The following is a 72,089-nucleotide window of genomic DNA, read 5'->3' as shown; positions in this document are numbered from 1 at the left end:
GTCTCAAAAAAAAAAAAAAAAAAAAAAAAGAAGCAGAAATTCTGGAGGCGAACAAGGCAAGTAACATACTGAAGAATGCATCAAAGTCTCCTAACAGCAGAATTGATAAAGCAGAAGAAAGAAATAGTGAGCCTGAAGACAGGCTATTTGAAAATCTGCACTCAGAGGAGACGAAATAAAGAAAAAAAAAGAGAAAAGAATGAAGCATGCTTACAAGATCTACAAACTAGCCTCAAAGGGCAAATCTAAGAGATAGTGACCTTAAGTAGAAGGTAGAGAGAGAAATAGGAGTAGAAAGTTTATTCAAAGAGATAAAAACAGAGAATGTCCCAAACCTAGAGAAAGATACCAATATTCAAGTACAAAAACAAGTCTATAGAACATCAAGCACATTGAACACAGATAAGACTACCTCAAGACATTTATTAGTCAAACTCCCAAAGGTCAAGGATAAAGAAAGAATGCTAAAAGTAACAAGAGAAAAGAAACAAATAACATACAATGAAGCTCCGATATGTCTGGGAGCAGACTTCTCGGTAGAAAGCTTACAGGCCAGGAAAGAGTGGCATGAGATACTTAAAGTGCTGAGGAAAAAAACAAAAACAAAAACTTTTATCCTGGATTAGCATTTCCAGACAAAATATCCTTCAAACACGAAGGAGAAATAAAGACTTTCCCAGTCAAACAAAAGCTGAGGGATTTCAACACAAGACCTGTCCTACAAGAAATGCTAGGGGGAGTTCTTCAATCTGAAAGAACAGGATGCTAATGAACTGTAAGAAAACATCTGGGCTCACGCCTGTAATCCCAGCACTTTGGGAGGCCAAGGTGGGTGGATCACCTGAGGTCAGGGGTTCGAAACCATCCTGGCCAACACGGCGAAACCCCGTCACTACTAAAAATACAAAATTAGCCGGGCATGGTGGCACATGCCTGTAATCCCAGCCACTTGGGAGAGTGAGGCAGGAGAATCGCTTGAACTTGGGAGGCAGAGGTTGCAGTGAACCAAAATCGCACCACTGCACTCCAGCCTGGGCAACAAGAGCAAAACTCCGTCTCAAAAAAAAAAAAACCTCACTGGTAATAGTGCACAGAAAAACAGACAAGTATAACATTGAAATTATGGTGTATAAATTACTCATAGTTTGAGTAGAAACACCAAAAGATGATCTAATCAAAACTAATAACTAAAACAACTTTTCAAGACTTAGGCAGTATAGTAAGATAGAAACAGAAACAACAAAAAGTAAAAACTGGGGCAATTAAGTTAAAGTGTGGAGATTTTATTAGTCTTCTTCTCGCTAGTTGATTTTTTGTATTTATGTAATAAGTGTTGTTATTTTAAAATATGGGCTATATTATTTGCAAGCCTCATGGTAACCTCAAATCTTAAAACATACAACAGATACACAAAATTAAAAATCAAGAAATTAACACATACCCCAGAGAAAATCACCTTCACTAAAAGGAAGAGAGGAAGGAAGGAAAGAAAGAAAAAAAGACTATAAAACAATCAGAAAACAAGAAAATGGCAGGAGAATGTCATTACTTACCAATAATGACACTGGATGTATATGGACTAAACTCTCCAATCAAAAGACACAGAATGGCTGAAGGGATTAAAAAGCAAGACCCAGTGATCGGTTGCCTAAATGTAACATGCTTCACCTATAAAGACACAGATAGACTGAAAATAAAGTGATGGAAAAAGATATTCTATGTTAATGGATACCAAAAAAGAGTAGGAGTCACTGTACTTATATCAGACAAAATAGAGTTCAAGAGAGAAACTATAAGAAGAGACAAATTAGATCACTATATAATGATAAAGGAGTGAATTCATCAAGAGGATGTAATAATTTTAAATAGATAAGCATCCAACACTGGAACACACAGATATATAAAGCAAATATTATTAGAGCTAGAGAAATAGACCCCAATACAAAAATAGCTGTGTAATTTAACACCCAACTGTCAGCACTGGACAGACTTTCCAGACAGAAAATCAACAAAGAAACATCAGACTTAATCTCCACTATAGAACAATAAACCTAACAGATATTTACAGAATAGAACATTTCATCATATGGCTGCAGAATACACATTATTCTCAGAACATGGATCATCCTCAAAGATAGACCATATAGTAGCCACAAAACAAGTGTTAAAAATTAAAAATATTGAGATAATATCAAGCATTGTCTCTACAATGGTATAAAACTAGAGATCAATAATAAGAGGAATTTTGGAAACTACATAAACACATGGAAATTAAGCAGTATGAACCTGAATGGCCAGTGGGTCAATGAAGAGATTAAAATGGAAATTAAAAAACATCTTGGAACAAATGAAAATGGAAATAAAACAACATACCAAAACCTATGGTATACAGTGATAGCTGTACTAAGAGGAGAATTTATAGCAATAAGCACCTACATCAAAAAAAGAAGCAAAACTCAAACAACCAAATGATACATCATTAGCCAGTCCTCTATAAATGATCATATAGGTTATTTCTAATATTGTTTTCCATTACACACAATGCTGCAATAAATAACCTCGGTACATATGTTGTTTCTTTGTGGAGGGGGATCCTCTGGTTAAAATACCAGAAGTGAGATTGCTGTGTCAAAAGATAAAAATATTGCAAAATCTCTCTCCAAAGGAGTCACTATAATTTCACACTAGCAATGTTTGAGTGACTATTTTCATAGAGTATTGCCCATAGAATGTGTTGCCAAGCTTGTCAAAACTTCTCCATCCTCACTCTCAGCTAATGACTTTGATTCCTACTTAACTGAGAAAATTGAAGCAATAAGAAACCCCACAGACTCCTATTGCCACCACCTTTGTGCCTATGCTCTCTGCCATCTTGCTTATCACCGTAAGTGAAGCTCTACTTGCTTCTATCTAATGTTACCTATGTATTTGATCCTTCCTCTCTTACCTATTGAAGTACATGACTCCAACATTTTTACACTCTCTCTCCTATATCACTAATGTTTTACTCTCTACTGGATCATTTCCACCAACATATAAATATGCCGTTATTTCTGAGTGGGGGAATGCAGGGGGGATTTTCCTTAGGATGGAGACACCTGAACAATACGTGGTTGGGCAAGGACAGAAAAAAATAAAAATACCTTCTGCTCTTAAAGAAAAAATAAAAATTCTTCATTCATTCATGTTAATGATTTGGAAGTAAACTCACCTGATAACAGTGTTCTACACCAGGAGCTCTCAAAATTTAATGTACATCAGAATCACCTGAAGGGCTTGTTGAACCACAGAGTTTCTGACTCGGTAGGTTTGGGATGTGGCCTCCTAGAATTTACATTTCTCACGTACTCCCAGATGATACTGCTCTTGCTGTTATGGGGATCTTGCTTTGAAAATCACTGCTCTACACCCTCTTTTTACATTTGACACATCACATCTTAATTCAACACAATCTGCATCAGTTGGGCATTTGTTGATAAACTTCGAAGGTGGAAATAATCTCCTTTTTAAATTATGAAATACATTACCTTAAAAAAAGCACATTTCCCTTGACCTCACTCCTCCCACCAATTATTGTTTGATTTGTTCATTCCTGTTTGAGGCAAAAATTCTCAAAAGAGTTCCTATCTTTGCTGTCTCCAATTCCTCTAGTCTTTTTTTCTTTCTTTTTTTTTTTTTTCTTTTGAGACAGAATCTTGCTCTTTAGCCCAGGTTAGAGTGCAGTGTCATGATCAACTTCTCAAACAGCCAGGACTACAGGCAAATCCCACCATACATGGCTAATTTTTTTTTTTTTTTAATTTTTGTAGAGATGAGGTCTCACTATGTTGCTCAGGCTGGTCTTAAAACTCCTGGCCTCAAGCAACCCTCCTGCCTTCACCTCCCAAAGCACTGGGATTACAACTGCGAACTATTATACCCAGGCATCCTCTAGTCTTTTTAAAATCACTACAATCAGGCTTTCACTCCTACAATAACCTCTATATTGATAAATCTACCTTCAAGTCTTATCTCTCACCTGACTTATCAGGGGCATTTGAGCTTGTATTACACCCTTCCCCTTTCTTCCCTTGACTTCAAAAACACCCTACACTTTGTGTTTCCCTCCTACCTCATTCAACACTCTCAGTCTCATTTACTGACTTTCCTCTCTTTCCCTACATCAATTTTGGGATTCATCCTTGGTCCTCTTCTGTAACTATCTCATTTGCTCTACTACATAGCTTTAAATATCAGCTTTCTGCTGACGATCCCCAAATTTATATCTCTAGCTCTAAATTCCTGACTCATATATCCAGCAACTATTCAACATCTGCACTTCAGTGTCTAATACTCATCTCCAATTCAACATGGCCAATTCCTGGGTCCTCAAACCAGCTTCTACTATGGTCTGCCCCATATCAGTATTGATAACAACTCCATCCTTCTCATGCTTTCTGTATTACTTCCTTTCTCATACACCTCACATCCAATCTTCAGGAGATCCTATACACATCCTATACACACTTCCTTCAACTCATTCCCCAAAATTTGACCTTCTATCTGACCTTTTTTTGTTTGGTTGGCTTTGGTTTTGAGACAGGGTCTCACTGGGTCACCCAGGCTGGAGTGCAGTGGCATGATCATGGCTCACTGTAGCCTTGACCTCCCAGGCTCAAGCAATCCTCCCACCTCAGCCTCCCAAGTAGCTGGGACTACAGACATGCATCACCACGCCTGGCTAATTTTTGTATTTTTTTGTAAAGAGGACGTTTCACCATGTTGCCCAGGCTAGTCTCAAACTCCTGAGCTCAGGCAATCCACATACTTCGACTTCTCAAAGTGTTAGGATTACAGGTGTGAGCCACCACATCTGGCCAAATCTGACCTTCTTAACACCAGCTCTTATCTGCTAACACTCTGTTGTGAGCCCCTACATTGCTGCAACAGGCTCATCACTGGTATTCTGCTTATCTTCTTGCCATCCTACAGTCTATTCCCAGCACAGCAGCCAGAGTGATTGCATTCAAACACAAGCCAGGCCCTACCCCTCCTCTGCTCAAAACCCCAAACTGGCTCCCATCTCCTGCAGAGTCAAAGCCCAAGTCCTCGCCATGGCCTGCAAGGCCCTATATGTCATCTGGTGCAATCACCTTTCTAACTACTTACCCAATACTCTTTCCCTTGCCTCTCTCAATCAGTCACAGAGGCCTCTTTGCCATTCCACAAACCTGCAGGCACATGCCCACCTTGGGGCTTTTGCTCTGGCTGTCTCCTCTGCTGGAATGCACCTCCCTTAGATGTCAGCTCTGTTAACTCCTTTATGTCCTTCAAATCTTCTCTGCTTAATGAAGTCTATTCTGACTATTCAGCAGTACAGCCTCTACCTCTCCTCAGTGCCACTCTGAACCCCTCTCCTTCTGCATTTTTACTTTTTTCTGTAATACTTAAAACATTCAAGCGCATTATATAATTTATTTATTTATTATACCTGTTGTTTCTTCCTCTGTCGTACTCTCCCTACTCCCATCACTAGAATGTAAGCTTCCTGAGAGCACTGCTGTATCACAAGCACCCAGAACAGTGCCCGGAATATAGTAAGTCCTCAACAAACATTTATTAAATAAATAGACAAACTTTCTCTTTGCTTCCAGAAAAGTCATTGCCATTGCTACTGTTTTTGAAACACTGCCTTCTTGTGCTCCCAATCTGCAGCTTCCATTCAGTCCTCACTGCATTTAACACATGCTATGTTCTGAGGAGAAATGGAAAGAATGCTCTTCTTTCCATAGGACTCAGGCCTAGTCTATGGAGCCAAAGGAATAGGTATTCTACTCACCCATTCATCACCAAGATTCTTCCCTCAAGGGCCAGAAAGTAAAACAAAGTCCTCCAAGGCCCCAGTCCCTATAATGAATCTGAGGAAATGGATGCCCAGATATGTCTGAAATTTAGTTTTCACTCAGATATAAACTTCTGCTACATATAAAATGAAGTGATTTGAGTAGATGAGTTCTGGTCTTTTTTATTGTTTAACTTTTATTTAAGGTTCAAGGGTACATGTGCAGGTTTGTCATGTCATAGGTGTTTGGTATACAGATTATTTCATCACCCAGGTACTAAGCATAGTACCCAATAGTTACTTTTCCTGCTCCACTACCTCCTGTTACACTTCTCCATCAAGTAGGCCCCAGTGTCTGTTGTTCCCCCTCTTGGTGCTCATTGGTTCTCATTATTTATCTCTCACTTACAAGGGAGAACATGAGGTATTAGAAAATGTGGTGAATATACACCACGGAATACTATGCAACCATAAAACTGAATGAGATCATGTCCTTTGCAGGAACATGGATGGAGTTGCAGGCCATTATCCTTAGCAAACTAACACAGGAACAGTTCTGGTCTTTTCCAGCTCTAAATGTTCTTGTGACATTTCAGCTTAGTTTTTACAGTTAAATTATCATATTTCCAAAGTGCTAATTATTTGTAATGCTTATTCCAAGTATGATTCTCTACTTTTAAAAACCCCAAGTTAAATTACCTAAAAGCTGTTCTCGGAGCTGTTTTATCATGAACATACATCCCATAACTGTCTGTACTGGGTGAAGGAGTTGATATTCTGAGTGATAATTCAACTTGTTAGGTGATTTTTTTTTTCCCCTTCAGTGAATCAACTGGTCATTTGACTGGACTGTCCAAATAAACCAGTTGTAGAATAATGTTTTGGAAGGGAATTTCTCTAAAGTCAGCAAGACACTGTGGCCTATATAAGTGAAAGTAAGCAAAGCTATATTTAGCTTTCCCTTATCTATCACATTATTTGGCAAGAGACACAGGCATCAGTCAGCCCAAGTGTCTTCTCCCAGCTTTGGTTCCCAACAAAGACAGAGTAGGCAGGACATAAGAGGGTCATGTTGGCTTTTCCTGGGAGATTCTAGCTATTTGGCTTATTTTATTGTTGTTTCTACATTTTAAAAACCTTTTTATTTTGTAATGCAAAAGTTGTCAAAATCAAAATGCAGTTACTAATGTTAGGAACACCCTAACAAATAGAGTCAGGAAAGTCCATGAAGAGAGGGTTCTCATGCTTGTATGACCAATAACAAAATAACATTCAAAATACTACAAAAAACGCAACCTTACACAAGGGCCATCACAACCCAATACATAAAAGTACTTCTGCAAGACTATCTGCCCAACGACTGCCTGTCCAACCTCGGACTGGTATCACCCTTGTTATTGATCTTTGTAGCCAAAGATAATTATTTCAAAATGAATATATAATTCGCCCCATTTTTTCCCTGAAAAAGCTTTGTCTTCCTTTACCTACCTAAATATGACATGAGTATTCCCAGTACAATACTCTATTTCCAAATAAACATCTTTGTTTCTTTCTGTTATTTAGGTTAACAGAAATAACGATAGATTAAGGAGAAGTTACAAAAATGAAAAAGAGTGATCTGGTGTATTCTTCACCCAATTTCCCCCAATAGTTACATCTTACATAACTACAGTACAATATCAAAACTTGGAAATTGGCATTGGAACAATGTGTGTATATAGTTCTATTCCATTTGATCACATATGTAGATTTATTATAACCATCACTGAAATCCAAATGCAGAAATACAGTAAGTCCTCACTTAATGTTGTTGATAGTTATTGGAAACTGTGACTTTAAGTGAAATTACATATAATGAAGCCAATTTGACCATAGGCTAACTGATATAAACAAGAGTCAAGTTTCTATGGTATATTTCTGGTCACAAAAACATCACCAAACTTTTAAATAAAGACCTCAAACACTTCTAATATTAAACATTGAAATGAATGCAAGCTATCCCTACATTTTAAAAAGATTAATGAAAACAAGATAATTATTTACCAAATTTTTGGTGAATCAGTGGATCACAGTGGTCATAGTGATAATGGATTAAATAAAGAAATAAATGTCTGCAAAGTGAACATTGTTAGGAGCACCTCCTCCCACCACTCAGTTCAGAAACAAGCAATAACAAATATGGCAGGCTCACTGATCACTTTCTTACCATTTCATGTATTGTCATGTATGTGTAAGATTACTGTAGGCTTTACAAATTTTTATTTTACCATAATTTGTACTTATTCATTCATTCATTCATTCATTCATTCATTTTCCATCCTACTTATTCCAGTTTGGGGTTCTGGGGGACCAGAGCCTATCTCTGCAGCTCAGGGTGCAAGGCAATAACCTACCCTGGCCAGGACAGCATTCCATCACGGGGTACACTCACGCACACCTCCACACTCACTCAGACAACGTAGACAGGCCAATGAGCCTAACGTGCACAGCTTTTGAATGTAGGAGGAAACTGGAGTATTTAGAGAAAACCCACGCAGATATGGGAGGAACATGGAAACTCCACACAGACAGTGGTCCTGGCAGAAAATCAATTTTTTTCCTCATGGATGTCATGAGGAAACATTGTTGAATGAAACAATATTATGCGAGGATCTACTGTATTCCATCACCACAAGGATCTCCCTAGTGCTAACCAATTACAGTTACATCCATCCTCCTCCTCTCTACTTAATCTATTTTCAGCTATTTAAGGAATGTGCTGCTGAAGATGGGATTTTCCTGTTGTGACCTATACCTAAAAACTCCGAGAACAGCTGTATCATTTTCATGGCAAAGAAATCTCTGACAACTTATCAAACTTCTGTTTTCAGCCAAAGCTCACAACTACCAGTTTGCTTTACTGCCGTAAAAAAATCTGGGCCTTTCTAGGAATATTTAATATTCAAATATATTTTAATTAACTTATTCTATTCTTGTCATTATTGAAGCATAGATTTAAAAAAAAAATCCCTTAGTAAGCGATTGTTTAAAATGCCTCCTCCAATGACCTAGTTACATGCTCAGTAAGACAATGAAATCTAGATCTACGGCTCTGAGGAATAACATTCGATAACTTTCTATCTCCAATGTGCAAAAGAGCTATGGGTCATAAGTATTTAAAATGCAAACCCTCTCATTACAACAGAAACATTTCCACTGCGTTACCTTTCCAATCTGCATCATTTTTCTTCCTGTACCCCACCATCCTTCCCTTTTTCCAGCTACTCTTCCTGTAAGATTTCTTTTCCTACCTATCCACAATAACTTCTCCCCCACAAAGACATTGAAGTCAATTATACCTGCAGAAGTTTAGCTAGCTATCACAAAAAATTCAAGGACATGAATATGTGATACATTTTTCCAACAAAATTGAAATCCCACCATATATAGAGTTTTTGTAATCTGCTTTTTTCACTCTACGTATGAGCATTTTCCCATGCCATTAAACATTTCATTATTCTTAAAGGCTAAATAAGGAGAATTCTGGCAAAAGAGCAGACTGAGCTGATATGAATATATACTTTATGCTTAAAAACATCTAGGAATGCTGGATAAAATATAATACCTAAACCATCCAACTTTAATGCATAGCCTAGCTTGAAAGGAAAGTGAATTTCCAGGGGTCATAAGGAAAGAAAGAAATCAGAGCCAGAACTAGGATGACTATCTCAGGTTTCACATGAAATGTTCCACATTCAGGAAAAATCTTCCATCCTAGGTAAGCCGGGTAATTGGCCATCTTTGCCCAATGCAATAAGGGGAAGCAGATACGCAATGGACTTGTATGTGTTTCAGGCCACATATAGGCTCTAGGGGTTGGGTCTAGCACTTTTAATTCTCTTATTAGTCCCAATTATTTGTTGATTATCTTGGATTTCCATTATGTAAATGATAGAAATTGTATGCAGATGAGTGGTTGTCTGATTTGGAATTTAGAAGTCATTTCTTTCTCTTATATAATTTCTTTGGCTAGATCTTCCAGTATTATGTTAAATAGTAGCTTTGAGAACAAGCCTCACTGCCTTGCTCTTGACCTTAAAGGGAATGCTTCTAAATTTTCTCCATTAAATATTTTTATTTTGGCTTACTTTTATAAGGTCAGGGGAGTTCCCTTCCATTTCTAGTGTACTGAGTTCTTTAAATCTGAAATCGTCGTTGATATCTATCCATTGCTGTCTTCTATACCTTTTCAGAAAATCACGTAATTTTTCTCCTTTCTTTAATGTAATTATACTCCTGCACATTCCAGCAGTGAAACATCCTTGAACTCCTAGAATAAAGTCTACTTAGTACATTGTGAGATTATAGACAGGTAGATAGATAGAAAGACAGACTTGTAAGATTTTTATACCTATGTCTGTAAGTTAAATTGGCCTCTATCACTTTTTTCTTGCACTACCTTTGGCTGGTTGTGATATCTACAGCATATTAGTTTCATAAACATGATGAGCAGCTTTTTCTGTTCTTCTACTCTGTAGAACAACGTAAATAAGATTGAGATTATTTGTTCTGAAATTTCAGTAAAATTCACCTGAAAAAATTGGGGTCTAACCCTAAGAACAAGTAGGGGAAAGTAAAGATTGCAAAGAGAAACCTTTACTCTAACCACTCCACCATACATAGGCCCTATGTTGTACATTTCCCTTCATTTACTGGCCCTGCCCAAAGATCTTTGAAAAACCTTAAATTATTGGACTTCTAGACTTTTCGTTGCTGTTTGACACCAAGTTCCATTAACTTCCCTATTACTCTTTTGGCATTGGCAGAGGGGAATGTGGGAGAGGGAGCTATATATAATAACTTGATTTGCCAAATATGACAATTTCTGTTCAATATGACTCGGTTTGCTGCTTTAAAGGAACTTTGCAAGAGGAAACACAGGCCTTTAAAAATTTTGTCAATTGCCTTCCTTTGCTCTTACAGCACATTCAGACATTCTTTGCCTTTCCAATGTCATCTCTCTTTCCTGTATGCTCAAAATTCCTTAGAACTTTGGAAAATGTTTCCCTGCTCTACCCACTACAAAGAATGTTAGGCACCTCTCCTCTCTGTTCCCATAGCAGTGATCTGTTTCTAAGTCTAAGGCACTGTTGACGAATGTCTGCCTCATTAGATTGCAAGCTTCTTAAAAAGGACTGTGGTTATTTTTACCCCCTCCCAGTATTTAACACAGTGTCTAACATAGAGTAGGAGGCTGTTAAATTGTGTTGAATGATTAACGTAATTACAGAGAATGTTATGAACTAACAGTATCTCATAACAACCCAACATATACTGTCTTAATTATTTTCAGAGAACTTTAGGAGAAGACAGGCAACTATTTTTTTTTTCTTATCATTTGGGCCAACATCATTCAAGTAGTGTGTACAAGCTATGAGTAGGAGGATTTAGGAATCCTGACCACCAAGCAATAGACCTACCCATTAGAGCTCTACCCCTCATACTTCCCCTTACCTGTCAAGTCATAGTTTCAATGCATTTATAACACTATCCTCAACTTTTAAATTTCAAAGAGTCATTTCTGCCTATTTATTCGGCCTTCACCTACTGTGTATCCTGCCAGTAAGTGGGCAGTGACTTTATGGTTCTGTCCTCATGATGCAAATAGCCAGGCTTGGCTATGCAAGAGATTATAATGCATCAAATTAAAATGAGCCTCAATTAGGCAGCAAGCACATAAGCAAAATGTAGAGCTCATGAGAGCAGGAATGTTTGTCCATTTTGCCCACTGCTTTATCCCTGGTACATAGAACAGTGACTGACAAAAAATAAGGGCTCTGTAAGTATTTCTTGAATGATGAATGAACGAATGAATGAATTGCTAAGTATAGTGTTCTGATAGTACTATAAACAGTGCATTCTACTTTATATATGCACTCCTGCAAAATTGAAGCCAATGAAATATTTAAGTAGAGTTTATTATTCACGATACACCTTGATATCCCTTGTTAGGCATTGCATCAATCCTATGAGCTAACCTATTTCTTAAGGCTGGCTTCCTGAGTATGCAACTTATGCAATCACATAGCATCTAGTTCTTAGAAGGGTCCCATGCTTGGTTTAATGCTCTGCTGTTGCTATCTTAAAATACAGCCCCATATTTTCATTTTGCTCTAGGTTCCACACGTCAAACAGCCAGTCCTGCTAGTCCTGAATACCTTTCCATTTGAGTTTGGCACCCTTGAAGTTATAACTCATCTACAGGTAAATTCTCTTGGCAAGTCCCCTGCCTGAGATGTGGGGCAGGCAGCAGCTAACCTGGAGTGCCCACATATTACAGCTTGGGCTGGGGCTCTAAATTCAGGCTGGCAATCCCATAGTAGTAGTATCAGTTCTCCTAACCACTCCCCCAAGGGAAATTTGTGTATCATTTAGACCATAAATAGACAAAAAGCATTCCTAAATGTCATAATGAATAAAATATTCCTTTATTACACTAAAGAGCCACTTATTTTATAGAGCTTCCATTGTCCACAATGCTGATGCTAATAGCCAAGAGAGCGCTTGTCCACATGTTCCAAGTGACTGAACTTTACATGTATCCAGATTCTCTACCGAAGTCTGGTTGTCCTAGGGCTGAGGTGAAAGATCTTTGTTTTTGACCACTTGGTGATCCTTGGTTTAAAGTCCCTGTGTCTGTGGAAGTAAGGAGATTGTCTAGCACCTCTGGCTTTAAAGCAGTCACCCTAGTCAAGTTCAGGCTCTTCATCAGAGACACTTCTCATTTAGCTAGTGTCTTTTCATTTGGAATAGATATGGTCATGGCTTGAGGGAAATGACTCTGTGACCATTAATGTTTGTACATTAGTTACACACTTATTATCTACCCATCTATGACTTGCAGGGCTTGAACATCCATGTCAGACATGATTTGGTACTGCATTAGGCACTGGTGTTGGAGACAGCATTCTGAACAACCTTATTTCCTTCCCACTCTTGTGAGTCCCTTTGGCATTTAATCTTTAATAACAACAACCTTTGATTGCCTCAATTTTCATCTCTGGTCCAGCATTTTTTCTGCAGCACTAATTGTTCAACTATCACTCTAAGCTCACACTCTTTGACCACTTAGTGATAATCTTTGTCTGTGTACCCTGAAACCTAACTTCTAATCTGTTAAAGAATAGTTGCAGATAATAATTCTCTATTGCTTTCAAAGTATTACTTCAGACTATACTTATCTTCTTTATAGATCACAAATGTTTTCAGTAAAATTTCAATCTTAGTTCTAAAGCAGGAGTGTCCAATCTTTTGGCTTCCCTGGGCCATACTGGAAGAATTGGACCACACATAAAATACACTAACACAAAGATGAGCCAAAAAAAAAAAATTGCAAAATAACTCTTGTAACGTTTTAAGAAAGTTTACAAATTTGTGTTGGGTAGCATTCAAAGCCGTCCTGGGCCACATGCAGCCCATGAGCTGCAGGTTGGACAAGCTTGTTCTAAAGTAATTTTCTTATGTAGCTATTTTATTACTTATTTCTACACAACAAACTTTTTTGCTGCTCTTTTTCATTTCGTTTCTGCTGAATACAGCTCTTAAAATTTAGAGCAGCAATATCAGATTCTTGGGAAATAACTTTCAAAGCAAACACTTGTTTACTGAACTCGTGATCATTTGGTATACATGACTCCTTTCTATGATTTCAGTTTGCCTTGGAAATGCCTGTTCATCATAGCAAAAGCGAAGAACTCCACAAGTCATTTTTGTTTCTAATTCAATTATACACACAGATATTTTATTTATTGAACATCAGACACTGTCCTAGGCACTTTAGCCTATGATGGTTAATTTTATGTGTCAACTTGACTGGGCCATGGGGTGACCAGAATTTGGTCAAACATTATTCTGGGTGTGTCAGTGAAGGTGTTTTGGGATATGATTAACACTTAAATTGGTAGACTAAGTAAAGCAGATTGTGCTTCCTCACATGAGTGGGCCTCATCCAATCAGTTGAAGCCCTGAGTAGAACAAAAAGGGTGACCCTCCTTTGAGTAAGAAAGAATTCCCCCTGCCAGAATACCTTCAAACTGAGACACTGGCTCTTCCTGAGTCTCAAGCCCGCCAGCTTTTGAATGGAAACTGTACCATTGGCTCTCTTGGTTCTCAGGCCTTTGAACTCAGCCTAGAACTAAACCCAGCTCTCTTGGATCTCCAGCTTGCTGACTCAGATCTTGGGACTTGTCCACCTACATAACCACATGAGCCAATTTCTTATAATACATTTATTTGTGCATATATGATATATTCATATATATGTGTGTGTGTGTGTATATACACACATATATATATAAAATATACATACATACATACCCTACTGATATCTGTACAGCTTGCTCCCTTACTTCCTGAGATTCTCACTCAAATATCATATTCTCAGTAAGGCCTACTCTGGCCACCTTATGTAAAACTACAAACTTCCCTCACACTCCCTAGTACTTTTTCCTGCTTTATTTTTTTCCTCCTTAGCACACGTTATCTAACATACTATGTATTTTACTGATTGATTTTGTTTCTTTTCTGGATACTTCACTAGAATGTAAACTCTATAAGGGCAGATATTTTTGTATTTTTTTTTTTACTTCTGTCTCCCCAGCACTACAGTACCTAGCACATATTGTTGAATAAATGAATAAATGACCACATTATTTTCATTTGCATCCAAGCAAGTTGCACTAAATGTGCATTTCAGTTGCACTGAAAAATTTGGCCTCTTGATTAAAAAGGGTATCTGCAACAGATCTCCTTCTGTCTGGTGTCTATCAAACATCTCAACAGCTTCTTCAGAAGATAATCATACTGCTGTCTTGATAAATCTTGCAATGCACACGTTGTGGATCTTACCTTCAGCAAGCATTTTCAATTGTGGGGATTTGTGCTTTGTTGGCTCAAATGACACCTCCTACAACAGAGCAAATATGGAGATGTGTACATTTCCCAGGCGTGGTGCCTTTATGAACCTCCATTTGACAAGAACTCTTTTATTCTCATTATATCTGCAAGCTCTGGATCTATCCAAAATTTTTGTAATAAGAGCTTTTTCTTTTCTGATCACCAAAAACCAAGACTTCTTCCCTCAAAATTGCAATCTATTCATATCATAACTGAATCCTGAGAAACTTGAGTGTCCTCCCCTTTCAGTTCTTCTCATTCTCCAAGCGACTACTAGTCTGGGCAAGGTGCCCCTGTGAAGTGCTCCCATAGTCTTGATACTCTTTTTATCATAGCCCTGCCATTACTTCTTTACCTGGCTTCCTCTCCAGCTGTACTGTGAGCTCCATCAAGGCAGGGCCAAGTCTGTCTTGCTCATGACTCTATCTCCAAGCACACAGAGTGCATGGCACATAACAGGAACTCAATGAATGTTTGCCAAATGAATGAGTAACAAGCCCAGGTAAACTTGAGTCTCACATATTTCCAAAGAAAAAAGTGAATCATAGGACATGATTTTAAAAAATAAGCATAATAAATTCATATATATCACAGAATGCAATTATTTAAAAAGAAAACACAAGATAACAGTATTTAGCACTAGTGAAATTATGATTTTTTTCCTTTATCCTATATTTTCTTCTTTACCAAATTTCCTATAATAATTGTATTTTACTTTTATAGTGGGAAAAGTAACACTATAAATTATAAAATAAAAAACCCTACAAATTATCTTCACCTCTTTTGCTCAAAATAAATGAAGTCCCATACACTGCAACATATGATCATTGGGGATTTTCTCTCTGCTTGCTGACAGGTGAATAACAATATGGAACATATGTCTTATTTAGTACCAACAGAAGTATACCTTGATACAATAACCCAAGTTGGAAAAATCATGTAACTTTTTAGGATCTGAAATGCCACCAGTGTTTTAGGCATGTTTTTAAAGATTCTGTAGGAACCGTTTTTAATAAAAATAATTCAGATTCTGGTTTGATGCACGAAAACAGAACTCAATTTTATTTCACGTTTGAAAGTAAACATGACAAAAATAAGAACCAATTTTTAACTTTCCAAAATGCTCCATGAGGTTTGGATGGCTGAGACAGTCCCCTCTGCTCTGAATGGTTTGTGTTGTCTCAAGGGGAAAATAATGCTATGGGAGAAAAGTAAAGTGGGGTTAAACAACTTGAAAAGACTAGTATTCACACATCACACTTTGTCATAAAAGGAAGTCCCTGCAACAAAATTATCAAATTCTTTATAGTGAATGTTATGATTAACTTATGTATTTTCAGTTTGCCAGTACATCATCTTCTGTTCTGTGAGGCATACATATAAAATAGATTAGAGCAAATATCATTAGAGAGATAATTTCTGAATAACAAAGTTAACTTCCATGTCTCAGTGAATGGTCCACAGAAACCAAGTTTTGTTAGCCTAGTTATAATGTTATATATGTATATATGTGTGTGTACATGTGTACATATGCACACATGTATTGCATCAAACTGATACAAGGAAATATATTCATATGAATAATAATGCAAGGCATTATTATAGTAATATATATTTATGTGTTAGCTTAAGTAAATATGTATCAAATATACATATATGATACCTTATATAAAGATTTTCTTTTTTGTCTTCTGAGATAAATTGCTTTTCCTATTCATCAAATCAACCTTCTCATTCTGAAGATTGGTGAAATGAAGCCCAGGAAAGTTAAACGACTTGCTCAAGCATACACTGTAAATAATGGCAGAACTGGGACTAAAGCCAGAGTCTCCTGACACAGAATTCAGTGGTCTGTTATTCCATTCCTTTGCCTCTCTGTAACTTAACACCTTAATTTTGGGTAGTGCTTTGCAATTTTCAAAACATTTTCACATACATTATATTGTTTAAGTTACACAAAAAATCTAAGATGATGGTATCAAGGAACTGAAAGGTTAATTTCACTGCCTATGGAAACACTACTAGTTAATGACCTGGGTCTCCTTACTCCCAGTCCCTGAGATACAGCTTTGTTTCTCACCAACCATTTTATTCTTACTTGGTCCTTCACAGTTATTTTGGGAGGAGGAGACCCAAGTCAAGGCTAGGGGTCTATAAGCCTGTACAAGTGTAACTTGTACAAAGTAGTCCCTAGTATATGATTCTGGGATCCCTCTCTCAACCTCTTCTAACACTACATCATGCAGGTTTGAAGAACAGGTAGCTGAGACTAACAGGTAAGATCCAGGATTCAATCTCAGCTCTGTCAGACTCCTAAGGCCATGCTCCTTCCACTGGATATGTGATGTGGTCACATATGAGGACTGTGGGCTTCATTATTTACCAAGGGTGTCTATCAGGGAGCCATAGAGTCAGAGTGGGCAGGTTCAACTTCTTTTCTCCCTCTGAAAAGCTGACCTGTGTATACCATATAATGTGGCACTCAAAACAATTTGGCACATTTCTTATCCATTTTCCTACCATCTCAATATCTCTAGTGATAAATATTTGTTCAGAAGCTGCCCCTCCCGTGATCCAAACATTTGTGTGCTTAAAAAAATGTTTCAGTCAAACCAAGATGATGGTAGAAATATAAAGCTAACAAGAATCAGAGATTGAGCACTTCAACTTTAAATCCTATTGTCAATTACCTTTGGTCTCTTGCTACTCTTCACCATGTTCCTCATCTCCTCTTGCTGCTCTCTGTAACATTTTAGACTTCCTCTTTCGTTTCCTTCTTTGTTTCTTCAAACCCGTTACAACTCTGCTGACCTTCCTTCGTAAAAAATTGGCCCACTTGCTGTAATATAAGAAGTTCAAGTGAAACCCTATTTCTCGTTAGTGACAGAATAATAATGGGAGGTTATAAGGAAAAAAATATTTGCCCAGATAACTATACTCTCTCACTTGATATTTTTAACTCACCAGATTTAATAAATCTGACAGAAATTATTCCACTTGGCTTGCTCATATTGATCATCATAACCATCACTATTATTCTCTATACAGTCATTTTGATTATGTGACCTTTTGTAACAGAAATGCTCTCCCACTTCCCTGTGCTGACATCAATGTTACCCACTCTTTAACAGTAAGCATAGATATTATCTTGTCTAGGAAGTCTTCTCTTCCACTCCTAGTTTAGAGGGATTCCTTCCTCCTATGAACTTCAAATCTACATAGTAATGGCTCACATTATATTAGCATTGACAATTTTCAAAGCACTTTCACTTACTCCTGTTGTCATTGGGTATACAATCTCGTACCTCCTTGTATTTGTGTGGACAGTTGGTAAAGGGGCACTTGAGAAGCTACCACATGCCAAGAACTTCACTAAGTGCTTTATATACTTTCTCATTAAATCCTCCAACAACCCTAGAATGTGTGTTTCCTATTTTGCAAATGATTAAACTGGGGCTTAAAGAGGTAAGATAATTCACCCAAGGTCACAGATAACTAGTAATGGAGACGCCAGGATTTAAAGGTAGGTCTGTTTGACTCTAAAGTACAAGCTTTTTCCATTAGACCACTTTGCAGTGTTCATGGCTAGTAGCAGGTATGATAAACTTCCTATGTGCCAAGGCCTGTATATAAGCATGTCATGTGCATGATCTCATTTAATCTTCATAACGACTTGATGAGGCAGGTATTATTTCTATCATTCCCATTTTTCATATGGGGAAACTGAGGCACCAAGCGGGAAAGTAACTTGTCGAGGTCACCAAACTACTCAGTAGTCCGAAGAAAGATAGGTACAAACAAGCCCAGATAGTGAACAGTACAATGAATACCTAACTCTTCAATGCCCAGACACAGACGAACATTCACAAGCATCAAGACCATCCAGGAAAATGTGAAATTACCAAATGAACTAAATAAGGCACCAGAGACTAATCCTGGAGAAACAGAGACATAGTACCTTTCAGACAAAGAATTCAAAATAGCTGTTTTGAGGAAACACAAAGAAATTCAACAGAACCCAGAAAAGGAATGCAGAATTATATCAGATAAATTGAACAAAGAGGTTGAAATAATTAAAAATAATCAGGCAGAAATTCTGGAGTTAAAAATGCAACTGACATACTGAAGAATGCATCAGAGTTTTTTAATAGCAGATTGATCAAGTAGAATAAACAATTAGTGACCTTGAAGATAGGCTATTTTAAAATACATTAATAGCATTTAAAATGGTCAGAGGAGACAAAAGAAAAAAGAATAAAGAAAACAATGAAACATGCCTACAACATCTAGAAAATAGTCTCAAAAGGGCAAATCTAAGAGTTAGTGGCCTTATAAAGGAGGTAGAGAAGGTGATAGAGGTAAAAGTTTGTTCAAAGTAATAATAACAGAGGATGTCCCAAATCTAGACAAAGATATCAATATACAAGTACAAGAAGGTTATAGAATACCAGGCAGATTTAACCAAAAGAAGATGACCTCAAGGCATTTAATAATCAAACTCCCAAAGGTCAAGGATGAACAACGGATCCTAAAAGCACTAAGAGATAAGAAACAAACAACACACAATGGAGCCCCAGTCAGTCTGGCAGCAGAGTTACCAGCAGAAGCCTTATGGCCAGGAGAGAGTGGCATGATACATATAAGGTGCTGAAGGAAAAATAAGACATACTACTCCTTCACCCTAGAATACTATGTCCAACGAAAATATCCTTCAAACATGAAGAAAAATAAAGACTTTCCCAGACAAACAAAAGCTGGGGGATTTCATCAATACCAGATATGTCCTACACAAAATGCTAAATTGAATACTTTGACGAAAAAGAAAAGGATGTTAATGACCAATAATAAATCATCTGAAGGCACAAAACTCACCGGTAACAATAAGTATATAGAAAACCACAAAATATTATAACAATGTAACTTTGTTGTATAAACCACTCTTAAGTGGAAAGACTAAAAGACGAACCAATCAAAAATATTAACTGCAACAACTCTTCAAAACATAGACTACTATAAGATATAAACAGAAACAACAAAAAGTTTAGAAGTTGGGGGATGAAGCTATGATGTAAAGTTTTTATTAGTTTCCTTTTTGCTTGTTTGTTTATGCAAACAATGTTATGTTGTTATCAGCTTAAAATAATAGGTTATTAGATAGTATTTGCAAGCCTCATGGTAACGTCTAATCAAAAAACATACAATGGATTCACAGAAAATAAAAAGCAAGAAACTAAATCATATCACCAGAGAAAATCACATTCACTAGAGGAAGACAGGAAGGAAGGAAAGTAGAAGGAGAAGACCACAAGGCCACCAGAAAACAAATAACAAAATGGCAGAAGTAAGTCATTACTTACCAATAATAACACTGAATATAAATGGACTATACTCTCCAATCAAAAGACATAGAGTGGCTGAATAGATATAAAGACGAGACCCAATCATCAGTTGCCTGCAACAAACACCCTTCACCTAAAAAGACACATATGGATTGAAAATAAAGGAATGAAAAAAATACATTCCATACCAATGGAAACCAAGACAGAGCAGGAGTAGCTATACTTACATCAGAAAAAAATATATTTCAAAACAAAACTATAGGAAGAAACACAGTTCACCCATAAAGACACATATAGACTGGAAATAAAGGAATGAAAAAAGACATTCCATATCAATGAAATCATCAGTTGCCTACAAGAAACACATTTCACCTAGAAGGATACATATAGATTGAAAATAAAAGAATGAAAAAAAGACATTCCATACCAATGGGAACCAAGACATAGCAGGAGTAGCTATACTTACATCAGAAAAAATACATTTCAAAACAAAACTATATGAAGAGACAAAGACAGTCACCAAATAATGACAGAGGTCAACTCAGCAATGGAATATAGCAATTGTAAATATATGTGCACCCAACACTGGAGCACCTAGATACATAAAGCAAATAGTATTAGAGCTAAAGATAGAGATAGACCCCAGTACAATAATAGCTAGTGACTTCAATACCCTACTGTCAGCACTGGACAGATCTTCCAGACAGAAAATGAACAAAGTAACATCAGACTTAATCTGCACTGTACACCAAATAGACCTAATAGATATTTAGAGAAAACTTCATACAATGGCTACAGAATACACCTTCTTTCCCCAGCACATGAATTATCCTCAAGGATAGACTGTGTGTTAGGTCACAAAGCAAGCCTTAAAACATTGAAAAAAATTAAAACAATAACAAGCATCTTCTCTCACCACAATGGAATAAAACTAGAAATCAATAACAAGAGGAAATTTGGAAACTATACAAATATATGGAAATTAAACAATATGTTCCTGAATAGCCATGAATCAATGAAGTGATTAAGAAGGAAATTAAAACACTTCTTGAAACAACTGATAATGGACACATGATATACCAAAACCTGGGATACAACAGAAGCAGTACTCAGAGGGAAGATTATAGCTATAAGTACCTATATTAAAAAGAGGAAAAACTTCATATAAACAGCCTAATGATACATCTTAAATAACCAGAAAAGCAAAATCAAACCAAACCCACAATTAGGAGAACAAAATAATAAAGATGAGAGCAGAAATAAATAAATTTGAAATGAAGAAAATATAAAAGATTAATGAAACAAAAAGTTGTTTTTTAAGAAAGATGAATAAAACTCACAGACCTTTTGCCAGACTAAGCAAAGAGAGAATACCCAAATAAGTAAAATCAGAGATAAAAAAGAAGGCATTGTAACTGATACCATAGAAATTCAAAGGTCAATAGTGGCTACTCTGAACAACTATATGCCAATAAATTGGAAAATCTGGAAGAAATGGAAAAATGTCTAGACACATACAACCTAACAAAATTGAACCAGGAAGAAATCCAAAACCTGAGCAGACCAATAACAAGTAATGAGAGCAAAGCTATAACAAAACTCTCCCAGTAAAGAAAAGCCCAGGACCCACGGGCTGGGCACGTTGGCTTCTGTGTGTAATCCCAGCACTTTAGGAGGCCAAGGCAGGTGGATTCCTTGAGCTTAGGAGTTTGAGACCAGCCTGGGCAACATGGTGAAACTTTGTCTCTACCAAATATACAAAAATTAGTTGGGTGTGGTGGCACACGCCTGTGGTCCTGGGTACTCAGGAGACTGAGGTGGGAGGATTGCTGGACCCCAGGAAGTCGAGGCTGCAGTGAGCTATGATTGTGCCACTGCACTCCAGCCTGGGTTACAGAGCGAGAACTTGTCTTTAAAAAAAAAAAAAAAAAAAAAAAAAATCCCAGGTTTACTTCCATAGAAGCCATCTACATGCTAAGTTTTTACCTGTACCTCTTCTATGGACAATGATTTTCTACCTTAGATACTTGTATATGTCCCTTATTAGATAAACTATGTGTTCCCTGGGAGCACAGAGCATAATCTGATTTGCTTGTTTGTCCTTCACAGCACCTAACACAAGGCCTGGAACACAGATATTATTGAAAGCATTAGAAGTTCTTGAATGATACAATGAAATGAAATAGAGATATTTCAGGAAGATGAGTCTGGCAAGACATTGCAGGATGGATTAGAGGGGGAGTAGCTTAGGAGTCCAGGTGTATGTCCAAACTGGTTTGGCAGGTATCCTTAATTCCTCTTCACCTAAGGCCAATGCCATACATTCCTATTTAAGTACCAAGAAACTTCTCTGGAACCCACCTCCTAGCCATCCTCCAAGCCCCACCTGCAGCCCCATCTCAGATAGTGTCTCTCTTCTAAGAATCTCTTGGATTAGATATATAAGTATGACCTCTCAGCTCTGAAACCTGCCTTTGCTCTTTAGATGCTACCCTTAGTCCCCTTTTGCCCCTCTCCTGAAGCCACTTGCCTAGAACGGGAAAAAGCACTCAAGGCTGGGACTAAATTACAACAATAAAATGGGAGAAGGGACAAATTCCAGACTCATTCCAAAGAAGAACAAAACAACAACAACAAAAAAAAATTACAAGAAGAGTAAGTGAAAAAATTATATATTGAGGATAAATGAGAAGAAATAGTCACCAATGACTCTAAGGTTCCAGCTTGGGAAACTAAAGAAATCACTGACAGGAATGGAGAAGTGTCAAGGGGAGATGCTTTAGGAGAAAAAGAAAATGAGTTCACTTTTTCACATGTTGCATTTGAGGTGCTGATAAAACATCTAATTCACGAGCATGACTGGAAATATGGAACAGACAGAGGTGAGGATTTTAGGATTTGGATTTAAGAGTAATTTACCCAGAGACTCTTGGAATACTATGATCAGAAAATACCGTAGAAATTATCTAACTCAAGTCTCTACTATAATTTTGTTAGAAAATCAATACTCAAAGAATTTAAACACATCCATGAAACATGGCAAAAGCAGAATTGGAACACAGATCTTTTAAAATGTCTTCCTCCTATATATTTCTAACATTCTCTGATAAATGAGAGTAAGGCTTTGGGAAATAACCACATTTGGGAGAACAAAGAAAAGCAGACTGAGATGGATCAAAATTTTAAGAGGAACAATGAAATCCAAGAGGGGAAAATTTCAAGAAGGGAGCAGTCAACAGTGTACTCTGTGACAAAAACATCTAATTGAATGGGAATTGAGAAAAGGTCACTTCATTTTGCAATGAAGTTATTAGTTACTTGGCAACAGAATGTTCCTTTTAATAGTACCTACTATGCCAGAGTTCTCTAAAATGCTGTCCTTGGAGTCCTTGCAATGGGAACACCTCAGACATATGATCCGCATATAATGAGGTTTTCTTATTATTTCAGTAATTAAATTACTCTGAACAGCGTCCAAGAAGAACCAGCTTTATACAAATTTCAAACCTATAGTGACTCATGTTAGAACAGAGTTACAGTTTGCTCACATTCTCATCTGACATATTTTATCAAAGTTCTTAGAGGCTAGTCATACTTTTCAAAATTTATAGATTTTATTTCCTTCCTCTGAATCCAGATGTATATAATCCTAGGAACTTCAAACTTTCCAGTAGTTCACTAATTACTGCATAAAGTTTTTCAAAATAACATTACTAATTATATTGTACAGTATAATGAGACATGCAAACATGGGAAATTGAAAATGTAAATGCCTATTTTTTAAATTCAATGGGTGATGATTTTAAGGCAGTTTTTGACACATTTATTCCCAGTTCTTTACCTCTCATTGTAAGAAAATAAGTGGCACTAAGACTATTGGCATAATGAAAACCAAATTATAATACAGGGAATCATGCAGCAGGATTTGTCTAAATGTAGAAATTTTCAGTAACAGCCATCTGGCAAGTAGCAACATTGAAAGTGTATGGGGGATGTGCTTTTTACATCATCTGTGTATCAGATGATCTGCAATCTTTAAAAAAAATAGACATTTTATTAGTTGAAAGAAAATACAGTTTTGTCATTTTCAGACTAAGTTCTGAATTCTGTCTTAATTCAAAGTTACAAATTCAATCTGATAGGAAGAAAAAGAACATGAAAATGCACTTCATCTGAATGTAACAGGTATGGTATTATAATGTTTAAATTTTCCACCTTACCAAAGCTACAGACACACTCAAGTATCATATCACTACATAATCCACAGATGTTTAAATGGCATATACACACAGATTTAAACTTCATCTAAAAGCAGATAAAGATTAGAAACCGAATTAGAAACTGCACTTGAGACTACTGTCACTGGCTACAGTAATAGCTGTTATAAAAACAATTCAGCCACCTCCCTTTTTCTCCTCCCCTTAGAATCCCTCTTCCCTGCTTCCTTTTGTTGCTATCCACTTGATCTTTTCCTTCCTTCTCCTCTAAGCGAAGGCTTAAGCCTACTAGTGGCACTTATACCTAATGAAGCTTCTGATCCCTATTAATTAGGATAAAAATAGATCTTACATAACCTTGAGGACGCAATAAATTGCAAAACACATCTTATATGTTAGTTTAATGTAGTTATTAGTAAATTCTTAGAAAGTTTTTCACTAAGGCTCTCTGCTTCCTTTTGTATGTGCACCCAGTTCAAGCCCACTTGAGTCCTCTGTATACCGGGTTCATATCACACTAGAACTCAAGTCAACTAGAAGTAAACTACAGATTCATTTATAGATTATTCCAGTGGAAAAATTAAGCCGTATCTGCTCAGAAGTGAAATCAGTTAAGGTGTCTATAGAGAGAAGACCACCATCTGAATGTAATTAATTCTGTGAAAAGGACCCCCTCCATCTACTCCAAATCTGTCCCCCTTCAAAATCGACCTCAAACGGCACCTCTACCATGAAGCCTGACCTGCCCTCTCCCACTTAACCTATTCTCCACTGCTTCAAAACTTTTGTAAGTTATTGCTACCATCCATTTTAGTCCTTAATTATTTTCATCTTATATTGTAATTTAAATGTGTCAAACTTGGGATTTGTTTTAAGGTGGATTTAAGCTCCTTAAAATTAGGGCCTATGTCTTAAAAATTCCGTATCCTCCATTATACCTGGCACATGCAAACATTGAATGAATATGGTCAATAGTGGAAAAAATGACTTAGGTGCCAGAAACTGAAGTACATATGGCTCTGGTGCGTAATTACCCTTTTCACCTACACTGCTTTTACTTCTCCCACCAACTCAAATTGCTTCACATTTTTGTTTTTTTGTTTTTGTTTTTGTTTTTGTTTTTGAGATGGAGTCTCACTCTGTCGCCCAGGCTGGAGTGCAGTGGCATGATCTTGGCTCACTGTAACCTCCGCCTCCCGGGTTCAAGCGATTCTCCTACCTCAGCCTCCTGAGTAGCTGGGATTACAGGTATGTGTCACCATGGCTGGCTAATTTTTATATTTTTAGTAGAGATGGGGTTTCACCATGTTGTTCAGGCTGGTCTCGAACTCCTGACCTCGTGATCTGCCTGCCTCGGTCTCCCAAAGTACTTCTCATTTTTTAAGCTCTCCAACTTTTGCCAGTTGTTGGCTCCTTAGGTGATCCTTAAAAAAAGGCACTGTCCAAATTGCAGAGGTTGGGGAATACCAAAACATTGTTTGTTTTGGCTTGCAACTGAAGGACAAGAGAAGAGCTACGACAGTTCTTTCTTAAAGGAATGCTCAGTTATTTAATGTTTAGACAGGATTTAGCAGGAGGAGGAGCTTAAGGGTGTCTTCCAATGATGAAAGAACAAAAAAAGGTCTTCCAAAAGAGGCCCAAATCACATTACTGCAGATAGTCATAATAGGTTTTGGTACCTCTGATTTAGACAAACAACTGTGTTTGGCTTCTTTCTTTTCCTTTTTAAGCCATCACATATTGATTTTACTGCTGTGTCTATTTCTCTTTTATGGGTTATTTTAGTTACTCTAATATTTTACCTATCTCTTTATTCTTTGAAATGGAGAACAGAAAGTGAGTTAAGGAAATCATTCTAAGGAGATATCTTGCCCTGCAAAAGCAGACTTTGGCCTGCACTTGGCTCCTTGTTTGGTATCAGGGATGGGATTTCCCCATTCTTACACAATTATTCCCCTTGCCTCTAAAATCAGCCTACCATAATAGGCTTAAAGTGCCCATCCACTCTCAATCATTGATCCTGGAAATTCAGCTAAGCAGCAAGATGAATCTGCTGCCTGCTCCAAGGGTCATGATAGTCAGCTCAAGATGACAGAAGGAGCATACTGCTCTTGCACAAAATAGTAAAATAAATAAACATAGTAAACCAAAACGTATAGTATCCAATATATACACTTACTCACATTGTTCAAGTTTCTCAAGCAGTCTGTATTATGCAGAAAGAAGGAAATATATTAGCATCCAGAGAATAATCCTTTGGATTTCACTTTAGAGAAAAAAAAAATCCAAAGAACCTGAACACCCCCATAAAATTCCTTTGCAGAGGCATAACACAGGGACCATAATGAAGTTATCATACCAAACTTATTATCCTAGAAAGTCTCTAAATTTCATGGTATATTCCTAGCCACCAATTTCTAGCAAATGTTACTTTATTGTTTATTCATGGTTTTTTTTTTTTTTTAATAAAAAATCAACCTTTGAAGAGAAGAAGGAAGGGTCAAAAATTCCACTCCTACTGCCAATCACCTTGACGATCTTTATCCAAAGTAAGGTAGTGTGTACAGTCGAATTCTTCTTGCAAAATCTAAACCATATTCTGGTAACTCAACTACTACTTCCCCATTAACTTCAATAAAAACATCAAAGATGCTTAACCTTCAACAGGCACCTTCTCTTTATCAGAGAATTTAAGGAGGTACTTATTCTCAGGGTAGTGACAACACTGACCTTGCACCGCACAAACCTTAGCGTGGGTGCTTCCCTTAACTTTGTGCTCTAAGTGCCTCACTCACCTCACTCTAGTCCTGACTGTGCTCTATATCTGTATACCCACTCTGTCCCCATAGGTGGGGAGCTATATATATATATATTAATATATATATTCTTAAAAAAAAACTGGGAAGCATCATGCTGGTAGTCCATTGGCATTTTGTATAAGATGCTACGAAGAAATCTGTTTACCAATTGGCTTGAAGACAGATCAAGGCTTTATGACCCAACGGTAGATGATCATTAAAGAGCAATGGCAGATGACTCAATGGAAGCTAACACTTCCAGGAACTGTTCTGATTTACAGTTAATAGCCACCCCCACTGCACACACACCAAGCTTGCTACTTTATTTTTCTTTCGAACTGTGGATTTATTTGATGAGGGAATGTACGGATACTATGCAGGAAGAAAATCTATGGAAAAATAAAATAATGCACATTTTATTTTTGAGATGGATTTTCACTCTTGTTGCTGAGACTGGAGTGCAGTGGCGTGTTCTTGGCTCACTACAACCTCTGCCTCCCAGGTTCAAGCAATTATCCTGCCTAAGCCTCCCAAGTAGCTGGGATTACAGGTGTGCACCACCATGCTCGGCTAATTTTTTAAATAGAGATGGGGTTTCACCATGTTGGCCAGGCTGGTCTCGAACTCCTGACCTCAAGTGATCCACCCGCCTCGGCCTCCCAGGTTCAAGCAATTCTCCTGCCTAAGTCTCCCAAGTAGCTGGGATTACAGGCATGTGCCACTATGCCCGGCTAATTTTGTATTTTTTAAAATAGAGATGGGGTTTTGCCATGTTGGTTAGGCTGGTCTCGAACTCCTGACCTCAAGTGATCCACCCGCCTCAGCCTCCCAAAGTGCTGGGATTACAGGCATGAGCCACCACGCCTGGCTGATCTGGCTGATAACATGTATTTTAAAAACATATTATGGCAACTCTAGTTTTAGGTTTTTCCCAAGTTACCATATTTTCAACATAAAGAACCCAAATATAATCCCTATATTTCTGAAGTATATTAATAAATATGTCTATACACAAATACTCATGTATACTTAGCAACCAGCAAATAAAAGTTTACGTTTGCCTACCTCCTCCAGAAAAGAGAGCAGCAATAAATGGGCAGATATCCCAGGACGATCAGGCTGATTGCACCAAGCCCAAACATTCGCATCATCTGTTTAGGCTCTGTTGGTTTAATTATATCCTGTTACTTTCACGACTTAAGCAAGAGAAGTAAATCCAAGTTCTTTCATAAAGTCTTTATAAAGTAACTATCAGTTAATAAAGTGAAATGAGGAGGTATTCTTATGTGACAGGTAAATATCCTTGCTACTTTATAAAGAACAGGAGTTCATGAAATGTTCTTGAAACACATTGAAGGCTACACTTTCAATATGTATCCCATAATGAAGCCTTAATAAAATGATCCTACTCTTTTTTGTACAATCATTGATTATTATGATGCATATAATATATTTCTTCCTCTGGCCCTAAATAGGTTTTTTCTCTTGACCATATGTTGTACATCCTAGAGCACTTGGGGAGCACATTAATCTATGAACCATTAACTTGGTAAATAAGTAGCTTCTTAATCTATGGTCACACCACCCTGAATATGCCCCATCTCATCTGATCTTGTGAGCTAAGCAGGGTCTAGCCTGGTTAGTACTTGGATGGGAGACTGTCTGGGAATAACCAGGTGCTGCAGGTTTACTTCCAAATTACAAAATATTAAATTAAACAAGGAATCAAGAATGCGCAGGTGAAATAAGCATATTTTAGTCTTATATTCATTGGAAAATGCATTCTAATGTGATTGGGGAATTGTAAGTATGGTTAAATTTTTTCCTCTGCAAGAACCAAATGTTGCTTCATACATAATATAAAGACCGAACTGATAAATGAATTACAAATAACATGTGACAGTGTTAAAATTGTAAGATTATATTCATGATCAGCTTTTAGTTTCCAGTATTAACACTACATGTTCAACAAAAAGCCATAAATTGAATAGGGACTATATTAACTTAAGATATTATTTTGCATGCATCCTTTTTGTAGTATTTGTTAGTATTTCATCATATCAAATCCATGCATCATGAGAGCAACTGGAAATACATCCCCACTATCCAAATGAAGGTAACAAAAACAGATGGTGTAGTTCTCAAAACTTTGTAAAGAAAAAAGTATTCAGAAGAACCTAATTCACAAACTATAGAACGAGACTAGGTGTGGTGGCTCACACCTATAAATTCCAGCACTTTGGGAGGTCGAGGCGGGAGAACTGCTGGAGCCCAAGAGTTTGAGACCAGCGTAGGAAGCCTAGGGAGATCCTGTCTCTACCAAAAAATTAAAAATTAGTCGGGTATGCTGGCGCACGCCTGTAGTCCCAACGACTTAGGAAGCTGAGGCAGGTGGATCACTTGAGCCCTGGATGTTGAGGCTGCAGTCAGCTGTGACCACGTCACCACTGCACTCCAGCCTGGGTGACAGAGTGAGACGCTATCTCAAAAAATACCCAATAAAGAAAAACTAGTAAGTAGACCTTAAAAGAAACATCTAAGTCCACTGCTACATACTGAGATGTCGAAGACAAGACAAATGGGAAGAATTCTACCTAGAAGGAAAAGCTGGGCAAGGAAAAGCAAGCTAAGGCATGCCCAACCGGTATCTTCTCTCAGCCACTGAGGGTTCCATACAGCCTGGAAACTTTAGGACAACACACAGAGAGTGACAAAAGCAAAAAAAAAAAAAAAAAATGAGACTAATTTTTGAATTACCAAAGTCACCATCTAAAGGCTAAGCAGAAACTGCTCCTGACTAGAGTCGTGACCACCTCAGGACTTTCTAAGGAGCATTGCCCTAGAATTGGGAGTCCCATTTAAGTATTAAGCTGGGAAATCCAAATGCGAACTTATGCCATTGTGATCTGCTTATTTAATATTAAAAAATAGAAATAAATGAAAGAGGAAGAACTTACCATCTCTTAATGGAGCAAAACATTTGAAGCTCATGGTCCCCAATGATGAAAAACAACATTTGTAGCTCAAACATTCACTCTCATTAAGATCTTCCAGCTCATTACAAGGCTTTACCACCTGATTTTCGCTCATAATGCAAGCTTTTAGAAACAGAAATTTAAGAAACAGAATTCAGCATGGTTAATTAGCACTTTCCCTAATTTAATAATTATTGCAAGACAAAGAAGAAAAGCAAGCATTGAATGGCATATACAGCTAGTGATGGGTGCTAAAAGAAAATAAGACCAGCTAAAAGTTACCACTAAGTTATTTAATATCACATTTTCAAATCTAGGTGAACTGCAGAAAATTACAAGTTGTTAAAAAATCATTGGTAAGATAGTTTAAAAGGACAATAAATGATGAGTGCTGGTGATGCAAATATAACACAGAAGAATTAAATAACAACAGGTCAAATGCTTTTAAAACTAACCCCTTGTTAAAATGATCCCACATATATCCTCTGACTTAACGTTACTAAGCTACAGAAACTCACTGAATGCATCAATGAGAATGAATGTAAGTAAAAATTACATAGTTTGCTGCTAGTGACTAAAGTGATACACTGGTATTGACCTACTTTGTGTGAACACTTACTATATTGGCACTACAATACATTTTAGGATTCTTTGTTTCACCCTTAAATTATGACTCTATAATTTTAAACAGGCAATGATTTATGGCATTAACACCAAGATTCACATGCAACTGCAATAAATTCATACATACCTGAATCTAAAAGACTTGCAAGCTCAAATAGTTTATTTTCTATAATATCCTGCTTTATAAGAGAAACAAATACAAACTAAAAAGCACGATATCAGATTTTCATTCAAAAAGAAAAACCTCCACAGTATGTCTATGTGTTAAGGCCAGAATAGATTCGGTTCAATCTCTTATACTATCAATGATTACAAACTTAAAAGTAGTAACTGATATTTTATAATCACTAAAGCACTTCAACATCAGCAAAGAACAATATAATTGTTTTATGCAAATTTTAATCTCAGTATACTTTACTACATTCCTCTTTTTTAAAGATTGGCAATTGCTGAAGCCAAGGTAAAAATAATAATATCTACCATTCTTTAGGCACCTGTTTGGGCCAGGAACCTTGCTTTACACACTTTATTACTAATCTTTGCAACAAACTCCCAAACTGAGTTTTACAACCTCTGTTTTAAAAATAATAAAGGATCAAAGTAACTTATGCAAGATAAAAAATGTAATGCACTACCAAGTGGCCTAGATACTCATTTTCCAAACATTTTAGACAGGAGAGTTTATCCTACTTGTTGTTCTATATTCTAAGTAATCTGCTCTTCAATTCTGCTAGGCCCAGAGTGGCTCCTCTCCCCTAGGTTGGATCGCATCAAGTGTTCAGTTCTGGGTGTCAAATACCCAGAAAACGGTGAAAATAGTCAGGACTACTCAACGATGGGATGGACTTCCTTGCATGCTGAGTTTCTCACCATGGGTACTGTTCAAACACCACCTTCCAGAAATGCTAAAGAGATGGTTACTGTTAGGGTTAAATCATAGACGAGACTAGACTATATGATCTCTAAGATCAGCTGATAATTTATACTTTAAGTGCATCTGATGGATTTTATGCTAGATATTAAAATTAACATGGGCCAGGCCTGATGGCTCACACCTATAATCCCAGTACTTTGGGGGCCCGAGGCGGGTGGATCACAAGGTCAAGAGATCAAGACCATCCTGGCCAACATGGCGAAAACCTGTCTCTAATAAAAATAAAAAAATTAGCTAGGTGTGGTGGCGCTTGCCTGTAGTCCCAGCTACTCTGGAGGCTGAGGTAGGAGAATTGCTTGAACCTGGGAAGAAGAGGTTGCAGTGAGCTGAGATCATGCCGCTGCACTCCAGCCTGGCAACAGAGCCAGACTGCCTCAAAAAAAGAAAAACAAATTAACTTTCAGGCTCAAATTACTAAGAGGCATTGCTAATTTTAAAGAATCAAAAAGGTAGAACAATTTTTTGTCAGGTTTAGGTATATAATTTTGTCCAAAAGGAGAAAGATCAGGTGATCTCTCAAGCTTTCCTGCCAGTGTGTGTCAAGGTTATCATTTTAATCTGCAAGAGATAAATATTTTATGAATAATAGCCTAATGACAAAACAATGAACATTGTTTTCATGCTTAAGTGGTAAGAACGTTTATTTTCAATTAAGTGGGGGAGGAAATAAATTGGTTAAAAATATTTCACGCTTTATGAAACTGTAGTTATTGTCTTCAAAGAAGACAGTATGTACATTTTATAAATATTTAATCATTGTTTGAATCAACCTAGGTCAGACGTTTCTATTAAAATGGAACAACTTTATTTTGTTGGATAAAATTGTTACTTCATATAATTGATTTTGACTCACTTTCCTGCACCAGGTTGGAGAAATATTTGGGAAATGCACATATCTTTTTCGGACCATTTTTACAGGTGGTTTCAGTGTCTGTACAATGTAGTTATTAAACGTAAGTATATGACCGTTTGCATCTGTTGTTTTCATAAGCTTTAAAGCTTAACTCATCATTAGTTGTTGTTTGCGACTAATTTTGGCACTCAAATCATTCTTTCAGCCTATACAACATAACACCTCAGATTTCTTTTTTATTTACTCAGTTTGACCATGGCAGTATTTTGAGTTTATTTAAGGAACTTCTTTATTTTGCTATTCTCATTGGTAGATGCCTATTTTATTTTATTTTATTTATTTATTTATTTTATTATTATTATACTTTAAGTTCTAGGGTACATGTGCATAACGTGCAGGTTTGTTACATATGTATACTTGTGCCATGTTGCTGTGCTGCACCCATCAACTCGTCAGCACCCATCAACTTGTCGTTTACATCACGTATAACTCCCAATGCAATCCCTCCCCCCTCCCCCCTCCCCATGATAGGCCCCGGTGTGTGATGTTCCCCTTCCTGAGTCCAAGTGATCTCATTGTTCAGTTCCCACCTATGAGTGAGAACATGCAGTGTTTGGTTTTCTGTTCTTGTGATAGTTTGCTAAGAATGATGGTTTCCAGCTGCATCCATGTCCCTACAAAGGACATGAACTCATCCTTTTTTATGGCTGCATAGTATTCCATGGTGTATATGTGCCACATTTTCTTAATCCAGTCTGTCACTGATGGACATCTGGGTTGATTCCAAGTCTTTGCTATTGTGAATAGTGCCGCAATAAACATACGTGTGCATGTGTCTTTATAGCAGCATGATTTATGATCCTTCGGGTATATACCCAGTAATGGGATGGCTGGGTCATATGGTACATCTAGTTCTAGATCCTTGAGGAATCGCCATACTGTTTTCCATAATGGTTGAACTAGTTTACAATCCCACCAACAGTGTAAAAGTGTTCCTATTTCTCCACATCCTCTCCAGCACCTGTTGTTTCCTGACTTTTGAATGATCGCCATTCTAACTGGTGTGAGATGGTATCTCATTGTAGTTTTGATTTGCATTTCTCTGATGGCCAGTGATGAGCATTTTTTCATGTGTCTGTTGGCTGTATGAATGTCTTCTTTTGAGAAATGTCTGTTCATATCCTTTGCCCACTTTTTGATGGGGCTGTTTGTTTTTTTCTTGTAAATTTGTTTGAGCTCTTTGTAGGTTCTGGATATTAGCCCTTTGTCAGATGAGTAGATTGCAAAAATTTTCTCCCATTCTGTAGGTTGCCTGTTCACTCTGATGGTAGTTTCTTTTGCTGTGCAGAAGCTCTTTAGTTTAATGAGATCCCATTTGTCAATTTTGGCTTTTGCTGCCGTTGCTTTTGGTGTTTTAGACATGAAGTCTTTGCCCATGCCTATGTCCTGAATGGTACTACCTAGGTTTTCCTCTAGGGTTTTTATGGTATTAGGTCTAACATTTAAGTCTCTAATCTTGAATTAATTTTGTATAAGGAGTAAGGAAAGGATCCAGTTTCAGCTTTCTACATATGGCTAGCCAATTTTCCCAGCACCATTTATTAAATAGGGAATCCTTTCCCCATTTCTTGTTCTCTCAGGTTTGTCAAAGATCAGATGGCTGTAGATGTGTGGTATTATTTCTGAGGACTCCGTTCTGTTCCATTGGTCTATATGTCTGTTTTGGTACCAGTACAATGCTGTTTTGGTTACCATAGCCTTGTAGTATAGTTTGAAGTCAGGTAGCGTGATGCCTCCAGCTTTGTTCTTTTGACTTAGGATTGTCTTGGAGATGCGGGCTCTTTTTTGGTTCCATATGAACTTTAAAGCAGTTTTTTCCAATTCTGTGAAGAAACTCATTGGTAGCTTGATGGGGATGGCATTGAATCTATAAATAACCTTGGGCAGTATGGCCATTTTCACGATATTGATTCTTCCTATCCATGAGCATGGTATGTTCTTCCATTTGTTTGTGTCCTCTTTTATTTCACTGAGCAGTGGTTTGTAGTTCTCCTTGAAGAGGTCCTTTACATCCCTTGTAAGTTGGATTCCTAGATATTTTATTCTCTTTGAAGCAATTGTGAATGGAAGTTCATTCATGATTTGGCTCTGTTTGTCTGTTACTGGTGTATACGAATGCTTGTGATTTTTGCAGATTAATTTTGTATCCTGAGACTTTGCTGAAGTTGCTTATCAGCTTAAGGAGATTTTGGGCTGAGACAATGGGATTTTCTAAATATACAATCATGTCATCTGCAAAGAGGGACAATTTGACTTCTTCTTTTCCTAACTGAATACCCTTGATTTCTTTCTCTTGCCTGATTGCCCTAGCCAGAACTTCCAACACTATGTTGAATAGGAGTGGTGAGAGAGGGCATCCCTGTCTTGTGCCAGTTTTCAAAGGGAATTTTTCCAGTTTTTGCCCATTCAGTATGATATTGGCTGTGGGTTTGTCATAAATAGCTGTTATTATTTTGAGGTACGTTCCATCAATACCGAATTTATTGAGCGTTTTTAGCATGAAGGGCTGTTGAATTTTGTCAAAAGCCTTTTCTGCATCTATTGAGATAATCATGTGGTTCTTGTCTTTGGTTCTGTTTATATGCTGGATTATGTTTATTGATTTGCGAATGTTGAACCAGCCTTGGTAGATGCCTATTTTAAACTTAATGAAACAAGTACAAAGAAACACAAAGAGATTTTTTCAAGTTCACTAAAGAATTCAGTAGTAAGGCCTGGAAATGAAAAACAGATATAATTTTGTGCTTATAGAGTATATCAAACTTTGTTAGAATAAATTCTGCATGATTTTTCATAACAGCTTTATCTTCGTACTTCACATATTCCAATTTATACGAAGCTTCTCCTTGAAAGGGCACCACATGCTATACAAAATGAAACATGTTTCTTTGTGGTTAATAATTCTCAGGGGTCATAATGTGCTTGATAAACACATTATATACAGAATCACAAAAAGACGGTGGGACTTGAAGCCTGGGATTTCTATCATTAAAACAGATGGGGAAACATCTGGCATATTCCATAACATCAGTCACACAGTACCCTCTCACTAATGCCACAGAAGACATCAATTTCACAATACTGGGTCAGTGACTAAATTTCAGGCAATGTCATTCAGGTAAATTGTGAAAGATTTAGATATTTGCAAAGGAAAAGTATTTTATAAACAGTAATATACATTTATGAAATGCCTTACAAATATTATCTCAGTTCGTCCTCATAATTCTTAGTGGTAAATATCTTCATTTCAAAGATGAGGGCACTGAGGTTCAGAGAGATTGTCTTGTCTAAGCCAAAGAGCAGAGTCAGGATTCAAACTCAGCTCTGTCCCACTCCAGTGCCAATACACCACACTGCTTCCTAAACAGTTAACTACTCTTTTCAAAACAAGAACATTAGAGGGGGAAAAAAATCAAACAAGAACTTACTTGTTGGAAAGAAAAAATTCAGCAGAGCTTCCGATGCGTAATCTTCTTCCAGAGATTGGCCATTAGTGTTTTCACTGTTTTGCAGGATATACCCACTTGGAAGCACAAAATATGAGGGCCCTGAAGAAGAAGTAAAATTATTAATCCCAACATATAAAGTATATATCACTTTCAATGACCCTTTAATAGTAATTACCTTTGCTTAAATTAATTATAGAAAGTCAAATAGCTAACAGATATACTTTCATCTCCTAACAACTTATTATTAATAATCAGAATGCAATTTTGTTGTGAAACTGAAAAAGTGTTAAATTTGCAAATGCTTAAGCTATAGGCTGACACATCCCATTGTTGTAAACTGATTTACAATAGTAAACTTGCCTCTGACAAACAGTATTAAGAGGCCTAATCAATTGATGAGCTGAAAACAGTATGTATTCCAACTAAATCAGATCCCATCACAGAAAACCTTAGAAAATATGTTGGCTTACATATATATTGATAAAAATCAAGGCCTTACATACAGTAAAACCTTCCTTATCCTTCTTTCTCACTATTTTAAGGAACTGGTTTTCAGTCTTATTTACACAATTCCCTCCTACATAAGAGAAGAGGATAACACAGATTTGTCCATAGCATTAAATATTTCCCAAAACTATCTTTAATAATGTCACAGAATTCTATTATATGGCTCTATTATAATTGAGTTAGCAATTTCTCCATAAGAAGACATTCAGGTTGTTTAAAATTTATTGATGTTATAAAGAATACTGCAATGATTATCATTACATTATCATTAGCTTGCAATGATTATCGTTGAAGCTTTATATATTTGCAAATATTCATGAAAAATTACTTCAGATAAATTCTTAAGGCATGGTGCTTGAATATGTCCAAATTACCCTCCAGCATAGTTACCCCAAAATACACTTCTACCAGTAGTACAGGCAAGTGCTAGTTTTCTCAAACCTCTCTGTTTTTTTATTATTTGCCAATTTGATGGCCAAAATGAAACAAAATATCCTTTGTTTTAATTTGCAACTTTCATAATCAGTGAGCTTACATCTTTCGCATTGTGTTGCACAGTAGAGAACTTAACTCTTAATCTGCCACATATTTAAAATATTTTTTTCAAGGTAATTGGTTATCCTTACATTTTTTATGGTGTTTGGGAAGCTCAGAAACTTAAAATTTTATATGTAATTAAATCTATCAATCTCTTCCTTTATTATTTTTACCTCTATAAAGGCATTCTATACTCTAATACTAACAACATTTTCATGGTTGTACTTTTTAAATTTAAATATTTAATACACCTGGAGTATATTTTTTGCAGTGTGTTATGGAGTAGGGATACAATTTTTCCAGCAGTCCTAAGGCCCTTTATTAAATCCATCCTTTTCTATTATACTTATGATAAAGTCATCATATTCTAAATCCTTACATAATCATAGATCTGCTTCTTGACTTTCTATTCTGTTCCACAAATCTATCTATTCATGTGCCAATACTAATGTTATTGTTTATTTTATCTTTTCTTATTATTTTTTTTTTTGAAACAGAGTCTCGCTCTGTTGCCCAAGATGGAGTGCAATGGTGCAACCTCAGCTCACTGCAACCTCCGCCTCCCTAGTTCAAGTGATTCTTGTGCCTCGGTCTCCCAAGTAGCTGCGATTACAGGCATGCGCCAACATGCTCAACTAATTTTTGTATTTTTAGTAGAGACAGGATTTCACCATGTTTCCCAGGCTGGTATCAAACTCCTGATCCCAGGTGATCCACCTATCTTGGCCTCCATAAGCCACAGCACCTGGCCTATCTTATGTCATTATGTTTTAATAACTGATCTGGTAATCTTTTGATTGTCTCTATTATCAAATTTTATTTTCAGCTCTGAGAATTTTTTAGATGAACCTTAAAATCATTTTGTCAAGCCAAAAACAATTTCTAAATTTTATGGTAATTATGTTCACTTATTTATCATTCATTCAAAAATCATTTATTGTGTGTCCCGTGTGCTAGGCATGAATTCAATTAAATGTGGACTCATTTGGAGAGAACTGATAATGTTACAAAATTTTTTCACCTAAGTAGTTTTGTTTCTCCATTCAAGTCTCTTTTTATGTCCCTGAATAAGGTTTATCATTGTATTCAGATAGGCTCTGCACTTTTCTTAGTACATTTATTCCCAGGCATCATATATATTTTGTTGTTTTGTGAATATAATCCATTTCACCACATTTTCTAGTGGATTGATGGTATGTAAGAGAGCTATTGATTTTTATACATGTATTTTCTTACTACCTTAGTTAACTCTCATTAGTTCTCATTGTTCTTCAGTGTCATTCCAGATAGACAATCATATTATCACTAAATATAGATGACTTTTTCTCCCTTCTGTACAATATTAACAGCTGAATTATTTTTCTTCTTTCACTGCATTGCCTAGAAATGTTTAAACTATGTTGATTAACAACCATAACAATGGACGTTCTTGAATCTTTCCTGACTTTAATGGGAATGTGCTAGTATTTCATAATTAAGTATCATGTTGGCTGCTGGTGTAAGATAGATACCCTTTATTAAATTAAGGATGTATTTCTCTAGTTGTAGTTTTCTACAAATTTTCTGTTATTATTTTGTTTCATTTTGAATCAGGGATAGAACTGGGGTTCTATCAAATCCTTTTAATATTTACTGCCATGATGATCTTTCCCCCTGCCTATTAATTATTGAATACTATTAATATATTTGCCAATATTAAAATATTCTTGCATTCCTGAGCAAAGTCCACAAGTGCTAATGTTTTATATAGGATTCATGATTCAACATTCCTACATTCCTAAGTGAAGTGTGTCTTTAGTTTTCTTTTGTGTGCTACATTTGTAAATTTTGGCATGAGAGTTATACCTGCTTCTTAAAATAACCTAGGAAGCTTCCTGTTGTTTTTTCTAGACTAAAACAGATGAAACAATGTAGGAATGATTTGATCCATTAAATGTTTGGGAAAACTCATCCAGAAAAAGTCTGAGTCTTTATTTTTTGGAGAGGGGTAGTTCTTTATCTTTTACTTCATGGTCACAGTTAATTTTGTTATTTTTATTTTGCTAGGAAATCATCTATTTACAAAGCAATTATTAGTATGGAATTTATCCATTTCTTCTAGATTTTCTAGTTTATTTGCATAGAGGTGTTTACAGTATTCTCTGATGGCAGTTTGTATTTCTCTGGGGTCGGTGGTGATACCTCCTTTATCATTTTTTATTACATCTATTTGATTCTTCTCTCTTTTCTTCTTTATTAGTCTTGCTAGCGGTCTATCAATTTTGCTGATCGTCTCAAAAAAACAGCTCCTGGATTCACTGATTTTTTGAAGGGTTTTTTGTGTTTCTATTTCCTTCAGTTCTGCTCTGATCTTAGTTATTTCTTGCCTTCTGCTAGCTTTTGAATGTGTTTGCTCTTGCTTCTCTAGTTCTTTGGATTTGTCAATTTTAGATCTGCCCTGCTTTCTCTTGTGGGCATTTAGTGCTATAAATTTCCCACTACACACTGCTTTAAATGTGTCCCAGAGATTCTGGTATGTTGTATCTTTGTTCTCATTGGTTTCAAATAACATCTTGATTTCTGCCTTCATTTCGTTATGTACCCAGTAGTCATTCAGGAGCAGGTTGTTCAGTTTCCATGTAGTTCAGCGATTTTGACTGAGTTTCTTAGTCCTGAGTTCTAGTTTGATTGCACTGTGATCTGAGAGACAGTTTGTTATAATTTCTGTTCTTTTACATTTGCTGAGGAGTGCTTTACTTCCAACTATGTGGTCAATTTTGGAATAAGTGTGATGTGGTGCTGAGAAGAATGTATATTCTGTTGATTTGGGGTGGAGAGTTCTGTAGATGTCTATTAGGTCTTCTTGGTGCAGAGTTGAGTTCAATTCCTAGATATCCTTGTTAACTTTTTGTCTCGTTGATCTGTCTAATGGACAGCGGGGTGTTAAAGTCTCTCATTATTATTGTATGGGAGTCTAAGTCTCTTTGTAAGTCTCTAAGGACTTGCTCTATGAATCTGGGTGCTCCTGTATTGGGTGCATATATATTTAGGATAGTTAGCTCTTCTTGTTGAATTGATCCCTTTACCATTATGTAATGGCCTTCTTTGTCTCTTTTGATCTTTGTTGGTTTAAAGTCTGTTTTATCAGAGACTAGGATTGCAACCCCTGCCTATTTTTGTTTTCCATTTGCTTGGTAGATCTTCCTCCATCTTTTATTTTGAGCCCATGTGTGTCTCTGCATGTGAGATGGGTCTCCTGAATATAGCAAACTGATGGGTCTTGACTCTTTATCCAATTTGCCAGTCTGTGTCTTTTAATTGGACCATTTAGTCCATTTACATTTAAGGTTAATATTGTTATGTATGAACTTGATCCTGTCATTGTGATATTAGCTGGTTATTTTGCTCGTTAGTTGATGCAGTTTCTTCCTAGCATCGATGGTCTTTACATTTTGGCATGTTTTTGCAATGACTGGTACCGGTTGTTCCTTTCCATGTTTAGTGCTTCCTTCGGGATCTCTTGTAGGGCAGGCCTGGTGGTGACAAAATCTCTAAGCATTCGCTTGTCTGTAAAGGATTTTATTTCTCCTTCACTTATGAAACTTAGTTTGGCTGGATATGAAATTCTTGGTTGAATATTCTTATCTTTAAGAATGTTGAATATTGGCCCCCACTCTCTTCTGGCTTTTAGAGTTTCTGCCGAGAGATCTACTGTTAGTCTGATGGGCTTCCTTTTGTGGGTAACCCGACCTTTCTCTCTGGCTGCCCTTAAGACTACTCACTGTAATATTTAAAACTCCTTTATATCAATGATAATATCTTCTTTCTCATTTTAATGAGAGCAACTTCCATACACACACATTTGAATGTGTACTCTCACAATGAACTCTATTATAACTGTTAAATCAAGCTAAATTATATTATACAAATGCTTTGTATGTTTATTTTTTTTGTCAAGGACTAAAAGATAAATATTAAAGTACCTCACCATGACTGTGGTTTTGATGATTTCTACTTAAATTTCTAAAACTATTTGTTTCATATACTCCGACAATGCATATTCAATCATGACAATTTTATCTTCACTATATATTATACCTTGGCAATATTAAAAATAATCCATTTTTTCCTGCTTGTTTTCTACTAATGCTTACTCATTACTGAACACCTACTATATTCTATGCTTTGAGGATATATCAGTGAACAAGTCAGACAAGATACCTGCCTTCATGGAGCTTACTACAGTGCAGTGGAGAAGACAGACAAAAAGTAAGTCAACTAACAAATTAAATAATTACAAATTGTAATCAGTGCTATGAAGAAAGTGGATACTGATACAGAATAAAGGAGAGGGCTACTTTAAATGGGAGCCAGTCTCTCTGAGTAGATGATAATTAAGTGGGGAAAAAAAAAAAAGGCTAGAAGTAGCTGGCTGAACAAAGGGCCTGGGAGAGTGCTTCCAGCACAAGGACAAGAAATGAGATTAATATTGTTAGGCACACTTTGCCAGATCAGAGAACCCTGTCCCACATGACATGAGAAGGGAGCTACAGATGGAAGAGACCTTGACAAGACCTTTGTTCCATATTTCTGTTTGTTTGCTCAGTGTCCCCCTTCATCAATTTGCTGTCCTTGTTGCCACTTGATTCAGCACACCATCCGAAGTAAGTGTTGGCTGACAGTAGCACACCGAGGCCCGAGTCTCCATTCTAAGTTACATTCAGCAAGTTATGCGTTCTCTGGAGTTCCTGTAGAATATTAATCCCTCAACTTAGAGTCCCCAACTCAGAGTGCCCTAGCCCCCAGTCCCTGCTGGACAGGCTTGCCGTTGGCTTCACATGAAACACAAGTTGCTGTGATTTCTCTCCGTCATGTTTTTATCTTTCAGAGAACCCTCCAAGTTTCTGGCATATAGATGACAGATGGAACCATTCTAGGTTCTCCAGTTTTTCACCCTTTATAGCTCTTTCGGTCATTACAATGGGCATTTGAAATGAAAGTGACAATTAAACATCTTAACTCAGATAAGCAACATCAGTGGCAGTCTCAACCATAAGTCTAGAATATATTATACCCTGCCCTCCACCTCTGATTTCTTCCATACTCTGAAAGACAATTATTTTTAAACTAACTTGAGCAGTATGTCTCAAAGCATAGTCTATCACTAGTAGTACATAAGAATTTTAGGTAGAACATAGATGAATATTTATAAATATATTAATGTTTGCTATGAGTTTATTTGAAAGTGTAGAAGAAAAAAATATGAGTAAAATATCAAACCTACCATGACATCAAACACGACTGACATGACTTGTCATATGGCAAATCTTTATAAACTTTGTTTTTTTTAATACTTTGAGTTCTGGGATACATGTGCAGAATGTGCAGGTTTGTTACATAGATATACACGGGCCATGGTGGTTTGCTGCACCCATCAACCCATCATCTACATTAGGTAATTCTCCTAATGCTATCCCTCCTCTAGCCCCTGACCTCCTGACATCACACGCTTTCGTGTGTGATGTTCCTCTCTCTGTGTCCATATGTTCTCATTGTTCAACTCCTACTTATGAGTGAGAACATGCAGTGTTTAGTTTTCTGTTCCTGTGTTAGTTTACTGAGAATGATGGTTTCCAGCCTCATCCATGTCCCTGAAAAGGACATGAACTCATTTTTTTTATGGCTGCATAGTATTCCATGGTGTATATATGCCACATTTTCTTTATCCAGTCTATCATTGATGTGCATTTGGGTTGGTTCCAAGTCTTTGCTATTGTAAATAGTGCTGCAATAAACATACATGTGCATGTGTCCTTATAGTAGAATGATTTATAATCCTTTGGGTATATACCCAGTAATGAGATTGCTGGGTCAAATGGTATTGCTGGTTCTAGATCCTTGAGGAATTGCCACACTGTCTTCCACAATGGTTGAACTAGTTTACAGTCCCACCAACAGTGTAAAAGCGTTCTTATTTCTCCACATCCTCTCCAGCATCTGTTGTTTCCATACATTTTAATGATTGCCATTCTAACTGGCGTGAGATGGTATCTCATTGTGGTTTTTATTTGCATTTCTCTAATGACCAGTGATGATGAGCTTTTATTCATATGTTTGTTGGCCACATACATGTCTCCTTTTGAGAAGTGTCTGTTCATATCCTTTGCCCACTTTTTGATGTTTGTTTTTTTTTTTTTTTCTTGTAAATTTGTTTAAGTTCTTTGTAGATTCTGGATAGTAACCTTTTGTCAGATGGATAGATTGCAAAAATTTTCTCCCATTCTATAGGTTGCCTGTTCACTCTGATGAGAGTTTCTTTTGCTGAGCAGAAGCTCTTTAGTGTAATTAGATCCCATTTGTCAATTTTGGCTTTTGTTGCCATTGCTTTTGGTGTTTTAGTCATGAAGTCTCTGCTCATGCCTATGTCCTGAATGGAACTGTCTAGGTTTTCTTCTAGGGTTTGTATGGTTTTAGGTCTTACATTTAAGTCTTTAATCCATCTTGAGTTAATTTTTGTATAGGGTGTAAAGAAAGTGTCCAGTTTCTGTTTCCTGCATATGGCTACCCAGTTTTTCCAGCACTATTTATTAAATAGGGAATCCTTTCTCCATTGCTTGTTTTTGACAGGTTTGTCAAAGATCAGATGGTTGTAGATGTGTGGCATTACTTCTGAGGCCTCTGCTCTGTTCCATTGGTCTATATGTCTGTTTTGGTACCAGTACCACGTTGTTTTGGTTACTGGAGCCTTGTAGTATAGTTTGAAGTCAGGTAGTGTGATGCCTCCAGCTTTATTCTTTTTGCTTAGGCTTTATAAACTTTCATCCCTGTTCTTTCTTCCCTGGGACGATTGTCTCCTTTTCCTCTTTAACTCTCTCCAAAGTCTCCCATCAGCCAGCACACAAGCCTTTTTCTCAGGTCTTCCTCTCTACCCAAACAGCCTCTGGCCTTTTTCCCCTCCTCTATTTTTTTTCATATGAAGAATAATTTCATCCTCTTGGCCTCTAATTTGCATCTTTACACTCATTAGCATGTTCAGCAAATAAAAGATTAGGAGTCAGCCTTTTAAATTGGTAGTAGAAAATAGTAAAGAACCAATTACATTTCCTTGTCACAAAGAATTTTTATTTTTAAATTTCCCTGTTACAAATGAAAGACTAAAAATCTAACTACATTTCAACAGAAAAGAAACACCAGACTCAGTGCAGACAGAGAGTTTCATCTATATGTGACTTGTGCAGTCAAACAGGGCCCCACACTTGGGGAGCTCCATGCTTGGTTTAATGTTTTGCTATCACCATTTTGAAATCCATAAATTTTGAATGAGAGATCTTGTATTTTCATTTTACAAATTATGTTGCCCCTCCCGCCCCACCCGCCCACTCTGGTGTGAGGTCTAATAGATGAGAAACTGAATGACAGGGTGGGGAGACAGAAAGAGCAGTGGCTAACTGTATCAGTATCTAAAGGATTTTACTGGGGCTTCAAGTTCAGGGTCTACCTATGCCACTGTCTTTCTGGGTGTTGGCCTCAAACAGACCTGAGTTTGCATCCTGGCTCTGCCACATACTAGCTGGTGAACTTGAGCATGTCAGTAAACTTCTCGTTGCCTCAGTTTACTCATCTGCAAAATGGTGATATTTATTTTGAAGTGTTATAAGGATTAAATGATGTCACATGTGAAGTGTTTAATACAATGCAAAACAAATAGTTTGTTACGTGACTTTCATTGTTTATTTTTATTGCTTACAATTTTAAATTTAATATCATTACTTTGTTTTAAGGATATTTATTTTTATTAATAATGTTATTAATAGCAAATATGGTCAACTTTCCATTTATAACTATGGTACAGTTCCCTTTTTAAATAAATATATTAATGTAAAAAAGTAAGGTAGCCTAAAGGGAATTATGAATGACTGGTATCATCAAGATAACCAAGCATTCTGACTGAAAGGAGAAATGCCCACTTAGTGAAATTTCTTCATTTTTTCGACAAGATAACTGAAGCCTAAAGAGGTAAAATGACTCATCAAAGGTCCACAGCAAGTTAGTGTGAACAATCAGGGCAACCTAGATCTCCTAATTCCTAGCTTAGGGCTCCTAGCTTGAAAGGAGTGAACAGAAGAAATGCTTACCTAGTGAAATTTCTTCATTTTTTCAACAAGATAGCTACAGCCTGAAGAAGTAAAATGACTCATCAAAGGTCACACAGCAAGTTAATGTGAACAATCAGGGCAACCTAGATCTCCTGATTCCTAGCTTAGGGCTCCTCCAACTACACCACATGTACACGGGGTTAAAGCAAAAGTTAGCCTTGTGCTCAATTAGGTACATGGCAGGCAGCCAGACTTTCTATGTGTAATGCCTCATTCACTCCGCAAGGATATTAGATAAATAAGGTATTCTAATAAAATGATACAGAAACTAGTTACTGGGATTTGTCCATGGAGCTAAGGCAATTTGAAAATATTACCTACTGGCCCATCTTTATTTCTCGTTTTTTAAATTTCCCTAAAAAGGATGAGCAGTTAGGACTGACTGAATAGGTTACAGATAATTGGTGGGATCAAACTCCCAGTCCCCAATTTGCTTCTCTCCTCATCCTGTATGCCACTGGTCTGTATGTCTTTTGCATAAATATAACCGGAAAGGCAATGTGGCTTGGGAATGCAAATGACAATACAAACTGGAGGGATATCCCAGAGTTACCTCAGGTAACTCAACTTCGATTCCTCTCAGTAGCATTAAATGTAAGAGAACTCACTGGGGTCTGTCTAGAAACGAAAAAGGGAATTTTAATGTCAGAACCATATGTTTTGCTTTCGCCATAATTCTACAGGACCATGGACAATTATTTTACCTTCTGATGTATATTAGTTTTCTAGGGCTGTTGTAACAACATACCATAAACTGGGTGACTTAAAACAGAAATTTATTGTTTCACACCTCTGGAGGCTAGAAGTCCAAAATCAAGGTGTTAGTAGGGCTGTTTCCTTCTGAGGATTGTGAGGAAAGTCCTCTCCTTGGCTTGCAGATTGAAATAGTCTTTCCTGCATAGGTGTCTGTCTCTGTGTCCAAGTTTCCCCTTTTTTATAAGGACACCATTCATAGTGAATTAAAATACACTCCAGATGACCTCATTTTAACTTGATTATCTCTATGAAGACCTTATCTCCAAATAAGATCACAAATAAGGTATTGGGGTTAAAATTGCAACTGTTTTTGGTGAGGGGACACGATTCACCCCATAACACAGTGCATTTTGTTATGTTAATTAAGTGAAATAATTTTAAATGCAAATTAAATTTAATTCATACAGTCACATATTACCTCCTGAGAATCTGGGAAATCTAACAATATAAAGAATGAATCATGGATTATTTTAGGAGAAAACATGTTAGACCTATAATGGAAAAAGTACTCCTGGAAATAAAGAAATCACACTGAATTAGACAGTATTCTTTTTTGTTGTGGGAGTTCTACTCAAAATAGAAATAGAAAATGAAGAACTCACTGACTAAGAAAAAATATACAGTTTATAGTTTTGTTTTTCAGCTTACTTTTTTAGAGGATAAGAAGACTTTTAGTATTGTACTATTACAAATTCAGTAATTCAGAATTACTTTGGTGTTTTAGATAAATAGTAGAAATAAACCTGAATAATTTGTGGTAATACTATGATTTGTAAATGATCATTAAAAATATCTTAACATTTTTTCAAAGAACAGAAATCATATTTTCTAACTTATTTCAAATAATTGATAAGACACAGCATATATTTTATTTAACTTCGAATTTCATTCCTCACAAAAACCTATAAACCCACGTAGTTGTGACATAGTGTATAGAAGTCTCCATTCTTTTTAGCTGTGATGCCATTGCCCAATCTTTACCTCCCTCTTTGACTGTGGGTGGACCTTGGTTGAGAAGATGGAAAACCTCTAGGGAGAGCATGGAGAAAGAAGCCATTGAGATTAGATGTGGGGATGCTGAAGTCTTTGGGCTTGGGTCTGGAGCTCAAAGGCAGGAGACTGTGGGAAATCTAAGGCCTTTGTGCAGATGAGAACATGACATACATTTGTGAGGGGGCTGGGAGAAAAGGCATGCTATTGTGGGTAATACAGAGAAAGCTGTTTTGAGAAAACCATCTGAGACTTAGGAAGGTTATGGAAGGAAAGAAGGGTGTAGGAAAAGGAAAAGCAGTTCAGGTTGGGAGAATCTGGAGGAGGAGGGAAAGACTTTGAGAGAGGCACATGAGGCAGAAAGATCATTAAGTAGAAGGAAGAAAAGGAGGCTTTTGGGGAAGAATTGGAAAGTGCCTTTGGATGGTAAAGGAAGGAAAACCTGAGTGAGGAGAAGAACTTTTGGAGAGCTGAAAGTAGGCTTCTGAAGGGGAGTGAGTAAAGGCCTGGAGGAGGGTAAATAAAGAGATAGGGGAAGGAATTTGAGGGAGAGAGGCAAGGCCTTAGTGAAGGTAGCTTAGAGAGGGAGAGGATGATATAAGGTAAAAGAAGGGAAGTAAGGGACTGAAGACTTTAAGAGAGAGGAGAAAAGGGCTCTGTGAGATAAGGAATGAAAAGCTTTTGAGAGAAGGCCTGTGAAGTGGGCAAAGGAAAGTCATTGTGGGGAGGTGAGAAATGAAAGGACCTTGACTGAAGGACAAGAAAAACTTTTGGAATGGTGATGAAGGAGGGAAGGCATTTGTGAGGGTAAAAAAGGGAAGGCCTTTGTGATAAGTGAAGGAGGGAAGTTTTTTGGGAAAGTAGATGAGGAAGTTAGGGTTTTGTGAGGGGACTTGAGGGAAGAAGGCCTTTGAGCAGGGAGGGAAGTCAACTGTTCGGGTAAAGAAAGCAGGAAAGGCAACCATAAAAGAAGGTAAGGTCTTTGTGAGGGGAGGCGAAAGGGGTTAGAATTTTGTTAGGGGAGAGCATGGAAAGAAGATTCTGGTAGAGGAGAAGAAGGAGGGTATACCTTTGTGAGGAGAGATAAGGGAGGTTAGAACTATATAAGCAAAGGTGAGACAGGGAATGTATTGGTGAGAGAAGAAAGGACTATGAAGAGGAGATGAAGGGGGTTATAATTTCATGAGGGAGGTGAGAGAAGAAAGGCCCTTGTGAGAAGAGATGAGGGAGGAAGGTCTTTGTGAAGGAAGACAAGGAATTTTAGTGGAGAGTTGAGGAATTAAAGGCCTTCATGACTGAGGTGAGAAAAGGAAGCACTTTGTCAGAAGAATTGTGATAAGAAGCCTTTAGAGGGAAATAAAGGAAGGCATTTGTGAGTGAACATGCAGGAGGGTAGGACTCTGTGATGGAAGGTGAGTAAAGAAAGGCTTTCGTGAGGGGAAATGAGCAAGGAAAGACTTTTGTGAAGGGAAGTGACTGAGGAAATTTGTGTAGTGAAGTACGGGAGGTTAGCAAGTGAGGTTAGGGGTAGAAAAGTTTTAAGAGAGGAGATGATGGAGGTTAGTACTTTGAGTGGTGCGGTGAAGAAGGTTAGTCCCATGTGATGGAGATACTGAAAAGAAGACCTTGGGAGAGATGAGGGAGGAAAGCCATGTATGAGAGAAAGTCATTTCTGAAAAGAGGGAACGAAAAGGTAGTACTTTGTGAAGGGAGGTTAAGGAGGGAAGACTTTTCAAAGAATACTTATAAAAAGTAAAGAGATTGAAACACTAAACGAAATCTCCCTTGCAATAGAGAAATTATAGTTAACAATAATTTGTTTTATATTTCAAAGTAGCTAGAAGAAAAGAATTGGAATGTTCCCAACACAAAGATAAATTTTTGAGGTAACGGATATCTCAATTACCTGGATTTGATCACTACACATTGTGTATACATATTAAAATATCACGTGTACTCCAAAAATACATACAACTATGATATATCAATATAAAAATGCAAAAACAGGGGCATCTGCTGGCAAGATGGTTGAAAAGGAACAGCTCTGGTCTGCAGCTCCCAGCAAGACCAATGCAGAAGGTGGGGGATTTCTGCATTTCCAATTGAGGTACACTGTTCATCTCATTGGGACTGGTTAGGCAGTGGGTGAAGCCCATGGAGGGTGAGTAGAAGCAGAGTGGGGTGTTGCCTTACCTGGGAAGTGCAAGGAGCGGAGGCCTCCCTTTTCCAGCCAAGTGAAGTTATGACGGACTGTGCTATCTGGCCCAGATACTATGCTTTTCCTATGGTTTTTGCAGTCCGCAGACCAGGAGATTCCCTCATGTGCCTACACCACCAGGGTCCTGGGTTTCAAGCACAAAACTGGCAGCTGTTCAGACAGACATGGAGCTAGCTGCAGGAGTTTTGTTTTTTTTTTTTTTTCTTAGCCCAGTGGCACTTGGAACCCCAGTGAGACAGAACCTTTCACTCCCCTGGAAAGGGGACTAAAGCCAGGGAGCCAAGCCAGTGGGTCCAACTCCCACAGAACCCAGCAAGCTAAGAAAGACTGACTTGAAATTCTCCCTGCCAGCACAGCAGTCTGAAATCAACCTGGGACGATTGAGCTTGGTGTGGGGAGGGGCATCCACCATTACTGAGGCTTGAGTAGGCAGCTTTCCCCTGACTGTGCTAAGGACTGGGTGGAACTCAAAATAGTGCGGCAAAGCAGCTGTGGCCAGACAGCCTCTCTAGATTGCTCTTCGCTGAGCAGGGCATCTCTGCAAGAAAGGCAGCAACCCCAGTCAGGGGCTTATAGATACAACTCCCATCTCGCTGGGACAGAGCACCCGAGGAAAGGGGCAGCTGTTGGCGCAGCTTCAGCAGACTTAAACGTTCCTACCTGCCGCCTCTGAAGAGAGCAGTGGACCCTGACAAGGAGGATTCTACAAGCACAGCACTCGAGCTCTGCTAAGGGACAGACTGCATCCTCAAGTGGGTCCCTGATCCCTGTGGCTCCTGACTGGGAGAGGCCTCCCAACAGGGGTTGAGAGGTGCCTCACACAGGAGAGAGCTCTGGCTGGCATCAGGCTGGTGCCCCTCTGAGACAAAGCTTCCAGAGGAAGGAGCAGAAAGCAATCTTTGCTGTTCTGCAGCCTCCACAGGTGATACCCAGGAAAACAGGGTCTGGGGTGAACCTCCAGCAAACTACAGCAGACCTGCAGCAGTGGGGCCTGACTATTAGAAGAAAAACTAACAAACCGGAAGCAGTAACATCAACATCAGCAAAAAGAACACCCACACAGAAATCCCATCCAAAGGTCTTCAGTCTCAAAGATCAAAGGTAGATAAATCAACAAAGATGAGAAAAAAAAAACAGTGCAAAAATGCTGAAAATTCCAAAAACCAGAATGCCTCTTCACCTCCAAATGATCACAACTCCTCTCTGGCAAGGGCACAAAACTGGACAGAGAATGAGTTTGATGAATTGACAGAAGTAGGCTTCAGAAGGTGGGTAATAACAAACTCCTCTGAGCTAAAGGAGCATGTTCTAACCTAATGTAAGGAAGCTAAGAACCTTGACAAAAGGTTACAGGAACTGCTAACTAGAATAAACAGTTTAGAGAAGAACGTACATGAACTGATGGAGCTCAAAAACACAACACGAGAACTTCGTGAAGCATACACAAGTATCAATAGCCAAATCAATCAAGAAGAAGAAAGGATATCAGAGATTGAAGATCAACTTAATGAAATATGGCATGAAGACAAGATTAGAGAAAAAAGATTGAAAAGGAATGAACAAAGCCTCCAAGAAATATGGGACTATGTGAAAAGACAAAACCTACGTTTGATTGGGATCCTTGAAAGTGACAGGGAGAATGGAACAAAGTTGGAAAACACTTCAGGATATTATCCAGGAGAACTTTCCCCAACCTAGCAAGACAGGCCAACATTCAAATTCAGAAAATAGAGAGGACACCACAAAGATACTCCTCGAGAAGAGCAACCCCAAGACACATAATCATCAGATTCACCAAGGTTAAAATGAAGGAAAAAATGTAAAAAATGTTAAGGGCAGCGAGACAGAAAGGTCAGGTTACCTACAAAGGGAAGCCCATCAGACTAACAGCAGGTCTCTCTGCAGAAACCCTAGAAGCAGAATAGAGTGGGGGCCAATATTTAACATTCTTAAAGAAAAAAATTTTCAACCCAGAATTTCATATCCAGCCAAACTAAGCTTCATAAGCGAAGGAGAAATAAAATACTTACAGACATGCAAATGCTAAGGGATTTTTGTCACCACCAGGCCTGCCTTACAAGAGTACCTGAAGGAAGCACTAACTATGGAAAAGAAAAACCAGTACCAGCCACTGCAAAAACACGCCAAAATATAAAGACCAATTACACTATGAAGAAACTGCATCAACTAATGTGCAAAATAAACAGCTAGCATCATGATGACAGGATCAAATTCACACATAACAATATTAACCTTAAATGTAAATGGGCTAAATGTCCCAATTAAAATACACAGACTGGCAAATTGGACGGAGCCAAGATCCACTGATGTCCTGTATTCAGGAGACCCATCTCACATGCAAAGACATACACAGTCTCAAAATAAAGGGATGGAGAAATTTTACCAAGCAAATGGAAAGCAAAAAATAAATAAATAAATAAAAAATAAAAAAGCAGGGGTTGGAATCCTAGTCTCTGATAAAACAAATATAAACAAAAAAGACAAAGAAGGGCATTACATAATGGTAAAGGGGATCAATCAATGCAAAAAGAAGAGCTAACTTTCCTAAATACATATGCACCCAATACAGGAGCACCCAGATTCATAAAACAAATTCTTAGAGACCTACAAAAAGACAGATTCTCACACAATAATAGTGGGAGACTTTAATAACCCACTGTCAATATTAGACAGAACAATGAGACAGAACATTAACAAGGATATTCAAGACTTGAACTCAGCTCTGGACCAAGCAGACCTAACAGACATCTATAGAAGACTCTACCCCAAATCAACAGAATATACATTCTTCTCAGCACCACAAAATAATAAGAGCTATTTATGACAAACCCATAGCCAACATCATACTGAATGGACAATAGCTGGAAGCATTCCCTTTGAAAACCGGCACAAGACAAGGATGCCCTTTCTCGCCACTCCTATTCAACATAGTATTGGAAGTTCTGGCCAAAGCAATCATGCCAGAGAAAGAAATAAAGGGTATTCAAATAGGAAGAGAGGAAGTCAAATTGTCTCTGTTTGCAGACCACATGATTGTATATATTTAGAAAACCCCATCATCTCAGCCCCAAAACTCCTTAAGCTGATAAACAACTTCAGCAAAGTCTCAGGATACAAAATCAATGAGCAAAAATAACATGCATTCCTATACACCAATAATAAACAAGCAGAGAGCCAAATCATGAGTGAACTCCAATTCACAATTGCTGCAAAGAAAATAAAATATTTAGGAATACAACTTACAAGGAACATGAAGGACCTCTTCAAGGAGAACTACAAACCATTGCTCAAGGAAATAAGAGATGACACAAACAAATGGAAAAAGAAATTCCATGCTCATGGATAGGAAGAATCAGTATCATGAAAATGGCCATACTGCCCAAAGTAGTTTATAGATTCAATGGTACTCCCATCAAGATACCATTGGCTTTCTTCACAGAACTAGAAAATACTACTTTAAATTTCATGTGGAACCAAAAAAGAGCCTGTGTAGCCAAGACAATCCTAAGCAAAAAGAACAAAGCTGGAGGCATCACACTACCTGACTTCAAACTATACTACAAGACTACAGTAACCAAAACAGCATAGTACTGGTACCAAAACAGATATATAGACCAATGGAACAGAGCAGAGGCCTCAGAAATAACACCCCACATCTACAACCATCTGATCATTGACAAACAAGCAGTGGGGAAAGGATTCTCTATTTAATAAATGGTGTTGGGAAAACTGGCTAGCCATATGCAGGAAACAGAAACTGGACCCCTTCCTTACACCTTATACAAAAGTTAACTCAAGATGGATTAAAGACTTAAAACCATCAAAACCCTAGAAGAACACCTAGGCAATACTATTCAGGACATAGGCATGGGCAAAGACTTCATGATGAAAACACCAAAAGCAATGGCAACAAAAGCCAAAGTTGAGAAATGGGATCTAATTAAAGTAAAGAGCTTCTGCTCAGCAAAAGAAACTATCATCAGAGTGAAGAGGCAACCCACAGAATGGGATAAAATTTTTGCAATCTATCCATCTGACAAAGGTCTAATAACCAGAATCTACAAGGAGGTTAAACAAATTTATAAGAAATAAATAAACAACCCCACTAAATGTGGGTGAAGGACATGAACAGACACTTCTCAAAAGAAGAAATTTATGAGGCCAACAAATATATGAAAAAAAAGCTCAACATCACTGGTCACTAGAGAATGCAAATAAAAACCACAATGAGATACCATCTCACGCCAGTTAGAATGGCAATCATTACAAAGTATGGAAACAACAGATGCTGGTGAGGACGTGAAGAAACAGAAACACTTTTACACTGTTGGTGGGAGTATAAATTAGTCCAACCATGTGGAAGACAGTGTGGCAATTCCTCAAGGATCTAGAACCAGAAATACCATTTGACCCAGCAATCTCATTACTGGGTATATACCCAAAGGTTTATAAGTCATTCTACTATGAAGACACATGCACATGTATGCTTATTGCAGCACTATTTACAATAGCAAAGACTTGGAACCAACCCAAATGCCCATCAATGATAGACTGGATAAAGAAAATGTGGCACATAGACACCATGGAATACTATGCAACCATAAAAAAGAATGAGTTCATGTCCTTTTCAGAGACATGGATGAGGTTGGGAACGATCATCCTCAGCAAACTAACACAGGGACAGAAAACTAAACACCGCATGTCCTCACTCTTAAGTGGGAGTTGAACAATGAGAAGACATGGACACAGGGAGGGGAGCATCACACACCAGTGCCTGTCGGGGGGTGGGGGGAAAGGGGAGGGAGAGCGTTCTGACAAATACCGCTTAAAACCTAGTTGACAGGTTGATAGTTGCAGCAAACCACCATGGCACATGTATGTCTATGTAACAAACCTGCACGTTCTGCACATGTATCCCAGAACTTTTTTAAAGTAAAAAATAAAAAAATAAAACAATAAAAATAAAATGTTTCAACAAAAAAAAGGTCTAGGAACAGATGGCTTCACTGGTAATTTCTACCAAATTTTTAAAGAAGAATTAACATCAATCTTTCTCAAAATCTTCAGCAACAATACTTCTTAACTCATTCTAGGAGTTCAGTAGTAACCTGATCCCAAGGGCAGAAAAAGACACCACAAGAAAACTGCAGACCAATATCGTTTATGAATATAGATACAAAATTATCCTGCAAAATACTAGCAAACCAAATGCAACAGCATATTACAAGGATTATACGCAACGACTGTAAAGTGGAGTTCATCCCATTAATCTAAAGATGGTTCAACGTAAGAAAATCAGTCAACATAATACACAAAGGGAAACAATTTCATATCTCAATTGATACAAAAAACGCATCTGACAAAATCTAAAACCCTGTCATAATAAAATCACTCAGCAATCGAGGAACAGAATGAATCTTACTTAACATGATGAAGAGCTGATGAACAGCTAACATTATAACCAATGTTGAAAAACCGAAAGCTTCCTCTAAAACATGGATGCCTGCTTTCATCACTGCTATTCAATATTGTGCTGGAAGTTTTAGCAAGAGCAATTAAGCAATAAGAAGAAATAAATGGCATGAAAATCGGAAAGTAAAAAGTAAAACTCTCTCTATTTACAGATAACATGATTCTATATCTAGAATATCCAAAAAGTCCACAAAAAACTTACTAGAGCTAATAAATGAATTTCGTAACTTTACAGGTACGAGACAAACAGGTAAAAATCAGCCGTGTTTCTATACACCACCAATGTACAAGTTGAAAAGAAAAAGGAAACCATTCCATTTGCAATAGCATACAAAAGAATAAAATATCTAAAAATAAATGTAACCAAGGAAGTTAAAGACTTGTAAACTGAAAATTACAAAACATTACCGAAATAAATTAAAGAAGGCATTAATAAATGTAAAGACATTTTGTGGTCACAGATTGGAATACTTAATATTGTTAAGATGGCAGTACTTCCAAAGTGATCTACAGATTCAATGCCAACTCTATCAACATTCCAATGGCCTTTTCGCAGAAATGGAAAAGCTGACTCTCAAATTTATATAGAGTTGTTAGTGGCCATGAATACACAAAACAATATGGATAAAGAAGTACGAAAATGATGGACTCACACATTCCAATTTCTAAACTTGCTATAAAGCTACAGTAATCAAAAGAATGTGGTACCAGCATAGAGATAGATACATAGACCAGAATAAAATTGAGAGTCCAGAACTAAATCTATAAATCCATAATCAACTGATTTTTGAGAAAGCTGCCAAGAGCACTCAATTGAGGAACAAATCGTCTCTTCAACAAGTGGTGCTGGGACAAGTGGTTATCCACATGCAAAAGAATGAAGTTGGACCCTTAACATACACCATATGCAAAAATCAACTAAAAATGGATCAACAATCTGAATATAAGAGTTAAAATCATAAAACTCTTAAAAGTAAACATGGGAGTAATCGTCATGACCTTGGATTTGACAATGGATTATTAGATATGACTCCAAAACACAAGCAACCAAAGACAAAATAGATAAACTGAGCTTTCTCAAAATTAAAAACATTTTTACATCAAAGGACATTATCAAGAAAGTGAAAAGACTACCCACAGAATGGGAGGAAACATTTGCAAATCAGGTATCTGATAAGGATTCAGTATCCAGAATATATAAAGAATTATTAAAGCTCAACAGCAAAACCACAAACAATCCAATTAAAAATGGTCAAATAATTTGAAAAGACATTTCTCCAAAGATGTACAAAAGGCCAGCAGGCATATAAAAACATGTTCAAAGTCATTAGGCATTAGGAAAATATAAATCAAAACCATAATGAGATACTATTTCACTCCCACTATGATGGCTATAATTTATAACAAGCGGGACAGATAACATATATTGGTGAAATTGAAGCCTTCAAACATTGTTAATGGAGATGTAAAACGGTTCAACCACTTTGTAAAACAGTGTGGGACTTCCTCAAAAAGATCAACGGAGTTCCCATACGATCCAGCAATTCTACTCCTAGAGAACTCAAAACACGTCTACACAAGAACTTGTACACAAATGCTCATAGCAGTATTGTTCATAATAGGCCCAAAGTGGAAACAACCCAAATTCGGTAAATTTCAAAAACTAGATAAAAATATAGTATACCCCTACAATGGAATACGAATCAGCCATAAAAAGGAAGGAAGTAGCCTTATGGATTGGGGAATTGGAAGTAACTGGTTCATGGGTGTGGGTTTTAATTTGGGGTGGTTAAAATATTTTAGAACTACATGAGGTGATGGTTTCACAACATTTAAATGAATTAAATTCCTTTAATTTTCACTATAAAGTAGTTAATTTTATGTTATGTGAATTTCACCTCAATTTTATTATTATTATTATTATTATTATTTTGAGACGGAGTCTTGCTCTGTCACCCAGGCTGGAGTGCAGTGGTGTGATCTCGGCTCACTGCAAGCTCCGCCTCCCGGGTCCATGCCTTTCTCCTGCCTCAGCCTCCGGAGTAGCTGGGACTACAGGCGCCTGCCACCACACCCGGCTAATTTTTTTGTATTTTTAGTACGGACGGGGTTTCACAGTGTTAACCAGGATGGTCTCAATCTCCTGACCTTGTGATCCGCCCCCCTCGGCCTCCCAACGTGCTGGGATTACAGGCATGAGCCATGGCACCTGGCCTTTTTCTTTTTTTTTGAGACTGAGTCTCTGTCACCAAGGCTGGAGTGCAGTGGTGCAATCTCAGCTCACTGCAACCTCGGCCTCCCAGGTTCAAGCAATTCTCCTGTCTCAGCCTCCCAAGTAGCTGCAACTACAGGTGCATGCCACCACGACCAGGTAATTTTTTTGCATTTTAGTAGAGACGGGGCTTCACCTTGTTGCCCAGGCTGGTCTTGAATTCCTGAGCTCAGGCAATCCGCCCGCCTCGGCCTCCCAAAATGTTGGGATTACAGGCGCGAGTCACTGCGCCCGGCCCTATTTTTTTTTTTAGAGGGAGTCTAGCTCTCTCACCAGGCTGGAGTGCAGTGGCACCATGTCGGCTCATTGCAACCTCCGCCTCCCGAATTCAAGCGATTCTCCTGCCTCAGCCTCCCGAGTAGCTGGGATTACAGGCGTGTGCCACCATGCCCGGCTAATTTTTTTATTTTTAGTAGAGATGGCGGTTTCACCATGTTGGCCAGGCTGCTCTTGGACTCCTGACCTCAAGTGATCCGCCTGCCTTGGCCTCCTGAAGTGCTGGGATTACAGGTGTGAGCCACCGCGCCTGGTCCTCAACTTTTAAAAAGCGGTGACAAAGAAGGTTAGTATTTTGTGGTGGGAAGTGTGAGGAAGGAAAGGCTTTTGTCAGGGGAAGTCGGGGAGGGAAAGTCTTTTAGAAGTGAGTTTAGGCGGGAAAGACTTCCTGCGGCCAGGTGAGAGAGGGCAGGACTTTGTAAGGACTGCTGAAGATGGGGCCATAAAGGCCTTGGGGAGGAGAGAGGACAGGAAGGGGCAGGAAGGCCTACAGTTGGTGCCGGTGCATCGCCACACCCCGCCCCCTCTCCCTACCCCTCCCCCAGCATTTCCCCGCCTGGCCTGAGCCAGCACTCACCAGAGCACAGGTAGTAGCACACCAACAGCAGGATCCAGATGGAGAGTATGAGCATCCCGCAGGGTTTGCTGACCCACATCTTTAGAGATTCCCGCCATCCTGGCTGAGGCCTGTCAGCCATGGTGGCCTCGTACCCGGGATGGCTGCTCTCGGGATTCGACCCAGTTGCCGCCACCTCATAAGTTGCCAGCTGTAAGTGAGCCACACGCATGGCATGGCGACTTGACCGATTCCTCCCCTTCGCTTGCCTCCTATCTGAAGGCATGGCTCCGGGTGCCGCCTCGCTGAGACGCCGCCTCACTGCCCAACTGTCCGTGACCCAGAAGCTTCTGGGGCAGTCCCTGACCCAGAAGCTTCCGGGGCAGTCCGTGACCCAAAAGCTTCCGGGGCAGTCCGTGACTCAGAAGCCAATGGGGCAGTGACCCTCGCGTGGCATGTGCCAACTCTCGCGGGGCTGAAACTGATTCCTTCACGATGACGTCTTCTGCTTCATTCCACAGGCCCAGACCCTTACAACCACGTGGCCAGTGGTTGGTGCACCCTCACACTCCCACTGAAAGCCTGGCACGTAGGTGCTTGCTAAATGCTTGTGGAACAAGTGAACGGGGCTTCAGGCCTGGACCAGTGGCATGACTGCTTGTCATAGATCAACAAAAAGGAATAACTCGGATTCTGACTCCATTCTTCCTCATTCCTAGAGTGCACATTGTAGTGTCCGGTCACTACAGTTCGTCATTACAGCGCTCACGACAGCAGCTGCTAGCCAAATGTGGCTATTTAAGTGCAAGTTTCAATTACTTAAAATTAAATGAAATTAAGAAAAGAGTTCCTCAATCACAATAGTCACATTAACAAGTGCTCAATAGCCGCATGTGGCTCATGGCTGCCATCCTGGACACTGGCAATATGATTTTTTTTTAATTTCTTTTTTTTTTTTTTTTTTTTTTTTTTTTTTTTTTTTTTTTTCTGAGACGTAGTCTTGCTGTCTCCTAGGCTGGAGTACAGTGGGGCGATCTCAGCTCACTGCAAGCTCCACCTTCCTGGTTCACGCCATTCTCCTCCCTCAACTTCTCAAATAGCTGGGATTACAGGAGTGCGCCACCATGCCTGGTCAATTTTTGTATTTTTAGTAGAGATAAGGTTTCACCATGTTGGCCAGGCTGGTCTCAAACTCCTAACCTCTGGTCATCTGCCCACCTCAGCCCCTCAGCCTCCCAAAGTGCTGGGATTACAGGCGTTAGTCACCGCGCCCGGCTGGAGGGTTTTCATCATGGCAAAAAGTTGTTTTGGGCAGTGCTGGATGTGAAGAGTGACTAGTGAATATCATATTCAATAGATTATTACACTTTAGTAGAAGCTTTGAGTGTTAGACAAAATGCTGTGTGCCTTATGAAACCTTAAAACTGAGTTACAAATAAATAAAACAATACAACAACATGAGAACAAATAATGTGTGAGGAACACTGAAAAGTTACTAAAATCATTTACGCTTTATTGCCAAAATTACTACCCATGAACTGGGTGGCTCTAAGTAAATGCCTTCCTCCAACTAGGCCTTGGTGCCTCATGTGTAAAATGGAAGGGTTGGACATTGTTTCTAGACCCCCTTTTGGCTCTAAAATCTGACCCTTGGGCAAACTCCCGTTACCTTCCTTGGTTTGGGCACACCTGCAAAAGGACTGTGTAGGTATTGCTTCCATAACTGTTAGCTTACCACATTCTAGTTTACAAAGGATATGAAAACCACCCCAACTGCATTTCCATCCTTATTCGTAATTATACGCACTTTCCGTTTCTACTAATTTTATTCTATTGTTATTTCCAGTGTTCCTAAGCCTCCCACAGAGGAAGGGAGAAGCAAGGCTTCCTATTCCAATAATTCTTGAAACTTGGCACACTCCATCCATCCCTGCCCCATGCCCAAGAGCCATTCATAATGCCGTTTAGTTTATCAAAGAGTCTAACAGGAAAAGAACCCACTTTCCTTCTATATTTTTTTAAATCCTTTTTTTGGCTTCAGCTTTTCCAAAACTAATTTGATGAGAGGATTGTTATCACACAAAACATTTATTAATAGCTTCTGAAACTACTGCTTGTAACTGCGAGGAACCGTGAAGTATCTGAGATTTTACTCTTCTTTCAAGTAGCAAGGTAACTAGTTGCAGTTTTATAGATGCTGGCAGAAGATGCAAGACAACTGAGTCAGAGACAAAGGACAAAAGCTCTCCTGAGACATGCAGAAACTCAACAAATCCATGGAAAATTGCCTCCCAACAGCAGCCTTGTTCATATCATAGCACAGGTGGAAAATTATCATATGACCAGACACCGCATAGCCACCCTGAGGTCTCAGATCAAGCTAGAGCACGCAATTGGGAACTCAGCTCTTTGCCATCTCACAGGTTGAGCTCTCTTTGCCTTAGTTTCCCCCTTTTACCAATTATGGGCTGTGGATAGCGCGATTGTGAAGATACCATTCAGCTCTGGCATGCTATGACTCATACTTGACTGTAGCATTTGAGGTTGCTGCAAACCCGTGAGGCATGGCAGTTCTACTACAATGCAATCCACGTTATACCATTAGAAACCCAAATTACTAACAGGAACTCAAAGGATAAAATCCCTAAGATTACATCTCAGCACTTCCTGGCTTACACAACACTAATTCGAGATTGAGGCCACACACACACACACGAACACACGCAAAGCCATGTGAAGTGTCCATTTTACAGATTATCAGATGTAAATTTAAAGTCCTGCACTGGCTTTCCTCTTTTGTCCTATACCCTCAAGGGAGCTAAATTGGATAGTAAACAACCTAGACCTAATTAGAGATAAAAATGTGTTGCATGGGGCATGAATACAAGAATTGCTTCATGAGGTAGTGCATATCACTGCTCAGAATGTAACTACTGTTCTTGTGGAAAACAGAATTGACACTATTTTTTTTCAAATATCACCACAGACAGACATGAAAAGATACCTGACTTCAGGTAATCATGGTTAAATAAGTTACAAATAGCTCATAAGTTACAAATAACTCATAAGTTAAATCAATGATGAGATATTTCACACTTATATTAGCAAAACTCAATAAATATCCACAGGAATATATCGAAATAGGACTTTGGTCATTGTAGGTGGGGTTACAAATGGGTACAACCACTTTGGTGATTTTTTTTTTGTTTTTTGTTTTTTTTTTTTGAGAGACACAGTCTCGCTCTGTTGCCCAGGCTGGAGTGCAGTGCACGATCTCACCTCACTGAAACATCTGCCCCTGGGTACAAGCGATTCTCCTGCCTCAGCATCCCAAGTAGCTGGGACTACAGGCACGTGCCACTACGCCAGGCTAACTTTGTATTTTTTAGTAGAGAAGGAGTTTCACTATATGTTGGCCAGGCTGGTCTCAAACTCCTGACCTCAGGTAATCTGCCTGTCTCGGCCTCCCAAAGTGCTGGTATTACAGGCATGAGCCACTGTGCCTGGCCCACTTTGGTGAGTTTTTGACAACAAATTGTAAAGTTAAATATTCACATATTCTGTGACCTAGGAATTCCACTTTTAGGTATCTACCCTTTCACTCATGTGTACAAGCGGACATGTACAACGATGTTCATTGTTATAGTGGAAATAACATAAGTGATGTCCCAGTAGGGTAATAAAAGCAAACTAGTTCATTCCTACAGTGTATAACATTTAACGATAATCAGGATAAATTGCCTAATTTTTTTTTTTTTTTTTTTTTTTGCTGGTTTGCCTACCAGCATACGGTGGCAGTCCCAGCTTCTAATTGAGGGGAATCATTGTTGTGTTCCCTGAAAGAAATATTGAATAATAATCTTCTAATTCTAAAATAGCCGAAACCAAAGTTGTGAGAATAGGAAGCAAAACACAAAACTTTTTGTAAGTGGATCATGAGGTATCAATCTTGCCATCATCCCTTGGTTCTCAGCCCCATGTGTTCTGGTTATGGAGGAAACAACACCATATGTTGATCACTAGTCCTGGTTCAGAATGTACAGCACATTCCTGCAAGATGGTACCCCAAACTCACAGGGTGTTTTTGCTAGGCGGTGTCATAAGTAGATCTATAAGAGGTGATTTCATTGTTTTATTGGCTGATTTCTTCTAGGTGAGTTGGCATGAACAGGCTTCAGTTCATTGCTGTACTTAGATCAGGGTGATGTGAGTTCCTTTGATAGGAGCAATGTTTTGTGAGATAAAATAGTGCTGTGTAAGGTATTCAGTAAATCTACAGATGGTAGGGCTAGCCGAGGTATGGTAAACAGGAAAACAAATCCAATTTGGAGTTACAATCTATTTAAGGTAAGAAAAAAGTCACTGTCCAGTTTGTAATAAAAGGAGTCCAAAGCAATCAAACTATCTCAGGATGGCTGGTTGGTACCCATAGGATATTATACCGTATCAGGGCCCCAGGGCTAATGGCTGCTACTGGTAAATTTGACATCCAAGCAGTAGTAATAGTAAGTTTTGGTGAGAAGAAATTCATATTATTGAGTCCATGCATATTTTCATCTTTGTCCCCAAGGCCACTTTGTATATGAGCTCATCAATCAAGTACTGGAGTGGTAGAGAGTCTGACTGATATCCACTGAATGGGCATTAAGCCCATCTGACTATTTAGCACCTCTCCTACGAAGATTACCTTGTGATAAATATTCATATGCAAGACATACATTATAGATCAATTCACATACTTCTTTCTCAAATTTCCTTGCTCCAAATTTGCAATCCTCCAAACTTGCTCCTTCCAAGACCATCCAGCCGCAACATTAGTCTCTGCCATGATTCAGCATAGATCCTTGCCACAGCCTTTTGTTTCTTCCTGGCAAATAAGACAAGTTCCAGACGAAGGGGACAACCAAATACACGACTCAAAGTTCTGCCCAGTAGGTTCCCTTCCCCGCCATCCTACAGATCACCTGTGGGTGGGGCCGTAATGACACAGCAATCTACTTACTACTAAGAGAGAACCATTCTGTTCTCTTTCTCTGATCGTTGTTGTTTCTGGATGAGCTGAAGCCATCTTGCTGCCAGTACAAGGATGAAGTCAATATGGAAGATGGCAGAAGAGAAGGGCAGGAAGAACCTGAATACCTAATGATATCATTGAGCTACCCCAAAACTTGACCCATTGTGGAACTTCCAGTTTGTGAGATAGTATATTTCCTAATAGTTTTAATCACTTTGAGTTAGTGTTTCTGTTTCTGAGAGCCAAACGCTTTCTAACTAATATAGTTGTCCAATCCATCTCTCTTGTGCACGACTTGATCGCCTAGTCAAAATTCAATGCTCTCAGGAGAAAATACCCCAAATTTGAATAACACATGGGCATAGCTATATATACAGAGAGATGCATGAAAGTGTTGAGTGAATGGATGGATAAAGGAATAAATGTTTTTAAAAGCCATCGCTCTAAGCAAAATCCTTTGTTCCTTGCCTACTATCTGTATCAGTCAGGGTTTAGTTGCAACTAACTAGAATAGTTAGTTAGAATACATAACTAGATAGTTTAAGCAAAGAGGGATTTTCATATAGGGAATTTGTTGATTACAAAATTGTAGGAAGGACTGGAGGAGGAGGGTCAGCTGGGCTTCCAGGAAAAATTTGTAGAACAACACAGTAGGAAACCAGTGACATATCAAGGCCAGGGCAATGGGAGCATTGCCTTGGTTGCAAGCAATGAGGAAGTGCACTGTCTCTAGAGAAGGAAGAAGAAGAAGAAAACCAATTATAATTTGGTCTGCTTTGTTATTATCACCATGTCAACAATTCTAAATCATGTCAGTGGGAACACGCTCTTCTCTGAATACAAAATCATCTGTTGAGCTATATTCCAAAAAAATTGCTGAGACTACTGTTGAGTTGCAATAATAGATAAGTGTACTTCAAATCAGCACTTTTAAATTACATCTCTTTTCATCAACATTGTATTTGAAAGGGAAGTTAATTTGGAGAACCTCCAGTTATACATGCAATCCCCATGCTTCCTGGACCCAACTATACATTTCTGTTTTGAGAGCAAGTTCATCACAGTTTAAAATCAATTCAAGTTTCCTTCAGGTACAGTTACTTCGTGTTTCTAACACTTGTGATGCTAAACATTCCTGTGTTTAAACAATAGCACAGTTATTGTAAATATGAAAACAAAAAACCTGAGTTTCTTCAGTTCTGTCATTCTATAATACCACTTGGAGTTTTTATTTGTGTTTAAAATTTACGGTGAAATAGTGTGACGACTGTGAGGTATAGTGCAAATGCTATTATACTGTAATTTTATTGCTATTATTCATTAGGGCAACAGAACAATATGTGGATGTTTGTTCCCCTTTTAGTTAAAAATTATAATGTAATTAAATATTAACCAGTTGCTTTCTTAAGACTTAATATTGTTTGCTTCTTTGTATATTCTTACATCTTTTTGTTGAGGTAAAATATACATATAAAATTTGCCACCTTTACATCTTTAAGTGTACAGTTTAGTGGTAATAAATGTATTTATATTCTTTTTTTTTCCTTTCATCTCCCTCTCCCCTCAACCTTCCTGACTTCTGGTAACTGTTCTAGTCTGTCTTCGTGAGATTCACTTTTATAATTTCCACGCGAGTAAGAACATGTGATATGTGTTGCTTTTTACTTGGTTTATTTCACTTAACATAATGACTTCCAATTCCATTCATGTTGTTGCAAATGACCAGATTTCATCCTATTTTATGACTGAATAATATTCTTTCCTGTATATATGCCACATTTTCTTTATCCATTCATCCTTTGTTAGGGAATTAGGTTGATTCCATATTTTGGCTGTTGTGAATACTGCTGCAATAAATATGGGAGTGCAGGTATCCCTTCAGTATATTGATTTCCTTTTTTTTTTTTTTTTTTTTTTTTTTTGGATACATGCCAAGTAGTAGAATGGCTGGATCACATGGTATTCTATGTTTAGTTTTTTTGAGGAATCTCCATACTGTTAGTGGCTATATTAATTTACATTCCTACCAATAGTGTGTGAGGGATTCACCTTTCCTCACATCCTCACCAATATCTGTTAGTGCCTGTCTTTTTGACACAGGCCATTTTAAATGTGATGAGATGATAGTTCACTGTGGGTTTTATTTGCATTTCTCTAATGATTTGCATTTCTCTAATCATTGGTAATGTTGAACATTTTTTCGTATACCTGTTGGCCATTTTTGTGTATTATTTTGAGAAATGTCTATATAGATCTTTTGCCTTTTTTTTTTTTTTTTAGACGGAGTTTCATTCTTGTTTCCCAGGCTGGAGTGCAATGGCGCAATCTCGGCTCACCGCAACCTCCGCTTCCCAGGTTCAAGTGATTCTCTGGCCTCAGCCTCCCGAGTAGCTGGGATTACAGGCATGTGCCACCACCCCAACTAATTTTGTATTTTTGGTAGAGACGGGGTTTCTCCATGTTGGTCAATCTGGTCTCAAACTCCTGACCTCAGGTGATCCGCCCGCCTCGACCTTCCAAAGTGCTGGGATTACAAGCGTGAGCCACCGCGCCTGGCTCTTTTGCCCATTTTAAAATCAGATTATTTGGGGCTTTTTTGCTATTGAGTATTTTGAACTCCTTATGTATTCTGGTTTTCAATCCCTTATTGGATGGAGAGTTTGCAAATATTTTCTTCCGCCGGGCGCGGTGGCTCAAGCCTGTAATCCCAGCACTTTGGGAGGCCGAGACGGGTGGATCACGAGGTCAGGAGATCGAGACCATCCTGGCTAACACGGTGAAACCCCGTCTCTACTAAAAAAATACAAAAAAATAGCCGGGCGAGGTGGTGGGCGCCTGTAGTCCCAGCTACTCGGGAGGCTGAGGCAGGAGAATGACGGGAACCCGGGAGGCGGAGCTTGCAGTGAGCTGAGATCCGGCCACTGCACTCCAGCCTGGGCGACAGAGCGAGACTCCGTCTCAAAAAAAAAAAAAAAAAAAAAAAAAAAAAAAATTTCTTCCATCTGTGGCTTGTCTCTTTAATTTGTTGATTGGTTTTCTTTACTGTGCAGAAGCTTTTTAACCTGATGTAATCCCATTTGTCTACATTTACTTTTGTTGCCTGTGCTCTTGAGGTCTTACACAAAAAAGTCTTTGCCCACACCAATGTCATGGAACATTTCCCCAATGTTTCCTTCCAGTAGTTTCATAGTTCGAGGTCTTAGATTCAAGTCTGTAATCCACTGTGATTTTATTTTTGTGTAGGGTGAGAGATAGGGGTATAGATTCATTCTTCTGCATATGGTTATTCAGCCTGTCTAGCACCACTTATTGAAAAGACTGTCCTTTCCCCACTGGATGTCCTTCATGCTTTTGTTGAAGATGAGTTGGCCATAAATGGATGGATTTATATCTGGGTTCTCTATTTTTTTTGTGTTATTGTACTTTAAGTTATAGGGTGCATGTGCACAACATGCAGGTTTGTTAAATATGTATACATGTGCCATGTTGGTTTGCTGTACCCATTAACTCATCATTTACATTAGGTATTTCTCCTAATGCTATTCCTCCCCCATCCCCCCACCTCACAACAGGCCCCAGTGTATGATGTTCCCCATGCTGTGCCCAAGTGTTCTCATTGTTCAATTCCCACCTATGAGTGAGAACATGTGGTCTTTGGTTTTCTGTCCTTGCGATAGTTTGCTCTGAATGATGATTTCCACCTTCATCCATGTCCCTGCAAAGGACATGAACTCATTCCTTTTTATGGCTGTATAGTATTCCATGGTGTATATATGCCACATTTCCTTTATCCAGTCTATCATTGATGGACATTTGGGTTGGTTCCAAGTCTTTGCTGTTGTGAATAGTGCCTCAGTAAATATACATGTGCATGTGTCTTTATAGTAGCAGGATTTATAATCCTTTGGGTATGTACCCAGTAATGAGATGGCTGGATCAAATGGTATTTCTAGTTCTAGATTCTTGAGGAATCGCCACACTGTCTTCCACAATGGTTGAACTAGTTTACAATATCAACCACAGTGTAAAAGCATTCCTGTTTCTCCACATCCTCTCCAGCACCTGTTGTTTCCTGCCTTTTTAATGATCATCATTCTAACTGGTGTGAGACGGTATCTCATTGTGGTTTTGATTTGCATTTCTCTGATGACCAGTGATGATGAGCATTTTTTCGTGTGTCTGTTGGCTGCATAAATGTCTTCTTTTGAAAAGTGTCTGTTCATATCCTTTGCCCACTTTTTCATGGGGTTGTTTGATTTTTTCTTGTAAATTTGTTTAAGTTCTTTGTAGATTGTGGATATTAGCCCGTTGACAGATGGGTAGATTGCAAAACTTTTCTCCCATTCTGTAGGTTGCCTGTTCACTCTGATGGTAGTTTCTTTTGCTGGGCAGAAGGTCTTTAGTTTAATTAGATCCCTTTTGTCTATTTTGGCTTTTGCTGCCGTTGCTTTTGGTGTTTTAGACATGAAGTCCTTGCCCATGCCTATGTCCTGAATGGTATTGCCTACATTTTCTTCTACGGTTTTTATGGTTTTAGGTCTAACATTTAAGTCTTTAATCCATCTTGAATTAATTTTTGTATAAGGTGTAAGGAAGGGATCCAGTTTCAGCTTTCTACATATGGCTAGCCAGTTTTCCCAGCACTATTTGTTAAATAAGGAATCCTTTCCCCATTTCTTGTTTTTGTCAGGTTTGTCAAAGATCAGATGGCTGTAGATGTGTGGTGTTATTTCTGAGGCCTCTGTTCTGTTCCATTGGTCTATATATCTGTTTTGGTAACAGTACCATGCTGTTTTGATTGCTGTAGCCTTGTAGTATAGTTTGAAGTCAGGTAGCGTGATGCCTCCAGCTTTGTTCTTTTGACTTAGGATTGTCTTGGCAATGCAGGCTCTTTTTTTTTTTTTTTTGGTTCCATATGAACTTTAAAGTAATTTTTTCCAATTCTGTGAAGAAAGTCATTGGTAGCTTGATAGGCATGGCATTGAATCTATAAATTACCTTAGGCAGTATGGCCATTTTCACAATATTGATGCTTCCTATCCGTGAGCATGGAATGTTCTTCCATTTGTTTGTGTCTTCTTTTATTTCATTGAGCAGTGGTTTGTAGTTCTCCTTGAAGAGGTCCTTCACATCCCTTGTAAGTTGGATTCCTAGGATATTTTATTCTCTCTGTATCAATTGTGAAGGTGAGTTCACTCATGATTTGGCTCTCTGTTTGTCTGTTATTGGTGTATAAGAATGCTTGTGATTTTTACTCATTGATTTTGTATCCTGAGACTTTTTTGAAGTTGCTTATCCACTTAAGGAGATTCTGGACTGAGAAGATGGGGTTTTCTAAATATACAATCATGTCATTTGCAAACAGGGACAATTTGACTTCCTCTTTTCCTAATTGAATACCCTTTATTTCTTTCTCTTGCCTGATTGCCCTGGCCAGAACTTCCAACAATATTTTGAATAAGAGTAGTGAGAGAGGGCATCCCTGTCTTGTGCCAGTTTTCAAAGGGAATGCTTCCAGTTTTTGCCCATTCAGTATGATATTGCCTCTGGGTTTGTCATAAATACCTCTTATTAATTTGATATACATTCCATCAATACCTAGTTTATTGAGAATTTTTAGCATGATGGGCTGTTGAATTTTATCGAAGGCCTTTTCTGTATCTATTGACATAATCATGTGGTTTTTGTCTTTGGTTCTATTTATGTGATGGATTACATTTATTGATTTGCGTATATTGAACCAGCCTTGCATCTCAGGGATGAAGCCAACTTGATCTTGGTGGATAAGCTTTTTGATGTACTACTGGATTTGGTTTGCCAGTATTTTATTGAGGATATTCACATCCATGTTCATCAGGGATATTCGTCTAAAATTCTCTTTTTTTGTTGTTGTGGCTCTGCCAGGCTTTAGTATCAGGATGATGCTGGCCTCATAAAATGAGTTAGGGAAGATTCCCTCTTTTTCTATTGATTGGAATAGTTTCAGAAGGAATGGTACCAGCTCCTCTTTGTACCTCTGGTGGAATTCGGCTGTGAATCCGTCTGGTCCTGGACTTTTTTGGTTGGTAGGCTATGAATTATTGCTTCAATTTCAGAGCCTGTTATTGGTCTATTCAGCAATTGGTCTATTCAACTTCTTCCTGGTTTAGTCTTAGGAGGGTGCATGTGTCTAGGAATTTATCCATTTCTTCTAGATTTTCTAGTTTATTTTCATAGAGGTGTTTATGGTATTCTCTGATGGTAGTTTGTATTTCTGTGGGATGGGTGGTGATATCCCCTTTATCATTTTTTATTGCATCTATTTGATTCTTCTTTCTTTTCTTTTTTTTTAGTCTTGCTAGCAGTCTATCAATTTTGTTGATCTTTTCAAAAAACCAGCTCCTGGATTCATTGATTTTTTGAAGTGGTTTTTGTGTCTCTGTCTCCTTCAGTTCTGCTCTGATCTTAGTTATTTCTTGCCTTCTGTTACCTTTTGAATGTGTTTGCTCTTGCTTCTCTAATTCTTTTAATTGTGATGTTAGGGTGTCAATTTTAGATCTTTCCTGCTTTCTCTTGTGGGCATTTAGTGCTATAAATTTCCCTCTACACACTGTTTTAAATGTGTCCCAGAGATTCTGGTAGCTTGTGTCTTCATTCTCATTGGTTTCAAAGATCATCTTTATTTCTGCCTTCATTTTGCTGTTTACACAGTAGTCATTCAGGAGCAGGTTGATCAGTTTCCATGTAGTTGTGCAGTTTTGAGTGAATTTCTTAATCCTGAGTTCTAATTTGATTGCACTGTGGTCTGAGAGTCAGTTTGTTATGATTTATTTTCTTTCATATTTGCTGAGGAGTGCTTTACTTCCAACTATATGGTCAGTTTTGGAGTAAGTGTGATGTGGTACTGAGAGGAATGTATATTCTGTTGATTTGGGGTGGAGAGTTCTTTAGATGTCTATTAGGTCTGCTTGGTGCAGAGCTGAGTTCAAGTCCTGTATATCCTTGTTAACCTTCTGTCTTGATCTGTCTAATATTGACAGTGCAGTTTTAAAGTCTCCCATTATTATTGTGTGGGAGTCTAAGTCTCTGTGTAGGTCTCTAAGGACTTGCTTTATGAACCTGGGTGCTCCCATATTGGGTGCATATATATTTAGGATAGTTAGCTCTTCTTGTTGAATTGATCCCTTTACCATTATGTAATGGCCTTCTTTGTCTCTTTTGATCATTGTTGGATTAAAGTCTGTTTTATCAGAGAATAGGATTGCAATCCCTGCTTTATTTTGCTTTTCATTTGCTTGCTAGATCTTCCTCCATCCTTCTATTTTGAGCCTATATGTATCTCATCATGTGAGATGGGTCTCCTGAATACAGCACACTGATGGGTCTTGACACTTTATCCAATTTGCCAGTCTGTATCTTTCAACTGGGATATTTAGCCCATTTACATTTAAGGTTAATATTGTTATGCGTGAATTTGATCCTGTCATTATGATGTTAGCTGGTTATTTTGCTCATTAGTTGATGCAGTTTCTTGCTAGCATTGATGGTCTTTACAATTTGGCAGGTTTTTGCCATGGCTGGTACCTGTTGTTCCTTTCCATGTTTAGTGCTTCCTTCAGGAACTCTTGTAAGGCAGGCCTGGTGGTAACAAAATCTCTAAGCATTTGCTTGTCTGTAAAATATTTTATTTCTCCTTCACTTATGAAACTTAGTTTGGCTGGATATCAAATTCTGGGTTGAAAATTCTTTTCTTTAAGAATGTTGAATATTGGCCCCCACTCTCTTCTGGCTTGGAGAGTTTCTGCTGAGAGATCCACTGTTTGTCTAATGGGCTTCCCTTTGTGGGTAACCCGACCTTTCTCTCTGGCTGACCTTAACATTTTTTCCTTCATTTCATCTTTGGTGAATCTGACAATTATGTGCCTTGGAGTTGCTCTTCTTGAGGAGTATTTTGTGGCGTTCTCTGTATTTCCTGAATTTGAATGTTGGCCTGCCTTACTAGGTTGGGGAAGTTCTCCTGGATGATATCCTGCAGAGTGTTTTCCAACTTGGTTCCATTTTCCCCCTCACTTTCAGGCACACCAATCAGACGTAGACTTGGTCTTTTCATATAATCCCGTATTTCTTGGAGGCTTTGTTCATTTCTTTTTACTCTTTTTTCTCTACATTTCTCTTCTCACTTCATTTCATTCATTTGATCTTCAATCGCTGATACTCTTTCTTCCAGTTGATTGAGTCAGTTACTGAAGCTTGTGCATTTTTCACATAGTTCTCATGTTATGGTTTTCATCTCTATCAGTTCTTTTAAGGACTTTTCTACATTGGCTATTCTAGTTAGCCATTCATCAAATCTTTTTTCAAGGTTTTTAATTTCTTTGCACTGGTTACATAATTTCTCCTTTACCTCTGAGAAGTTTGAGCGACTGAAGCCTTCTTCTCTCAACTCATCAAAGTCATTCTCCATCCAGCTTTGTTCTGTTGCTGGTGATGAGAGCTGAGTTCCTTTGGAGGAGGAGATATGCTCTGATTTTTTGTATTTCCAGCTTTTCTGCACTGCTTTTTCCCCATCTTTGTGGTTTTATCTGCCTTTGGTCTTTGATGATGGTGACATACTGGCTTGTAGAGTTTCTGCTGAGAGATCTGCTGTTAGTCTGATGGGCTCCCCTTTGTGGGTAACCCGACCTTTCTCTCTGGCTGCCCTTAGCATTTTTTCTTCCATTTCAATTATGGTAAATCTGACAATTATGTGTCTTGGGGTTGCTCTTCTCAAGGAGTATCTTTTTGGTGTTCTCTGTATTTCCTGAATTTGAATGTTGGCCTACCTTGCTAGGTTGGGGAAGTTCTCCTGGATGATATCCTGAAGAGTGTTTTCCAACTTGATTCCATTCTCCCCATCAGTTTCAGGTACACCAATCAAACGTAGATTTGGTCTTTTCACATAGTCCCATATATCTGGGAGGCTTTGTTAATTTCCTTTTACTCCTTTTTCTCTAAACTTCTCTTCTTGCTTCATTTCATTCATTTGATCTTCAATCACTGATACCCTTTCTTCCACTTGATCAAATAGGCTACTGAAGCTTGTGCATGCGTCACGTAGTTCTCGTACCATGATTTTCAGCTCCATCAGGTCATTTAAGATCTTCTCTACACTGTTTATTCTAGTTAGCCATTAGTCTATTTTTTTCATGATTTTTAGCTTCCTTGTGATGGGTTCAAACATCCTCCTTTAGCTCAGAGTAGTTTGTTATTACCGATTTTCTGAAGCCTACTTCTGTCAGCTCGTCAAAGCCATTCTCCATCCTGCTTTGTTCCATTGCTGGTGAGGAGCTGTGATCCTTTGGAGGAGAAGGGG

At 38.1% G+C, this 72,089-nt stretch overlaps 1 protein-coding gene across 1 annotated transcript; it reads right to left on the bottom strand.

Moving 5' to 3' along the window:
• Positions 1–15,789: 15,789 nt before the first annotated feature.
• FMR1NB (FMR1 neighbor) lies at positions 15,790–58,113 on the bottom strand. Its single transcript, XM_015128352.2, has 6 exons — positions 57,766–58,113; positions 35,984–36,103; positions 30,067–30,207; positions 28,175–28,271; positions 17,446–17,594; positions 15,790–15,953 (listed from the first exon to the last, which is right to left on the bottom strand). Exons 1-5 carry the CDS (start codon positions 58,028–58,030, stop codon positions 17,459–17,461), a joined length of 759 nt encoding a protein of 252 aa, XP_014983838.1. The 5' UTR covers positions 58,031–58,113; the 3' UTR covers positions 15,790–15,953; positions 17,446–17,458.
• Positions 58,114–72,089: the final 13,976 nt, after the last annotated feature.

The sequence above is a fragment of the Macaca mulatta genome, chromosome X (genome assembly GCF_049350105.2).
Source record: "Macaca mulatta isolate MMU2019108-1 chromosome X, T2T-MMU8v2.0, whole genome shotgun sequence".
Classification (NCBI taxonomy): Eukaryota; Metazoa; Chordata; class Mammalia; order Primates; family Cercopithecidae; genus Macaca; species Macaca mulatta.
This window is presented reverse-complemented; position numbering and strand designations above follow the sequence as displayed.

What these genes read in the sequence shown, in the direction of transcription:
- FMR1NB (XM_015128352.2), bottom strand. Translation starts at nt 58,030, where the DNA reads ATGCCTTCAGATAGGAGGCAAGCGAAGGGGAGGAATCGGTCAAGTCGC. An exon ending in TTTTGCTCCATTAAGAGATG is followed by an intron (nt 28,272 to 30,066) that starts GTAAGTTCTTCC and finishes TTAAACCAACAG; the next exon opens with AGCCTAAACAGATGATGCGA. An exon ending in TGCTCTCTTTTCTGGAGGAG is followed by an intron (nt 17,595 to 28,174) that starts GTAGGCAAACGT and finishes CTTATATTACAG; the next exon opens with CAAGTGGGCCAATTTTTTAC.